The 72,089-nt window shown below is 42.9% G+C and overlaps 2 protein-coding genes across 2 annotated transcripts; one reads left to right on the top strand and one right to left on the bottom strand.

Annotated features, from left to right (window-relative positions):
* Nucleotides 1–22,967: 22,967 nt before the first annotated feature.
* On the top strand, nucleotides 22,968–54,713 carry LOC147628251 (uncharacterized). Its single transcript, XM_086814090.1, has 3 exons — nucleotides 22,968–23,838; nucleotides 54,105–54,245; nucleotides 54,656–54,713. Exons 1-3 carry the CDS (start codon nucleotides 23,030–23,032, stop codon nucleotides 54,711–54,713), a joined length of 1,008 nt encoding a protein of 335 aa, XP_086670216.1. The 5' UTR covers nucleotides 22,968–23,029.
* LOC147628252 (uncharacterized) lies at nucleotides 45,195–48,136 on the bottom strand. The gene is made up of 3 exons (XM_086813320.1): nucleotides 46,484–48,136; nucleotides 46,040–46,355; nucleotides 45,195–45,954 (listed from the first exon to the last, which is right to left on the bottom strand). The coding sequence occupies exons 1-3, from the start codon at nucleotides 47,041–47,043 to the stop codon at nucleotides 45,475–45,477; spliced, it is 1,356 nt and encodes a 451-aa protein (XP_086669446.1). The 5' UTR covers nucleotides 47,044–48,136; the 3' UTR covers nucleotides 45,195–45,474.
* Nucleotides 54,714–72,089: the final 17,376 nt, after the last annotated feature.

Genomic DNA, 72,089 nt, shown 5'->3' with positions numbered 1-72,089 from the left:
TTAAAAAAAGTCTAGAAAACAGCCCTTTTGGAGGCTCATATCTCTTACGTGAATCCGATGAATGCGTGCTAGTGCTCATCGAAAAGCCATCATTAAGCTCTTCAAAATTGGTCTTGAGCGTCCAAGGGAAAAATCCATCATTTCGTCTTTAGACCCAACAACCCCAAAACTTGACCCGAAAATCAAGGTAAAAAACGGTCCTTAAAAAAGCACTAAAAATTACCCACCAAAAAAGATTGTGAACCATATTCGGACTACTTTTTGAGAGCCTAAACGACAAAATCATGAAAAAATTAAAGAGACAAAGTTGTAATACTCCAAAAATACTACAACTCTCGCATACATAGTTTTTTCAAATTTCATTTGGAACACATTCAAAAACGCGTTGCAAGACAAGAAAAAACCTTCTGAAAAAAAATTTCATCTTGAGACAATAATAAAAAATAGGGTTTGAGACCTCCTCTTCCATTTGGGACAGCAATGGCATGCACTTTTTGTGAAAAAATATCTCTAAGAGGTCGTTCATGTGCGTTAACGCCTAAGCTAATTAGGGCAAACGACTCTCATTTGACCCAGCGGGTGCGCCAAGTCTCTTGAGGCTGTAACAAGCTATAAGAAAACCTAACCCCAAAAATTAAAAAAAAACATATGCTTGCTCATTAAGGAGCAATTGACATTGTTACGATATAGCAATGATAGAAGGATTATGTGGGCTCACACCCCCAGACTAAACCCAATGGCTAAATTCTTCAAGCCATTGAGATCCATGCCCCGAATGCAACTCCCAACACCATTTGCCATGCCGACAACAAGCATATCATCAAGTTTTACACCCCCTGTCACATTAATTCCTCTAGGACTACCACAAGACCTCAACCTTTAGAAGTGCTAAATACCAACCCTTTGCAACCCCTAGATGCCCGCACCTTGGACATACTGACTAATCTAGGAAGGGGGGTTTTCCAAGGACTGAGTGAGTCCCTAACCACATTAGCACACCCACACATGGCCTCAGTGACATACAAAAACATAGCTGTATAGATTTTCAAAATCATGGTGGGCAAATACGATGGTACAATTGATCTTGTCCAATTCATACAAACGTTTGAACAACGATGTGAAGCCTTTGGAAATCCAAACTGCCTCACCAAGGTACATGCGTTAAACCTATGCTTAGTGGGAAAGGCCAATTGATGGTTCATCACATTAATGCCGGCGATCAAAACAAACTTCAAGACCTTGAAAATAGCCTTTATCCACAACTTTTCAAGACAAGGTGATCGGTGGAGTGCAGCGAAAGAACTCTATTCAATTGAGCGAAAACAAAACGAAACCATTAGAGATTTTATACTTCAGATAAAAATCTTGAACTCACGATGTGAGCCATGGGAGAAACTAAATGATGCTCAATTGAAGATATGTTTCATGACGGGCTTAAAAAGAATAACAACTTACATGACTTGATCATTATATCCAATCCATAAACATTCAATCAATGTTGTAAAGAAGCAATACGTTTGGATAACAACATGATGGAGGATGATCACGATATGAGATGTTCCTCATCTAAACTAAGTGAAGCAATGGCTAAAGAAAAATTGATATCAGAATTGTCATTCCCTAAATTCTATAAAGCCTTGCTCAAAAGCTTTGAACTGACATCTCTAAGAGAGGATGAGCTCCCTCAAAACATCCTTAATGCCTCTCAAAGTGATGGGCGAAATGCCTTGTATTCATTGCCATCACTACATCCATCCCAATCCCCAATGTGCGTACAATGCGCCTATCTTTTTATACTGCATATATTGCAAAACCTTTGGTCATGACACACCGCATAGTCCCAATGCATCTACAATTAACTCAAAACCTCCATCTCCCGTGCCCCAAATAAGAATAGTCCAAAGGGTCGAAACTGCTTAGGAAGCGGTTAAGCAAACACTTCAGTGTTTCTATTGTCGTAGACCGCACAAAGCGGCACACTGCACAGTTTGGAATACTTCCATACCCACAGTAACTGACACTTTGCAACCCATATGTGAATGATGTGCCATCAATCACATATTTCAAGATTTCCCGACACGAGTTACTTCAATGCAACTTGTCTCACAAAATACAACTCTTAACATCTTGAGTGTACAAAACGGGCAATTGTCCAGGATACCCTTGAAGGGCGACACAGAATACAAAAGCCCAAAAGAAAGTTCATTCTCGTCACATGGGCAAACATAATGAAAACCTGACGATCCAAGGAGAGTAGGGAGATGAAACAAGTTCTAGTATGTCGCTAAGTGAGGATGAACCAAGTTCTGATTCGTCACTCACTAGGTGTACCTCCACAGACCAATCAAGAAACTAGAACCCACCCAACCACCCAAAACTGAAGATCATAATAACATGACATGCGGAACGTAAAAGGCAAGCTCAGGAGAGCATGCTTTAGCATTGTTGAGTGTCATACAGGATCACCGATTGTGATTGAACCTCATAATGTCAAACCTAAAAATGCAACCCAAATACAAAAACCAAAGAATTATCGCTTCCCCTTTTAAGAGGAAGACACACTTCCTACAGAAATGAACTCATTAAGCTAAGAAGAGTCATTAGAGGCAGATTGCATGAATGATGCAGTTGAAAAAGCACGTGAGGAATTAGATGAATATCTAACAAAATTAAAGTAGTCTCTCAAATCCTCATTTGGAGGAGTGCTCTTCTCTCGTGTGGTGAAGCTAGCATAGCGTCAACACTTGCACCATTAAAGGCTAAACATGAGTTATACCAAGACATAAAGAGTTACATAGAATAGGACTGTAAGGATTCGCAAGTTTCCAAACAGACCTCATTAAAATTGTCAAAGGACCAAGTGTGCCATTGTACACATTGGGCACTCTTGGAAAAGCTGAAAGCCAAGAAAAGAATGAAAGTGAATGGGACTATGAAACCAAAATGGGATCTGAAGCTGAAACATCCATGGTTTCTCTTGAAGATTCTATCATGGTATGGTTGGATTTCCCTATGGGCAAAGATGTTAAGCGTAAATGCGCATTGATTAGCCCCTTAAGCTAGTTATAACATCATGACAATAGACACGGTGTCATTGGGACAACCTAAAATCATCCCTAAAGACAATGGTCTTAGAAGAGGTGCCAATAGTTCCAGGTTACTTTAGCTATGCTACTCAAACAATCGGTGGAAATGTGAAATTTCAATTCCATGTTACCGCCACCGCAGATCCCCATGTCATCCTTGGTGGAACTTGGATACATGACTCGTTGTATTCAATTGATGAATCCATGCAAACAGTCACCACTCCTATAGGCATTGTGCAATTGCTATTACAGGAGGGAGAGACCTTGGAGGAGCTGGAACTTCCAACACATTTTATTTAGAATATCACAAGAATTATGGTTGGATTAGAACTTTCCAATAAAATCACCACAATCCAAGCACAGCTTTATCACAAGAATTATGGTTGGATTTCCAATAAAATCACCACAATCCAAGCACAGCTTTATCCACAACAACGAGAGCACAATCTCATGACCCTTGAGTTATGGGATTTGTTAGGTCAACCAACACTCACGGCTCATTCTGATAGAATTCCATTCACACATGGAAAAGCAACTACTTGTAGCTCAAGGCTACTATGAAGGTGCCAATCCAATTTGGTTGCCCCCCTCATCAAAGCCTCTTCTTCAACGCAAAACTCAAAGACCAAGGAAGAATATGTAAGGTTCCCCCCTTCCAAAATAGGGAAAACACTTAAGATAGTCTACTAAGTCTTAACTTGGAGAAAATTTCCTACTCATTGACACCTTGACCATGCAAAGATTCAAGGATACGATTTGTAGGTAAGACCTAGTCCTATCCCGTAGGGGGAGCGTGGTCTTCTAAAAATCAAATCACCCATAGGGTAATTGATCATAATTTGGGCAACTACTAATCTTGATTCCTAGAGACAATGCTTTTTTCCTCATCTATGCAAGGCACAGCCGCTAGCCTAGTCTTCTAGAATAGAGTTGCTCGAGAACCTATTTATTTATCTAGCGTAGGGCTTTCACTTAATTTGTTGGAAAGCTACCCGACTAATCAGGTCCACCCGTCCGTAGGATGGTGCCATTGAGGCATTCCATCCTCCCACTTTCCACCCTCTCACGCGTCAATTTGTTTTCTAATTAATCCTACCACACTTTGACATAAATAAACATGTTCCTTAATTAGGGCCCTTTCACAAGGTTCGTTAAAACAACCTCTTTTCATAGTATACTAATGCTAAAGACAAGATATATATATATATATAAGTTTATACAAGAATCAATTTCATACAAGCCAAACCGGCTCTCTTATTCTTTTCCTTTATACTGCCAATGATCTAGAATTTGGCCTTCTAGCCTCTACAGACTAGGCAAACCCTACGGGACCTTACACCTCGTCGGTAGAGCTGGCGCGAGAACTGAAGCCATCCTGTTGCCCCCTCAGGCTCCATCTCGATCCTCCCGTCTCTCAAAGGGATGTCTACACGATAGGATCACTGCACTAGCCTGAGCCCTCAGAACTAGGCAGCATCACAATTACTCGCCTCAATCGAAGAACCTCATTCTCCAATGGTTTGTGGGATACCATGGGTCGACTCCGGGACTTGCTAACAACACCGCTCAGTTGGCCACCATTCCCTTGTGGAGCTTGTACAGGAGGGTTGGAGCTGCATTAGGAGCATTTTCTCCAGTCTCATCGTTGCATGCATCTCCCGAGGTGACATTTTGGCATTTTCGAGATGGGGCCATCTTAATCACTACCTCGTAGTGCTCGACACTGCGATCATAGTGCTTCAGTCGGATCTCAATTCCGAGATCGTTTGCTCACTCTATAAGCAAAAACTCACAGCGTGTGAACCACCTCTAAGCTCAAAAACCTCTTATTAAAGTCTATGCAAATTGGGGGGAGGGGGGAATTGTGAGATGTCCTAAAGAGCAAAAATGTTTTTGCTTCAAGGGGGTGAGGGCCGTAAGTCCCTTCACATGGGGGGAGAAGAGTTAAGGACACCCTCTCCTCTCACAAGGGTGGGGTGACTGAAAAAAGGGCTTGTCTGAGAGATGGCTGATTAGGGAGTGCTATGAGGAAGGCAGTGAGGGCTGCAAGGCATGGCTGCAGGTACAGTAAGCACAGTCGAGTAAGGCTGTAGGTACAGCAAGTACAATCGAGCAATAGCTTCTGCATAGTATACAGGCTAATGCTAGGGTTATAGCTACTGCACACAGAGTGGTGGTACGGCCTCATGCACTGGGTGTCGATTTGCAGCCTAGGGGTGTACTCTACTCAATGTGTTGTTGGCCAATGAGTACATGGGGGTTTATATAGGTGTAGGATATAGTTACGGCGGGTACATAGCAAAGTACGGGTGAAGGGACAATGTACCATCAAAGTGCACCTGTCAACTGGTCTGCATGAGCCTGGGGAAAGGTACAGTGGCGGTGCTGCACAGGCGAAGGTGTGGTATGCATGTACCCTTTTGGCGAAAGGCAGCATGGGCGTCCACATAGTGGTACATGTGGGCCATATAATGGGTGGTCGGCCTTTGGTCCTTACGCGGCCATTGTACAGGTGCCCTAGTGAGTGTGTAAGGTCTTTTTGGGGCGGGGTTCCCAAATTTAGGGCACTGGACTCGATTTGCGTGTCGAAGCGCCCGGAGGGAAAAAACATTTTCAGGGAAAATGTCCGGGATGTTCCCGTGGTCGTTGGGGTGCAGACCATCCGTCAATCGGACGCCCAATCGTGCATTTATTAAGGTTTAAAGGTCATCGTTTTTTAAACTAAAAATAACTAAAATTCATGTATAAGCTTGATCTGGTGTCCGTTTTGGATATTGTAAAATCCTATACTAGGGTAAAATCGCATGCAGATTCCAAATTTGGACTCGAAATTTGAAGATTCTAAGTGAAAATGGCTTATTTAATAAAATCACTGAATTTTATATCATAAAAACTCATAAATTCATCTATTACAGGGATATTTTTTTAATTAATGAAGATGGGCATGTTACAGAATAAAAGTACTCGACAACATTGTCCACAAAAGGCTAAGCGAATTTCTCAAAGAACTCTAGCAACTCAACAAGTCTGTGTACTAAAAAGGTTACTGCAAGAACAAGATACTACCAAGGTAATGCCAAAGCCTGGATTCCCAAGCGCATCAAAAAGTCCCCTAAGCTTGCACAAAGAAAGAAACCTCAGCACCAAACACATAAGAAAAAAATTCTTAATGTTCACATCAAAGATGGGTGCATGTGCACGTGCTTCATAAACAAGGGTATTATATGGTTGCCAAGATCGAACAAAGCGAGGAACACTTTCACAAACACCTTCAACCCCAACAGCTTCCCAAAAACTTTGACAAGAATGGAGGCCCAAGCAACACAAAGCAAACCACTCAACCTCTCTCTTGCATTCAGCACCTACACAAGAGCTTGTGTGTTCTGTCAACCCTAATGGCAACCAACCATTAGCTATACCTACCACCTCGACAACATTTGAGCCACAAATTCAAGAATCAATACCCACGTCTGTAATAGAGACTTGTGAGTGCATTAGGGATAAACTCACAATGCTCTTCTCACCCATCTGGATGCCAAAGCATAAGTGCATAAGCTACACACCAGACATAAGAACCTATTATCTCAAAAAGAAGAGTAAACACAAGAACTTACTGCTCACAAGGTGTGATATTAAAAAAAAAAGCACACTTCACGGCTTAAGCCCTTCATGGATTAACACTCCACGGCTTAAGCCTTCACGCCTTAACCCTTCACGCCTTAACACTTCACGGCTTAAGCTTTCATGACTTAACCCTTCACACCTTAAACCCTTCACGGATTAATGCTTCACAGCTTAAGCCTTCATGCCTTAAACCTTTCACGGCTTTAACACTTCATGACTTAACACTTCACGCTTTAAGCGTTCACGTGTTAAGCTTCACGGCAAAAACTAATTACTCTACTGATTTCCCACATCACTCTAGTGTTGTTATTACTCACTTTACTAACACTCTTACCATCACCAAAAAGAGAAGAAAATAAAAAAAGAGAAAAAAAAACATGACAGAGTGACAAATGGCCTACCTAAAATAGTAGAAAATCACAAGCAACTCCTAATAATCTTCAATAGCCAATACATTTTGGTTAAGCTTATGGCTTACTATTCTTTTGGCTGAGTTAATGTGGCAGCGAGTACATATCCATACTCATGCAGTGGAGGACATTTGCACCAAAACCTCATCATCGACAACCTTCTTGGTACATCTTTGGATGGGGGAGCCATGGTGGGCTCCAGTCTCTGGTCAATGGTACAATCCATCACTTGGAATCTTCCTTCAAATTGCAAACCTCTTAAAATGAAGCTAAGTCTTCACAACACATTGGTCTTTAATCCTTAGTGAAGATTCTATATTAGCCTCGCAAATCGATGTAATTCTTTCATACCTCACCAAACAGGTGGCTACTTCAACAAGTAGCAACTCAATACGAGTCTATTTGACTCATCTAATGTACTCCATGATTATCTACTTCATAGAGTACTTAAAAATACATAAAAACATAAAAAAGCACATGGGAAGAAGCATGCAAGAACCGGTCCTACTTAACAACATCTGACAAGAATCCTGCCACAGAAAGGGGCATCATCAAAGGCCAATTTCTTCAAATAATGAACGTCGCTTTAATGAATCAGATGAGGAACTGAGAATCACAATCTCGTTCTAATGATTTTGTCTACGTTCCTCCAAATCCCTCCTTCTCTTCTCCCCCATTATTAACATCTCTTAGTTTTCCAACTAACTCAAATCACATGTAACTCTTCTTATGATTGCCAAAAACAAAGTGAGCAAAAAATATATTTAAAAAAAACATGCTCACAAAAATATAAAAATGCAATCACTCGAAAAACCCACCACCCTCACCCCATTTGGAATTCCCACTAATCTCTAATCTTCTCATTTACTAACTAGCCTTTCTTATTCCTTCTAGAGGAATAAGGAACATTGAATGACACTCAACATCAAAAGCCATCAACAAAGCTTATCAATTCTCCGCACACAAAGGTCTTCTCAACGCAATCACGAGGACGTAATCGGCATCAAGAAGGGGATAATGTTAACCCATTCCAAGGGTTAACAATATCTACTACCATTATCTTATGTCAAGGAGTTAAGGTAGATACACCAAAAGGTCATACATTCAAGATAAGAAGCAATGGTGTCCAAATCTATAACTTGGATGAGCACTCGTAATGGTCCTATGGAATACTTATGGCGATTTTTGCTTCAAGAGCGTGTGGTAGTAAGTTAGGATGAAGTCCCAAGTGATGTACTTCATGGATATATTATGAGAGTAGTCATTGTAATAGCATTAGGCCTCTTATGAGCCTAAAGTGCCCAGTCGGCCCACAGTTTACGGCCCAATGAGTGTGAACACTTATGGCCATGTATATAAGTGAATATCTCTCATAATACAGAGGACTCTTCCATTGTGCAATAGAGTCTTGCTCTTGCTAATCTGTCTCTCTAATGCATGCTAGTGAGTGTGTGTGAGTGAGGTGAGGTGAGGTGGTGAGAGGAGGGATGAATACACGTACTACAACGCGGTGGTGTGACAACGCTCGTGGGAGACACGGTGGAATTGCTTCTCAAGGATTTGTAGAGCTTGGAGACCTCAAGGGTTACGAGCTCGGCCATTGGAAAGATCCTCACAACAGTTGCGGTTCACCAGGTAATCTCTTGTTGAATGTGTTTCAAGGGGGGTTTGGGTGAGCCATAACACTAAGGAAAGGGCCACTCAAAAGAAGACCCAAGCCCAAGAGGAGGCAAGGGAAAGATGAGCCAAACTTTAACAACGTCGAGAAAAAAAACCTTAGACCTACTGTATGAGCCTTTGTGGAGAGGTTGAAGGAGACATAGAGGAGAACATTGTGTATATGAATTGATTATCCCTTCTGCCTAGTATTTTTGTTATACTTGGGAAAATTTTACTCTTCACAAGAAAGAGTAAGTGTAAACTTTTCTCTCTAAGGATATCCACTACTTAGGCCATATCGTGAATGCTGAGGAGATTTGGATGGATTCGGAGAAGATAGATAAAACTCTCAAGTAATTTGTAGATTTTTTATATTTTAGCAAGTTTTATCATTTGTATGTCAATGATTATGCAAAGATTACTATTTCTATGATAGACTAACTTAAAGGGTAGGGGAAATCCTTTGAGTGGGGTGATCCCTGAGTACAAAGTTTAAAAAAAGTTATAATGGCAATAGCAGTCATGCCAATGTTGAAGATAGTTGATCCTAATCAGCCATTTTTCGTTAAAACAGATGTCATTGTAAATGTTGTTGCGGTGGTGTTGATGCAAGGGGAACGGTTTATTTTATTTGAAAGCAAGAAGCTTGACCATGCCCAAAGAAACTATTTATCATATGAGCTTGATTGATTTTCCATAGTTCATGCCTTGAAGAAATGGTGACACTATTTAAATGGTTTGTACTTTAAGTTAGTTACATATCATGAAAACCGTAAGTGGCTTTCATCACAAGCAAAGTTAAAGTGGCATAGAGCTTGATAGGATGAGATGCTCCAAATGTACGATTTTCAACTTTAGTACCAAGGAGGTAAGTATACTATAGTTGTAGATGCTCTAAGTCCTAAGCATATAGTAAATGCCTTGAGTTTAGCCAAGTTTAGGAGTACGTTCTTAGAGACACTACAAGGTAAATGTGAACATGATTCAGATTTTAGATAAGGTCAGCTTGCATTTATGAATCACATCTACCATAGAGACCAAGTAGAGGCTAGATCAAGAAGTCCTGTTGGACCCAGCATCCTAGTATGTTTGAGTAGTCTAGAGTTAAACCAAGAGTTTCAAAGTCCAATGAGCTTAGGGTTTTGTTGTAATTTCCAAGGATAGGCTCTTCACATGTAGATGATCATGAACTATTACATAGTGATAAATTTTATCAAAGCATTTTTATAAACTAGTCCAATGATGAGGGTTATTTGTTGTATAAAGGTATAGTATGTGTATCTTACAATGGTGACTTTACGGCCCAAATATTAAAAGAAAGTCATGAAGATCCTAGTGTAGGTCATCCAAGGATACCAAAAAAGTCCTATGCACTAGTTAAAAGGAAATTCTTCTAGCCTTGACAATTTCAAGACATGCAAACGTACGTACTTAGATGCCAAAAGTGTCACGTCACAACAAGCACAAGTGCCTTGCAAAATGGGTGGCTTGTTACGTCCTTTAGATATTCCATCAGTGGGAGAGCACATTTATGCACTTTATAGTAGGATTAAAAAGGACAAATTGAGATCATGACTTGATTTGGGTAATTGACAACCAATTTATAAAGATTTCTAGGTTTATACCTACCAAGAGAGATGTGAAGATGCTTGAATTGGCTAGGCTCTTCATTGAGCATCCTTATTGCTTATATGAGGTGCCTATTAATATAGTTTTTTTAAATAGGGATAAAAAGTTTGACATTCACTTTTGGAGAGTAGTCTTCAAAAGGTTGGACAATACTCTTAGTATGAGCATGACTTATTATCATCCACTAGGGAGTGATCGTCAGACTGAGAGAGTTATCATGGTCTTAGATGAAAAGATGCAGGGGAGAAGGGAGCTTGAGCTCTTGCAAGCACACACACACTCACACAAACCCTAGAAGAGAGCACACAAGATGAGAGGATGAAAATTCTTCTTCTTCTTCACACAACAAAAGAGGCCTACAAATAAGATAAAGTGACTAACACACATAATAGAGTATATATAAGCGATCCATAATGTGAAAACACTAAGAGGAGTGAGTAGATGTGGACTAGTCGATGTAGTCCAGCTGTAGAATCTCTGGCAAAGATATGTCGGTGCCAGCTACTACCAAGCCCGCCAGTGATATAAATGTCAAACGGTCATGCAGGCGCCTCATGAGTGTCAGCTCATGTTGAGCTTGACATCTCACCACTCCCCCTCAAGCTCAACTCCAGCTCATGAACTCCAAGCATGTCTCAAAATCTGCAGAGCTTCTCAGCTCCCAAGGCCTTCGTGAAGATGTCAGCAACCTGATCCTGTGTGCTGACATAGGCCAAGTCGATGTCGCCTGCCAAGACTCTCTCCCTGATGAAGTGGTAGTGTACCTCAATGTGTTTCATCCGCACATGGAAAACTGGGTTCCTGGCCAACTGTATACTGCTAAAATTGTCACAATATATGACAACCTTCTCTCTACATGCAACCCCAAATCAACAAGTAGCTTACGTAACCAAGCTAGTTCACATGCTGCCACCACCGCCGCAACTCCTCTGTACTCTGCCTATATACTCAACAAGGCAACTGTGGGCTGCTTCTTGTTGCTCCATGTCATAGCAACATCCCCAATGAAAACATAAATCCACTGGTAGATCTTCTTTTTGAAATGCTACTTGCCCAATCTACATCTGTGTACCCATATAGCTCCAATGGTACACCTACTGCATAAAACAATGCATAATCAACACTGGCCCTCAAGTATCGAAGTGTGCGTCACACACTGTCAAGATGTGGTTTGCGGGAAACTTGCATAAACTGGCTCTCTAAGCCAATAGTGTAGCTCAAATCTGGCCTGGTGATCATGACATAGATCAGACTCGCCAGAATCTTCCTGTACATAGTGGGATCCTCCAACACATAACCTGCATCCGCACTAAGCTTGCCATTTTGATCTAATGGCACCGAGATTGGCTTACAATCAGCCATCCCATACTTGGACAACATGTCTAATGCATACTATCTCTGTGAGACAGCCAATACCCTTAGGTGTGCGAATGACCTCAATTCCCAAAAAATAGGGCATATCTCCCAAATCCTTCATCTCAAACTTCCTTTTGAGAAGACGACATGCTCAATATGTTCTAAGTTGTCACCCCCAATAATAAGATCATCTACGTATATGGTGATGATCACAATACCCTTATCATTCTTGCGCACATGCAAAGAGTGATCTGCATCTGCCATATGAAAACCAATAGTGACAATATACTCAGCAATCTTGTCATGCCATGCTCGTGGAGCTTGCTTCAGCCCAACAAGGCCTTACGAAGCTTACATACATACTCTGGTGACGTGTATCCTCAAAACCCATATACACCTCTTCTTGCAAGTCACCATGCAAGAACACATTTTTTACATCCATCTGATGTAAAAACCAGCCTTTAGTTGCAGCCACCGCAATCACAACTTTCACAATTGTCATCTTTGTAACTGTCTCCTCATAATCAATCCCATGTGTCTGCACATATCCTTTGGCTACCAATCTAGCCTTGTACCTACTTATGTCACCATCACTGTTATGTTTCACCTTATTTATACACCCACTTACAGCCAATAGCTTTCTTGCCTTCAGGCAACGGCACCCAATCCCAAGTCTCATTTCCATACAATGCATCCATCTCCTCATCCATAGCTTTCTCCCAACACACATTTCCAATAGCCTCATCAAAACATGTGGATTCTACAACCTGCACAACTTTTGCTATATATGCATAGTGATGTGGCACATAACTATCATAATTCAACCTCTGCACATGATTTTTGACTCTTCTAGATCTTTGGAACTTTGTATTCATGGCTTCCATAGCCTTCTTCACACCAGGTATCCTCATTGCTGGAATCCCAAGCTCCTCATCAAGGCTCATCTCCGAGCCACTAGAATCTCCATCAATAAGAGAATGCCCTACAGAAATGTCAGGTATACCAAGGGGCTCAACCACTTTCTCTTTGCCTTTATGTGATATACCAACTACATTTTTAGGACTGGTATTATGACGCAGCTTGCCACTCCATGGTCTATCAAAAATGAAACCACTGGATGAGGACTCTCTTGGTCCACTCAATGACTGTGATTGTTAACTTGCATTCTGTGCAACCACATTTCCACTTACAACAGCCCCAACAACAGCCCCAACAACATCCTTTTTCAGCAGCATACCAGCTACTCATCTCATCAAATACATCCTTTTTCAGCAGCATACCAGCTACTCATCTCATCAAATACATCCATGCTTACCCCCTCAATTCATGTGTAGTGGGATTATAACACCTATATCCCTTTTGCTCAAGGGAATACCCAATAAACACACATTTTTCTGCTTTTGGATCCAGCTTGGTACGTAACTCATCTGGCACATGCACATATGCAATACATCCAAAAACTTTCAAGTGAGACAAATCAGGTTTCTTGCCACAGTAAACTTCTCCTCTAGCGTTACATCATGTATGGCTGCAAATAGGAGTCTTGCTCATGATATAAATTGTTGTAGACACAACCTCAGCCCAATAGCTATGTGACATATTCTTCTCAGCCACCATCAATGCTCGTGCTATCTCTACAATGTGCCTATTTTTTCGCTCAGCAACTCCATTTTGCTGCAGAGTGTATCTACATGTAAATTATCTCTGAATGCCATTCTTTCGCGAATTTAGAGAACTCATTGGAGAAGTATTATCCCCCTCCGTTTGACCTTAGGTACTTTACATGCTTTCCTGTCTGTTTTTTAGCCATTGAATAGACGTCTTGAACGCCCTGTATTGTGGCCCGAGAACATGCAGACACACTTCCACCTTATCATCATCATCAACAAAAACACCAATTGATGAAAGGGATTCCACAATGCCCTTGATCTGCAAAGCATAATCATTCACATACATATTCTTCTTTTCCACAGTATGAAGCTCATTCTTCAACTGAATTTTTCGTGCCTTGGTGTTGGTTTCATAGAGCTTCACCAAGGTGTCCCATGCCTCCTTAGGTGACTTGGCATCCTGTATATGCCCAATCATAGTGTCCTGTATGCTGATAGAAAGCCAATACATGACTTTCCTTGCTCCTTGATTCCAATCCTTGAACTCTTTTATATGTGCAACAGTTGGATTAATCTCCGGTAGCTTCAGTGCCTCCTTATGTTCACCTTCAATGTAGTCCCAATAACCTTTTCCCATTAGGAAATTTGTCAATCTAAACCTCCAAGCATGGAAGTTGTTCTTGTCAAGCTTCTCTGCAACAATCTGGTTTCTTCCATCATTTGACATCTTTTTTGCAACACAAATTTACCAGCAACACTCTTGCTTGATGTGCACCACAAACTGCTGTATTCTCTGCAGCGGTACTATACTGCACCCAAATTGTCACAACCAGTGACCTTAATTTGCATACATACACCCAATGGCAACTTTGAGATCTTTTTTGCAGCACACACAGTGTCTACACAACCAATCGCCCTTCCCGCAGTTACAAAAACAGAGTTCTGTAGAGAATTGAAACTTACCCATAGTGCTTGTGAACGCCTGCGGATTGAAAAACGGAGGTCCAGACGCACCCGAAATGCGTTCTCGGCCCGAAAATTACTATTTAATAAGATAATATAGCTACCCTATAGCTTTCATCCCGCGAAGAAAGCTTCTCAATCGGAGTTCGTTTGTCGATGCCTCCCGAAGAGCTCCCGATTGTTAGAATTTCGTGGTGCTCATGTTAGATCAAAGATGTGGAGGAGAGAGAATCACAAAATACAAGAAAATATCTTACTTATTAAGTTTCTCAAAATACAACTAGGCTTCTTGCTCCATACCAAAAATGCCTTCCAGCTCCACCTTTAAATAGGTGAGCTAGTGGACCATAAGTCCATTCACACACACACCCTTCTCCTCCCCTTTCACATAACCTTAGTCTCTTAATACCCCCCCTCAATACCAACTATGAAAAGAAATTGAAATAGGTGGTATTAGATATAGGATGCCTTTATAACATTAGGCGTACAAGGTTAGGAATAGAGGAGTGGTTACAGTGAGATTTAAAACAACTTCTCAGTGGAGTTAGAGGCTGATACAAAGTTAGCCTCTGACTCTTTGTTAGGACATTTAGAAGTGATATGTCCCGTTTGTTTACACTTGTTACATTTCATTTAGTTGGGATATTTAATCCAACAATTATTTGCCAAATGACTCACCTTTTTGCAATGGACACATCTTACTTTGATCACTTGATGTGACAAAGCTTGTTCGATATTCGATGAAGTTGTTGCATTTGAAGATTCAGCTCCTCCTTTTGGCCTCTTTTCTTCATCAAGACAAGATTGAATGACTCCTTCAAGGGTGGGATTAGGTATGTTCTTCAGGGTGGTGACTAAGGTGGGGTACTTGACTGCTTTTAGCAAAACAGCCACTGCATCATCTTCATCCATTCTCGCATTCATTGATGCAAGTTGAGCCATAAGGCTCTTCAAGTGAGAGATGAAGGCTCCAATGTCGTCTCCCTCTTTGAGTTCCAAGCTGAAAAATTCAATTTTAAGTGAGATCTTGGAATTCTTACCACGAGCTCCATAGAGCTTATCAAGCTCATCCCATTTCTCCTTTGCAGTCGGAAGCTGGTCCACATGGTGAATGAGAGCCTCATAAAGATGGAGCATGATGATGGCTTGTGCCCTCTCATCATCTTCAATATCTTCAACCTTAGTTCGATCAATATCTTTAGCCTTAGTTCGATCAATAACCTTAGTGCCGGAGATGAATGGCCAAAAACCTTTGGACATCATCTTGTACTCGACAAGGACTTGCCAAGTGTGGAAGCCCTCTCCTGAGAACTTCTTAATTTGGGTGTTGTCCTTTGACATTGGGTATTGAAGGAGATTACTAGAGAGTAATGGACTGATGTATGAAGAAGAAGAAAACCAAAAATTTGTGATGTTTTGGCTTAAGTAGAAAGAGAAAGGCTTATGAGAGTGCAACAACCCTTAATCAAGCCAAGGATGTTGCATAAAAAAGGAGATTAAGATGGTGAAACTTATGGTTTAGCACTTAGGGTTTGTGCCCAACCACTAATTCTGATAGGGAGAGCTTCATTAGTGTCAAAGAACACTTTGTTTGGTGATTAAGATCACCATTAGTGTTTAGAAACATAATTAGTGCTTAAGAGCACATTTCTAGCATCTAATGACACTTGCATTGGTGATTAGATTTACCATTAGTGTTTAAGAACACTCTTAGTGTTTTGAAACACTTTAAAATGACTCCCCTTTGCTGGATTAGAAGCCTCATTAGTGTTAATCAACACTATTAGTGCTTATAAGCACACTTTGAAAAACTCTGTGCACTTAAAGATGTTGTTGATGGAGCTTGATGAGAATGAGGTTCATGAATACCTCATGGTGTATGCCCACCACTTCAAACTCAAAATAGATTCTGCAACAAGCCCTCACAAGAGCACTGAAGTGATTAGAGCTAAGAGGAGAGGATTAGAGCAAAAAGAAGCTTGATTTTGAAGCTTTAATGGAAGCTTTAATGGCTTTCAAGGGGAGCAGCCTGGGTTTTTCACTGTAGCGAACGCGTCAGGCCGCCATTAGGGCTAAGATTCGGGCTGTAGGTAGCTGAGACTATGGGCTTCAAAAGCCCTAAGCCCACGCAACTTCAGAATGAGCTATACGACCTCAGCACTGCAGAAACGGGCACCATTTTTTGAACCAGGTGCAATGCCGCGACGGAGAGAGGTGCAAACCATCAATTGGTGGTACGACCTTGAGCGCTCGGAGGTCTTCTTCAAGTTCTTAGTTGATAGCACGCCGAGATCTTGCCTCCACGAGTTGCTAGAAGGCCTCCATGCATTGCTAGAAGGCCTCCACTTGCAGGAGGTTCAGCTCCACAAAGAAAAAGGAGAGTAAAATTGACCTATTCTACACCACAAGGATGACCTAATCTTGCCAAGCTCTAGATACCATGTTAGAATTTTGTGGTCCTCATGCTAGATCAAAGATGTGGAGGAGAGAGACTCACAAAATACAAGAAATATCTTGCTTATTAAGTTGCTCAAAATACAACTAGGCTTCTTGCTCCATACCAAAAATGCCTTCTAGCTCCACCTTTAAATAGGTGAGCTAGTGGACCATAAGTCCATTCACACACACACCCTTCTCCTCCCCTTTTACATAACCTTAGTCTCTTAATACCGATAAGGGTGTAGTAGCCAACACATAGGGGGAAGAGTAGATGAAGCTCTTACCCTTGTACTGCTTCCTATGCTTCTCTTGCTTTGAGCATGAACCAGGCTCTGATACCATGAAAAGATGCAGGGGAGAAGAGAGCTTGAGCTCTTGCAAGCACACACACACTCACACAAACCCTAGACGGGAGCACACAAGGTGAGAGGCTAAAAATTCTTCTTCTTCTTCACACAACAAAAGAGGCCTACAAAGAAGATAAAGTGACTAACACACATAATAGAGTATATACAAGCGGTCCATAATGTGAACACGCTAAGAGGAGTGAGTAGATGTGGACTAGTCGGTGTAGTCCAGTTGTAGAATCTCTGGAGAAGATATGTGGGTGCCAACTACCAAACCCGCCAGTGATATAAATGTCGAACGATAATGCAGGCACCTCGTGAGTGTCAGCTCATGTTGAGCTTGACATCTCAACATTAGAGGATATGCTACGAGCCTATGTTAATAAGAAACAATTTGGTTGGGAAGAGTATGTGCTCCACTTGGATTTTGCTTACAATAGTTCCAAAAGCTCAACTATGAGCTTCACACCTTTTATATTGATGTATGGATTTCAGCCTACGACTCCTTTGGTTGCTCGATTAGAGGTACATATACAATTTGTGAAGGATTTCTTGTAGGATATGCAGGGTGTGATTGTTGTCACACGTGATAGTATCAAGAGAGCACAAGATCATGCTAGGGCTTATGCAAACAAAAGCCACAAATGAGTTTCCTTTGAGGTTGGTGATGACTAAGTATACTTGAAGGTTCTAGAGAAATGTGAGACTCTCAAGATGTGGAAGTGTCACAAAATTTATCGGAGGTATCATGGCCCATTCACAATACTTAATTAAGTAGAAAGTGTTGCATATAAGTTAGAGTTGCATGAGCACTCTAAAGTTCATGTAGTTTTCCATGCCGGTAGACTATGAAGGGTGTAAGGGGAGTCTGACAATATTGTTGACATTGACGTCCTAGTCTTACAAAAATTTTTGTAACTACACAAAATATACTCATCAATTTTGGTTAAAAGAAAATTTAAACAAGCGAGAAATGTGTAATCTTGTTTATAAATAGACTTATATAAATAAAATATTTCTCATGCAAAATCCATTATGTAATACATGAATGCTTGATAAGAATTTTTAAAATAAATAAACCTAAAAGTCTCTTTTTTCGAATCATACATAGAGCACATATATACACAATAACAAGAGCACAAGCACAACATAGTATATTTGAAAGATTTCCTCTTTTTTGGGCTATAAGTATATGAATTTTGGATGAATGATGAAATTGATAATTTTCTTATGAATAATGAGGCAATATATTACTAAATTCTATGTAAAAAGTCATGAAATAAATTCAATGGTCCACGATTGTTCAGAAGAATGGCACAATTGTTTGGTTATTAAGACACACTCAGCGGCCCAACATGCTAGTTAGTCACCACATGAGATACACTCAGTGGCCCAACATGGTCAGAGGCTTCAATAAGGATTCACAACATGGCTTAGAGGCTCTAGGAACATGTATTATCATGCACAAGCTTAGAGGTTGGCATAGTAGATACCACAAAATTGACATGAGCTAGTTGTTGTAGCATTTAAGAAGAATATAAGCATCTACAAAGGATTTAAAATATACTTGTACAAAAGACTATTGCTTATCAGACTAGGAAGGATGCACAATGACTAACAATCTCTTGATTGCACTATTGTCCCATACCAATAGTGTCATCAAGAAGAAAATTAGTCAATAGCCGTGAGAAGATACTCAATGGCTATACCCTACCATTGTTTTCCTAGATACCAACTGACAATGATAGCATAAATACATTCAGTAACATCAACTCAATGTGAAAAGACAATATGATATACACATACCTCTGGGGGCCAACTACGAGTAGCATAATTCTTATTGCATAAGCACATTTATGAGGGTAGTCTTGTGTCTTGGCAGTGAGTTACTCAATGGTGTATTTTCCTCTTGAGTTTAGAATATACACAAAAGAGATCATAACAACCTAAGACAAGAAGTGTGAAACTAATTTAAGTTGCTAGGGTCATATAAAATTTTCATTAGAAAGTAAAACTATGGATGTAGAGATAATTGCAAATTATCCATCAAAAGAACCACTTAACACTTTCTAGAAGGATGCCAAATATGATTTAAACATAGCTGGAGAACTTAAATTTGGTAGAGAACAAGGTACTTATCTTATTATGGAAGATGAGAAATGCATATAAGTGTTTCAATAATAATAAATTTGAAATAATATTGCCTTCAAGAAATACATTAAATCTTGAATAATTCAACAATCTCTTAGCTTAAAATTTTTCAAGTATGTATTTTCATTCATAGTCAGGAAATACATAGAGGAGACTAGTTTAACCACCATGACTTTATATAGTTGTTTCTTTTCTTGTATTATGAAATGTGGGCAAATCAAATTTTGCATGCACATGTGAAGATGATGCCGTGATATACAAAAATAAGTGCTTAAAGTGTATACACAAATTATATAAAAGATAATACCTTTCAAAAAAAAGTTATTTGTAAATGTGAAGATAAGAATGAGAGCACTTAGCTTTTACTTGCATATGTGATGTAGCGAGGTCCATGCTTGAACAATCCCTCTTTAATTTGACATTGCGTGTTGATGGCACCACGAAGCCAAAGTTTAGTTGAGAAGAGGAATTCTTAAATTGTATTTTCTTTTTTGTGGGAATAGGGGATTAAAGCTTTAAAACAAAGAGAAAATAGCTTGGCTAGACTTTACGTCAATTTGAACCCAAAAACTATAATTCTTGGCCTTGAAAGTTTTGTTTTAATGTTTCAATGTTGGTGCGCTAAAAAAACACTTTATGCCTTCATATCTTATTTTCATCATGTTTCTTTAAATTGAAAGTTGAAACATTAAGCCTTCTATTTTCTTTAGAGTTGAAGGTAAAGGCTTTTAGCCTTTCTTTCCTTCACAAAGGCTTTGCAAGTGTTGGTTCATGGAATGAGAAGCCTTTCTTTTGAGTTTGTAAGATTGAAAATGACTCTTTTTCCTTCTCTTTTTCTTCCTTTGCTTTATGTCTTTAATAAATCCATATAGCTTGTACATATGATAAGCTTTTCCTTTTCACCCAATTTTTGGCAACAATACATATTTCATGCTATATCATTTATCAAATAGCATATATCATGTACTATACATAAACAAAAATGGGCACATAGATTGCATGTTATTTTCCATAAAGAATAAAAACATTCCAAGTTAGCATGAACTTTTTTTTTAGATGCAAAAGATATTATTATATTAGTATCAATGAAAGATACATCACCCAACAGGTTAAACTTTAAGCTTCAGTAGCTTCCTAAGGATTATCTTTGCTTCTTCTTTCCTAATGGAGGCTCCATTGTTACTGGCCAGCTTACATGCTTGCATAAGAATATCTTTGACTCCCTCTGGAGTGAGAGAGGAGGCTTTACTGGGACCATAATGTGCTGCTAGATTCTTGCATTCCCAGATTTCAGAGATAATGAGAGCTCTGATTGATTGCCAAACACTGTAGGTTGCTGGGTTCATCCTGCCTTTGCATCCAATTAGGGCTTGTCTCTAATCGATGTGATCAATCACTCCACAATCTCTCAACATGATGCTTACTTTTTTCCAGATGGGATGGACTGCCCCATATTCCCACAGTGCACGATAGATTAATTCTTTTTTACATTTGCACATAGGGCACCAGGGGTTGCCATCCCCCCATTTTGTTGTAGCTTCCCTTACTGGGAGGTTCAGATGAAGGACTTTCTAGAGCATTAGGTCCAATCTTGTGGAGCCTGAAGATTTCCACACCTTGGATGTCCTCTTCCTACAATATTGTGGAGTAAGGTGAATGCCCTATTTATTCCAACTCCTTACTAGTTTCTCAATCCACTTATTAGATCTGAAAGTATTCTTGATCTTCTTATCAAGCCTCATTTCCTTGACTTTCCATTCTCTGATGCATTGCTCCAAAGAGAGGAATCTTGTAGTGGGCCAAGAGTCTCTGATCCTACTAATTAAGTCTATCAAGAAAAGCTGCTTATCTCTTGTCAACTTCTGCCAAACACCAATTGGTAGTTCCCATTGTTGTGAGCTGTTGCTCCATAAGGTTTTTAGTCCTTAAAGACGGTGTCCCACCCATACTCAGGAATAAAAAGCTTGCCTTGATGGAGGCAGATTTGCAGTTTTTTTTTTCATGCTTGGAAGCTTTATGTTATCCCCATATGTTATATATTTATCACATACCATATGACATGTTGTGAATGGTGATGGAACAAAAAAAAAAACCATAATTAGTATTCGTCTCACAATCCATAGAATTTAACCATGTGGTACATATAAAAGACCCACAAGCTATTTGTCACAATCCTTAAACCCATGATGTCTTTTCATCTATAAATAACAAAATCTAACCACAAATATTAGAGAAAATAAAATCAAGTTTGTATTAATATTCGATCGCGTTATAAAACACAACTTCAATTGCATTTAAATTTTAAAAAGAAACAAGGTATCTCAGCCTTGATCATGTTCGTTTCTATACACATAGCATATGATATCCCGAGCATGAAAGATTTTGGACTTTGTAAGAAACTATAAACAAAAAGTAAATAGAATGTTTTGTCAAAATAAGACGTACCTCTGAGAGTGCATGAGCTACATAATACCACAAAATTTGATGCACCCCCAGCCCATACCCACTATTACTACACTAAAAGAAAAAATATAATGACCACTGTTTTCTTTATCATAGTACACTCCACAAAGAACAGACATCTCAATTAGCCTTGAACACATGGAAAGTTTTAGTCACATGCAAATTTTCCAATTTTGAATACAAATCACACTATTTGTTGTCACCTCACTCTCAAATTTAACAAATATATATTATTAAAAAAACCACATTAACTAGCATTAATGCAATTCTAAAAGCATATCTATGATCGATTGTTAAAACCTCATACAACCTATGATTGGTCAAAATAAATGGTATGAGCATGCATTGTCATTTTGAAAGCTTTGATTGATCTCATACAAAAGATAGTAAACGAGAGAGAGAGAGAAGAAGAAGCCCTTTTAACGTCGTAGGAACAATCCCAAGAGACCAAATATGATCTATCCGACGGGAGTGAGATTCGAACACAAGACGTGTTGAATAACAACTCCATGAGCTAACCAATCTACCACACATTGGGTGATAGAAAGGTTAGCCCATTTTGTTTATTTTACCCACACACCCGATGAAGAAGCCCTTTTAATGTCGTAGTAAACGAGAGAGAGAGAGAGAGAGAGAGAGAGAGAGAGAGAGAGAGAGAGAGAGAGAGAGAGAGAGAGAGATTTGTTTGGAAGTGAGTAGTGTCTTTGTTCCTTTTTAACCCATTATAGATGGATTAAGCTACTCAAATATAAAAAGGAAGGATTGTTGACTTCGTGTTTAGTGCACACAAAAATGTCGCCTAGGCTCCTTGGTAAAGTTGTCGTTTTGAATGGTGTGCCTAGCTCCCATTATAGATGGATTAAGCTACTCAAATATAAAAAGGAAGGATTGTTGACTTCGTGTTTAGTGCACACAAAAATGTCGCCTAGGCTCCTTGGTAAAGTTGTCGTTTTGAATGGTGTGCCTAGCTCCTTTCCGTCGAAGATAGGCCATACAACTAGCGAGAGCCTCCCCGTTTATTATCAAAATGATTCCTTTTACATTATTATTTGCTATGTGTCTTCTACCCTTTGTTTTTCATGATTAATTTTGTATCTTTTAGGTTTTTTTTTTGGGTGCTAAGAGAGAACAAGCTACCAAATAACCTACACTCATGCACACGGAAGGGAGAACATAGCTACCAAATCACCTACATGGAAGGATATCTACATCTAGGTAACCTCGCCGTTGGTTAACTTCTAGTCAACATTAAACCATTCCAGGTAGAAAACTGGCTATCTTCAAGACTAATTATGAGAGTTAGAAACAGTAACAATACTCAAACAAGGCATGAGTCAAGAGAACAGCTGATGGGCAGCACAGGCAGGACGAACAAGCGACTAGCCTCGCTTGCCACTTTCACAAATCCTCTACTGACCACCACACAGGGGCTAGGGCAGGGGCAGCAGCAGGCGGGAAGAAAGCCTACACAGTTACAATCGCCCGGAGGGGCAGCAACAGCAACAGCAACAGCAGACCCATCCGCCTCTCACATCAATGGAGATGTGAGCGCCATGGCTAATTTCATTGAAGCAGACCCTCGCCGCGACACAGAAATGGGCTCTGATAATGACTCAGAAGTCTGCGACCTCGCCCTTGATGGTGCCCACGAGGACGAAACCCTCAAAAACGCAGAGGCTCTCACCGAACAAGAAGTTGCCCGACGTAGATTGCGCAGAGTCAACCAGCTCATGAAGCTCTACCGCATGCACTACTGGGGCCTCCTTGAAGAACTCAGATCCAAGTATAGGGTATTCTACATCAAGCATGGTAAAGGGGGATGGAAGGATGATGTTGAGGCTGCCGAGAAGGAGAAGCTTGAGAGCACAGTGGAAACTGCAGATGGACAAGACAATGCAACAAAGGGCAAGCTTCTTTTGGGGGATGCGGCTGGAGCCATGAAAGAGCCGCTTGCACCAGACAAATCTGCAGGCGAGATTCTAAAGTGTGCCTATCAAGGATGCAAATCCAAACCTTTGGCCCTCAGTGGCTTCTGTTTTTCGCACATCCTCTTGGAGCCACGCCAGCAGCTATATAGGCCCTGCTCCTTTGTCATTAAAAGGTATGCATGTTGTTCTTTTCTGCTTTTTGGTCTTTGGTCAGAGTACATGGATGTGTGTTATAACAATGCTACCTTTAAGAGGGTGTCCAATAACTATCTTTTGTGTTTTGGGAATATGAAAAAGAAGTGTAATTCTCTCATTGCTCTTAGTCAAGTGTATGAGAGGCACACTAAGAGGTTAGGGCAAGTGCAATGGTTTTGGTAAACATGCCTTCGTGCTAGGTCATGGGAAACAGCTGACCCATAGTAATTCTTTACACATGACATTGTAGTGCTTGCTTAAAAGTTTCTTCGGTAAGCAGCACAAAGGCTCTTGCTAACCAGCAATATCTGCAAAGGGGATGTTGTAGAGGTGGTCTTCTGAATTGTTTGGTAAGCAGCACTTTTTTGGTTAATTTGTCCTTGGGCCTAGAGGTTCCCATAGGATTTTCATGGTTTTTTAAGAAAGGGTTTTGCATCCTTAAGGATGAGTGATCACTATGGCTGACATGCAATGCCACCTTTTGGTAGCGTCACTTGTGTGCACCGTAGTTTTCAAGTCTTTTAAAGACACTCATACAATGATACTTCTTCAAAAAAGTGATCAAGTGTTGAGCCAAAAATTGATTTTAGATAGGAAGTTTATCTATTTTACATGTTTGTTTTGCAAGTGCTTGTGTTTATGGTAATACTTCTAGCTTTGATGGCCAGTTTGTAGAACTCATGGCACAAACATAAAGAACCCATGGCGCAAAAGATAATCTTTCCACTATTTTAATGCCAGTTGATATTGTGATAATTCCTTCTATCTTTAGCATAGCGTATGCCCTATCAACTACCCTCTTTGTTGTAATAATTCTTTCTATTTATTATGATTTTTTTTTTCCGGAAAAGAGATCCTTCTATTAGTTAATGAGAAAACGCCATAAGGCTACAAAGCTCACCTCGCAAGGAGGGATAAAAAACACAGTGAACTCCTGAGCTCCACCCCCGTGGCTAGCCGCTCTCTGGGGGGGGCTACCTAGTAGTACATGTGGGAGGTGAGAAAAGCCAAACTGGAGGCCTGTAGTGCCAAGTGACATCCTCGCCCCTCGCGGTGAGGAAAGGGCCAGGCTGCCAAGTGCGGAGGAAAGCCTTGCGGCGCCCTCTCATGCGATCCGAGTCGCCCTGGAGTTTCCCCCAGTGACCTCTCAAGGTGTGAATGATGTCCACCCAGAGGGCCTGTATGACCTCCGCCGGTGGAGTCGCCTGGCGGTCAATGGCCTCCCTGCATCGGGCTCTCCAAATGTGCCAAGCCGTCATGCTGCTGATCAACTCCCATCTGTGCCCGACCCCCTCCTGAGGGGCTGCCGAAGAGAAGTCTGGTGTCGGAATCACCGCCATCGCCCTGTCAGAGACCTGGATGGTCGCACTGCCAGGGACGTCCTCATATCCAAGGGCCGGGCCGCTGTCCGTGGCCCAAGCCACCGCACCCCACGTCACCAGCATCTCACCTGGTGAGCCTGCAAAAACCATCCTGAGAGCGCGCTGCCAGACCTGTTGTGCCTGTGGGCAATCCCATAAGCAGTGCCGCTGCGACTCCTGTGCATGGCCGCACCGAGGGCAGGACGCTGGGTGACTGCCGAAAGCTAGCCAAGCCCCCACAGCCAGTCCTCTATGCGCTGTGAGCCAGAGAAACAGCGTCACCTTCCGGGGCCGGAAGTTGGCCCAAAGGCGCTGCCAGAAGTCCCTAAGAAAGGCAGGGGAGAGCCCCTGTCGCCGCCAATGCTCGGCCGCCGCCGGGGTGCTCGCTATCCTGTGTCTCTGAATCCTCCGCCCCAGCCTCGCTGTGTACTGAAAAAAGGGGATGCCTGGGCTGGTAGGGGCCAAGTAGGGATCTCGCCAAAACCACTCACCTGGATCCCACTGAAGGCGAATAAGAGGCCTGCTGTCCCTAGCCCATAATCTCCAAGAACAGTCCTCCCCTATCGAGGCCGGTGAGGGGTCTACATGCCACTGTCTCTGATGAAAGCCGACCACCCGCACCCTCTGAAGAATACATCCCTGGAGCCCATCCAAATCTAGTCGTGTCCTCTGAAGCTGGCCACCCTCTCCCACCTCGAAAGTGAGTGGGGCGACTCTCTCCGCTGTGCCGCAGACCGCTAGAAGGATCTCATGCCGAGTGAAGACACCCATCCACTGTGGAGGTGGAGGGTCCTGTACTGGGGTCCGCCACTCCCGGGGGATGGCCGCCTCAATGTCCTGTCTCATCAACTCTCTGCCCCTCATCCCACTGAGTCTCCTCTCCTGAGCCTCTAGAGGCAGCTGCTGAAAACCTATCCAGTCGTCTAGGGACTGGGCTGGGCCAGAGCTCAGCGGGCCCCACGACACGTGAGACCGCGATCCAACCATATGGTCACTGGGGAGACGAATCAAGGGGTTCCAGATCAAAGGCTGCCTCAGGCGCTCCTCATCGGTGCCCGGGGGAGTCTGGAAGAGTGACGGCCTCAGATGCGCCCAGGCCCTCAGAAGGCTAGCTGCAAAACGCTCCTCGAAGCCAAGGCCCACTCCTCTGGATCGCTGCTCTGTAAAGATCCACCTGATGCTGAGGGTCCAGGGGCCGCTAAGAGAAGGGGTGCGGCTGAGCATCCTGGAAACAAACCACGGCTCAGCGCCTGGCAGGAGGCCACGAACTACCAACTTGCCAAGCAATGCTCGGCTTTGGCAAATAGGATCAACAATGCCCAGGCCGCCTCTCTCCCTCGGCTGAGTGATCACCGCCCATGCCACCTTGGCCCTGGCGGGCCGCCCGTCGCCACCGGACCAAAGAAAGTTCCTGATGAGCCTCTGCACCTGGCCAATGCATGCCCGAGAGAAGGCCCAGCAAGAAGTGATGTACCACATAGTAGCAAGCAGAACCTGGTTGGCCACAACTACTCGGCCAGCCAGAGATAAACGAGCGGTACTCCAATACAGAAGCTTCTTCCGAATGCTCAGAAGAAGGGGGGCTATCTGCTGCTCCGGAGATATGTCAATGCCCACATAGCATCCCAAATAACGCACTGTAGTGCCGGGGGGCAGCCACTGAAAACCGTCAACTGGCCTCCAAGTCGGGGGGGGGGCATAGAGCTGACCCACAACCCACACGACTTGTGCCAGTTGATCAAGGCGCCCAAAGCTCTGCAAAACCTGTCCATGGCTAAGGCGAAGCGGCGGAGGTTCTCCTCACCTCCCTGAAGATAGACAGCAGTGTCATCCGCAAACTCCGAGTCTAGGAGCTCCTCTGAGGTGCGGATGGGAAGCTGGAGGCCCCGCAAACCTGTATCCTACGCCGTCAAAAAAGTGCTCATGGCCTCCGTCACAAAAAGAAAAAGAAAGGGCGCCAAGGGGCACCCCTGCCGCACCGAGCGCGAGAGCTGGAACCTCTCTCCGCGCACGCCCTGTATCAGCACCTGGCTATGAGCCGATGTGTAGAGTGCAGAGACCCCACGGATCCACTGAGGGGGGAAGCCCATCCTCTCCATAGTGCCTTCCAAGAAGGCCCAGTCCACCCGATCATATGCCTTCTCGAAGTCGAGAAGGAGCACTGCCAGATCCTCCTGTCGAAATCTAGCCAGAGCCGTAGCCTCCCAGAAAGAGAAAATGTTATCCAGAATGCTCCTATCCTGGATGAAGCCTGCCTGCGTGGAGTGGATGATGTCCGGAAGGTGAGGCTGAAGCCGCCTGCTGATCGCCTTAGCTAGGACCTTGTAGGCCGTGCCTAGCAAGGTGATCGGTCTCCACTGTCTAATCTCCAGTCTGTCTCCTCCCTCTTTGGGGATCAAGTGGATCAACCCCTCTGCCATGCTGTCCGGCATGACTCCTGACTCCATAATCTCCTGGAATGCCAATCTGAAGCCCCTATGTAAGAGGCCCCAGTACCTCTGGAAGAAAGCCACCGAAAGACCGTCCTCTCCTGGGCATTTGCCCCGAGGTAATGCCTGAAGAGCCTCCTCCAGTTCCGTATCCGAGAAGGGGGAGAGAAGGGAGTGCTGCAAATGGGCCGGCACAACCGGTCTCGTGAAGCTCCAGACTGCCTCCCGAGCCTCTCTCACCCTGTCATCTGCTGGCTCAGCAGAGAGAAGATCCCTGTAAAAATGATTTTTATTTGGGAGGGACTAAAATGAAATGATTATTTAATTTTCCCTTCACAAGCCATTACAGCTTGGATGAAGAGTTTGTGGACTTTTGTTTGATTAACCTTCTCCCTCAGTGCTAGGCTTCTTTATGGCTGAGTCTGCCCTGTGTCTCTGAGCTTCGACAGAAACTCAATACAGATCTTTGTATGAATGTATGCTCTTATGTGTGTGTGCGTGTGAGGTATGTGTATGAGTATATATTGATACGAAGTTTTACACACACTACAAGGCGTTGATGATGTTAGTGGGGATGTCATAGTATCTAGTCCATACTATACATGATGGTGTTGGTGGTTTATTGTCTTGTGGATGACTACCATGAGGTTCTAAAGTGCACTTTCTTACATGGTGAATTTGGGCCATAGCAGCTAGAAAAATCTGAAATGGAAACGGCTAAAACGCGAATGAAATGCTTCTAAAAGATAGGGTGAAATAAGAAATGCTGATTTTTTTGAAAAGGTTTTTTAATTAAATTAAACAATGAACAGGGGTGAAGATTGAAACATCACGATTCTCATTAAAGGTTGAAATCCAAAATGAACCATGATACATTGATGATCAATGATCATACATAATAGAGTCATATAGATGAGTCTACTACCTAGCAAGTTGCAAGCTACAAACACCAAAATCCCGAAAAGTAGATTGTAAAACAAATTACAATGATCAATCCAAAAAAAGTACAAAGCTCGAGTCATGATTCTCAAGCTTTGCTAGCCTCTAGGTTGAGAGGCTCCTCCCTTCCCGGCTTATCACTATTATCATCATCATCACTGGCACTACTGTAACATGCAGCAGAAGTATTCGTAATTACGGATCCTGTCACACAAGTCTCACACCGCCTTCTTTATCTTGAGTTTCGCAAGTTTAGCAATCCACTTTTATCACTTCAAACTTTAAGAGAGTGAGAGAGAGAGAGAGATAGAACTGTACACCAGATTGGGTCCTGAATTACCCTCTGAAGGGCCCCCTCCTATTGCTAGGAGTATTTGCTCTTATTACTTTGAAGAGAATGACTTTGGATTGACTTTTGACTGTAGATAAGCCAAACGCAAGATCTTTGAAAGACCAAGAGTCGGGTTGAGCTGTACACGGTTGTAGAAGTACCAATGATGACCGATCTCAAGCCTATGCACTCTTCCCAATGGAATGTAGGAAGGCTGCAAATTTGAGGCTGAGATATGGGCTGTTTGGGACTGTTTCTAGGCTGTGTATGAATGCTGTAAATGAATGAATGCGTGTGTTTTACCTTCATTGGATGGTTGTAGCAAAACGATGAAGAGACGAATGCTGAAAATTGTTTGTATGCAAAAAACGCAAGGTTTCCTGAGGGCTGATTTAGGGTTGTTTCTCGTATTGGTACAAACCTATTTGTACCGTGCAGTTCGTACGGTACGCTTTCGTACAATATCGTATGGTATGAGGGTTTCCCCCCCCCCTTTTTCCCCACCTTGAGAAAAAAATTCCAAATGCTAAAAAAAAGAAATCTTGCTTAACAAAGATCTCAAATGCCCGCAATACACGCAACTTTCGTGTCCGCTCAGTATTCCATATGGGGTTGCTGAGAGATCTAAAAAATCTGGCAAGGTAGACTGGTAGTGTACACTTGATTGGTAGGATGAGAGAATCTTGCTACATCACTTGGAGATCCCTTGTCGATGTAGGCTAGACAGTCAGATCCTCAAGTTATGTACGAGGGAGAAGATTTAGACAAGGCTATTTTGATCTATAGAGGAGTCCCTAAACCTATCACCCTAGATGCACTGCCCTTATCTGTGCAAGGACAGTCCCTTAGTCATAAACACTACACTGGGAGACCTTTGGTATCGCATTACCCATGTAGGCTCTTTTTTGGAGACAATTGGGAGATCCAACTCGGAGAGACACATCTCCATGTTTCGGTTCCTCAAGCACTGTGCCACTGTGGACTCCCCCCCTCCCCCTCAACCTTCCCTCACATTCAAGCTTGAAGCTCCATGGCTTGTAAGTTTTTGTAACACGCGGAAGCTCTGGGAGTCTTCTTTCAGCCCTAAACACTACTGGCAACATGCTGATGCAAAACGCAGATATAGAGAGAGAGTAGAGAGAGAGATGTGCTGGAAATTCAGCATATTGCTATAGTACAAAAAGGTACTCTTACACACAGCCCTAGGCTGCCTTGAATAAAAAGTGTAACACCCAAAACTGTCCCCCTATGGGACTCCTACTAACCCAAACCCCTAGAGGGTTGAATGATCTCAACTATGGGCACACGTTGCCTTCTATAGAGTTATTGAGCAATATAGAAGCTGGCCGACTGCTGTCGGACCAGCTGATTGGGCCTGAAGCACACATATTGCTGGTCGGGTTGCTGCGCTTCTCCATGGATTGAGGTGCCTGTTGCAGTCGACCTGATCTGGTACAGTCCCCCATGATGCCCTCCCTGCAGCCGACAACTCCTTCTGGGTCTTCTTCAAGCTTTGCTTCATGTCCAACCTTCTGCTCCTTGTGCCCCAACTCTGGTTCTCATGCTTGGAATTATAAAAGAAGATTTCCCATGCTGCTAAATGGCTAGGTGGGTTATCATATAGCAATGTGCTTATCTTTCTGGTTGCCTTCCTCTGGATTAGCCCTGAGAAGGTACATGGCATTGATCATGCACATGATATCCTTCTCTGCTACTAAACTTGATGATGGGATTCCAACCTGCTCTTGGATGACTGTCATCATCCCAAATCTTTCCCCGAAGTCCCTCTGTCATCCATCCATCCCTGACAAGCCTTTTCTCTGAAAGCTCGGGCTGTTCTCCAAACCACTATGTCTCCCTCTAGTCCACAATCCATTCTTGCCCTGACTCTGAACACCGTCTTGGTCTTCATTCCTGAGAAATGAGTTTGGCACTCTCACATCACCCTTGGAGGGTAAACCTCCCTTGGGACCGTTGCCTGAGAACCTATCTGGCTCACAGGACTGCCATCCCCTTTGGCTTTGTGGAACACCACCAACAAACCTCCTGGGATCTCTTCCTGATTCTGTGTTCCTTGCCTTGGGCTTCGTATCCGTGTACTTTCCTGTACCTTGGACCTGTACACCATCATATGGGACTGATTCAGTGTTTATCTTTGCTGAGCCTGATGCTCTGATACCAATGTATCACGCTCTTTCAGCCCTAAACACTACTGGCAACATGCTGATGCAAAACGCAGATATAGAGAGAGAGAGTAGAGAGAGAGAGATGTGCTGGAAATTCAGTATATTGCTATAGTACAAAAAGGTACTCGTAAAAACAGCCCTAGGCTGCCTTGAATAAAAAGTGAATAACACCCAAAACTGTCCCCTATGGGACTCCTAATGACCCAAACCCCTAGAGGATTGAATGATCCAACTATGGGGACACGTTGCCTTTTATAGGGTTATTGAGCAATATAGAAGCTGGCCGACTGCTGTTGGACCAGCTGACTGGGCCTGAAGCACACATATTGCTGGTCGGGCTGTGCTTCTCCATGGATTGAGGTGCCTATTGCAGCCGACAACTCCTTCTGGGTCTTCTTCAAGCTTTGCTTCATGTCCAACCTTCTGCTCCTTGTGCCCCAACTCTGGTTCTCATGCTCTTTTTCTGGTTGCCTTCCTCTGGATTAACCCTGAGAAGGTACATGGCATTGATCATGCACATGACAGTGAAAAAAAAAAACCGTATTTTATTGTACGGTATCCCAAAATTTCATATTGTACCAAAAATTCCTGTACAGTATTGTATTTTCTTACCGTGACAACTATGGGGCTGAATGCTGTAGGCTATTGCATTTTGTTGATGGAGGGCTGGATGCTCCAACGATGATGCTCCTAGGGCTGAAGGATGGATTGCTTGATGAAAGCGTCGAAGAATGTTGAGGTCCATGGCGTGTAGGCTGAATCGTTGATGCGCCTGTTGTTGATTGCTGAGATAGATGAGTTATGAATGAAGGATGCTATTTATATGGAGTCGAAGGGCTGGCCGGTTGGCTGTAGGGCTGGCCGACTGGTTCCTAATGCTACACGACTGAATATTATGTATAAAACAGGTTAATGATGGTATTAAATGCTGGGAAAATTCTAAATAAATACTATAAAGTATGAAAAAATTACCAGATAATATTCTGAGGTTTCTGCAATGGTCTAGATGGCCTAAATGCATATGGGATGAATGCTATGCAAAAATGCACACATGTCCTGATGCAAACTCTAAGGCTTCTATGACCTCTATATGCATGAATGATTCTCTCCAAGTGGGTTAAGGAAATTCAACTGACTGACTGACTCACTAAGGATGAGGAATGACCTATGTAGCTCGTGCCTGACATATCCTGGATTGAGGATTACAATGGGGTCACGGCGTACGACAAATATCAAATCCTAAAAGGTTCTAATATTGTACAATGTTGCACTGATGATGAGCCATCTTGTCACCATGCACTACAGTGCAGAGTGCATGTGAGAACTACTGACTCCATCATCTCCATGCTCGTTCTCCTCACTGAAATTCCAATTATCCTCAATGGCATTAGCCCAAGCGTTAGCTAATAGGCTTCCGTTGGCACTCTGAGGTGTCAGAGGTGTTTGGTACGAGGTGGATATGGTACACGCCTCGAAAGACTCGTATTTTTTACGGACGTTCGAGGTGTCTGTTATATTATTTATACACACACACACACACACACACATATCGATATCGATATATATATATATATATATATAGAGAGAGAGAGAGAGAGAGAGAGAGAGAGAGAGAGAGAGAGAGAGAGAGAGAGAGAGAGAGAACTTTTAAGACCTTAGATGGTAGAGTCTAGACTCTAGACTGTAGACCATTAAATTTTACAGAAATTAAGAATGATTGAACACTCAAAAGTTAAAACAATGAGTACTCAGTAGATAATAGATTCATGATTCATTCATCAAAAAGATTCATACATGCCATCATCATCATAAAGGTTCACTCAGACTCCAGAGTCTGAACTATTGGATCTACCACTAGCTTGTTGGTGTTGGACTCACACACTCACACACACAAACCTGCACGTTAGGGTTAGGTGCAGGATGGAGAAGCTCACACAGAAATGAGAGAGAGAGAGAGAGAGAGAGAGAGAGAGAGAGAGAGAGCCAAAAGTGTGGTAGCCACAAATTGCAAGTCAACCCTTGCATGTGTGTCACATCCATATAATATAGAAGTACAAAATATTATATGTAGTGTCCTTTCACACTTGATATCCAAGGGGAAAAACCACATGGGAAAAAGTGTCCTTGGTTAAGCCTTGTTCACACATAGCACTACCATAAGTGAGCATATGCCTACAAATCCCCCCTGTAGTGGAAGTGTGAACCTGTACAAGGTAGCAGATCACTATCTGTATGAGAGTAAGCCCAAAGCTTTGCGGAAAGCTTCAAACTTTTCTCGAGGTAAATCCTTTGTGAATAGATTTGCAACATTATCCTGTGTAGGGCAGTAAGATAAACTGATCTCCCGTGCATGTAACCTCTCTCTGACATAGTGATAATGAATCTCATTGTGCTTGGTACGTGCATGAAATACTGGATTTCGTGCCACGGCCATAGCACTCTGGCTATTTGTGAGAATGGTGGTGGGTGTTTGCTGACACTCACGAAGATCAGCCAATAATCTCCTCAACCATACACAATCTACTGTAGCTGTGAAGACTGCCCTGTACTCAGCCTCACAAGTAGATGTGGCAATAGTGGGTTGCTTTTTACTCAACCAAGATATGCGTGAACTGATAAGAAAAAAACAATTTCCACTGGTGGATTGCCTGGTATCATAATCACCAGCCCAATCTGAATCACTGTATGCATAAAACCGCAAACTGCCCCTCCTGGGATAGAACAAACCAAGATCCAGGGTACCGTGAAGATAACGAAAAATGCGTTTGACTGCTTGCCAATGCTTTGTGCCTGGGCTGTGCATGAATTTGCTCAACAGAGACACCCCAAAAGATATGTCTGGCCTCGTGTTACACAAGTAAATGAGACATCCCACTGCCTGGCTGTAAATGCCGGCCTCAAAAGGCTCTCCACCGGTTTTCTTCACATACAATGTGCTTTCAGCTGGACTATTCACATAACCTTGGCTGCTTAGATGAGCATGTATTTTATCATACCAAGCTCTTGGAGCTTGCTTTAACTTTAACCCATACAATGCTTTGTGTAAGCTGCATACTTTATGTTCCTCACCAGGAACTACAAAACCAATGGGCTGATTTACATATACTTCCTCCTGTAAATCCCCATTTAAGAATGCAGTTTTGATGTCCAATTGATGCACTTTCCATCCTTTATGTGCAGCCAATGCAATCACTGATCTTATTGTGGTCATTCTCGAAGTAGGAGCAAAAGTCTCCTCGTAATCTATTCCCTTTTTCTGGGAGTAGCCTTTAGCCACAAGTCTTGCTTTGTACCTGTCAATAGTACCATCAGACTTCCTTTTGACTTTGTACACCCACTTTGTTCCAATGACATGCTTGCCTTTAGGCAATTCCACAAGATCCCAAGTATTGTTCTTCATGATAGAAGAGATTTCAACTTGCATAGCTTGCACCCAATGCTCATTCTCATTTGCTTCTTCATAAGAAGAAGGCTCTTCTGAATCAAAGAGACCACCCATGGCTAATGCAGACTCCCCATGATGTATATTCAATGCATGGGTGGAACTAGCCCTTGTTCTACCTGTGAGTGGAGCTGCAAGTTTGCTTTCTTGCAAAGTTTTCAGCAACCATCTTGGCACTGACTTGGCTGTGTCTATGGCTGTTTGCTCTTCCGTGACAAGATCTTCCACTTTTTCCATAGAAGGGGGTTGAATGGCTGGCTGTTCCACATGTTCTACATGAGGATTTTCTTGTGTAGGGGGCCAGGGGCTTGCTGATCTGAATCCCCCCTAATTGCAATGGGTAATAGTCCATCAAACATGTCCTGTATGCCTTGCCTGTATCATTACTTTTATACAAGCTATACATGGGCTGTTTTGAATTTTCAGCAAATACCACATCTCTATTGACAAAAATCCTTCGTGTAGATGGATTATAAAGACGGTATCCCTTGCTCTCATTGCTGAAGCCCACAAAAATGCATTTCATTGCTTTGTCATCTAGCTTTGTTCGGAGTTGTTCTGGCACATGTGCATATGCCAAACACCCAAATGTACGCATATAATCCACTGTTGGCTTTCGGCTATACCAAGCCTCAAATGGTGTTATGGTTTTCAAAGCTTTTGTTGGACACCTGTTCAACACATGAGTTGCACACATTATAGCTTCCATCCAAAAATTGTGAGGCAACTTTTGTGCTTTCACCATGCATCTTGCCATTTCCATGAGAGATCTATTTTTCCTTTCAGCTACACCATTCTGCTGTGGTGTATAAGGCACAATACATTGGTGTTTGATGCCCATGTCCTTTTGAAGCATATAATCCTTGAATGCATTTGACATGTATTCTCCACCTCTATCTGAGTGGAGTGTTTGGACTTTACATCCACACATATTTTTAGCCATTGCTACAAAGTGTCGAAAGCATGTAAACACCTCTGCTTTCGCTTTCAAAGGGTAAACCCAAGCAAACGTGGAGTAGTCATCAATGAATGTGACGAAGTAAAGATGCCGCCCTATGGATGGTGTCCGCATTGGACCACATACATCACTATGTATGAGCTGTAATTTACTTTTAGCTCTAACAGCTCCATCTTTGGGGAATGGTTTTCGTTGCATCTTTCCCAAAATACACCCCTCATACATGTCTTGGTGGAGACTCAAGAGATGGCATATTATCAACCATATGATGCTTCTACAAAAGCATCAAACTCCAAAAATTTACATGCCCAAAACGAGCATGCCATAGCTCTGCATCAATCATAGCAGGAGTGTGGGCAGCCACTGTATTTGCATCATAAGTACGCTTGTCATAGCTGTCTAGCTTATACAAGCCTTTGTATCGTGTTCCAGAAGTGACTATTTCATAACCCTTTGATGGGTCTTTTACTAAACACTTCCCATCTTCAAATTCAATCTTTAAACCTTGGTCGTTTATGGCTGAGACGGAGAGCAGATTTTTCTTTATCTCTGGAACATACAATACATTTTTCATACAAATATTGGCACCATTGGTTGCAATAAGTATGACATTGCCAATTCCCTTCATTGGATATGTGGTATGATTTGCACATGATACAGTGCGGCCATTTGAAGCATAAACCAAGTGCTGAAATACATCTTTGCATGAAGTGATGTGGCTTGAAGCACCACTATCAAAATACCATGATACATCCTGTCTGTCAGATGCAATGCAAGACATATCATTGTCTAAAGCACTTGGTGTACCACTAGTGCATGTGACCAAAAAAGTGTACTCTTCTTGATTTACATTAGCTAATTGATGTGCTTTGTCATCAGAAGAGTCTGCTACTGCATTGCCTGCTTCTTTCCTTTTCTCTTTTGCAATCCGCTTTCTACATTCACTGATGTAGTTCTAGGCATATGCTCACTTATGGTAGTCCTATGTGTGAACAGGGCTTAACCAAGGGCACTTTTTCCCATGTGGTTTTTCCCCTTGGATATCAAGTGTGAAAGGACACTCTACATATAATATTCTGTATTTCTATATTATATGGATGTGGCACATATGCAAGGGTTGACACACTTTTGACTCTCTCTCTCTCTCTCTCTCTCTCTCATTTTCTCTGTGTGAGCTTCTCCATCATGCACCTAACCCTAATGTGCAGGTTTGTGTGTGTGAGTGTGTGAGTCCAACACGAACAATTGTTATCAGAGCTTCGGTCCAGGGCCTGTAGCTCACTGTGGAGTTCCGCTGGCGAAATTCCGTCGAAAACTGACGTTCCGGCCGTTTCCTGGTTTTCGCCGCCCGGCCCGTCGCCGCCGCTTAGCCCTGTCGGCTTTCACGGTGGTCAGCTCTCCGCTGCCGCCCAGCCCCGCCGGCGCTCTTATTGCGCAGAGAGCCGCCACCGCCTAGCCCCGCCGGCGCTCTTATTGCGTAGAGAGCTGCCACCGCCTAGCCCCGCCGGCGCTCTTACTGCGCAGACAGACACCACCGCCTAGCCCGGCCGGCTGCGATAGTGGGCAGGCCTCCGCCGTCGCCGGGTCCTTGGCGCAGCTATGCTTGCTTGCGCCGCCTTCACCTGGCCTGTTGGCTCTGTGCGCCGCTACCTCCACGTCCGTCGACTCTGTGTGCTCCGGCTCCCCGTCGACTCTGCAGCTCCGGCGGCTCCCTCTCGCAACATCTTTACCTGGGCCTCACTGCTGGTGCTCAAACGCCTCTGCACACCCAATGCCTCCATCCATCACGTGGCCAGCAACGCCTCCGGCTGACGCATGCGTTCCACGTCAGTGCCATCCGTACTGTAGGTACTCTTTTGACACAATTCTGTTCACATAAAAATATGCAAATTTTGCAGACACTACAGTGCAGGTCAGATTCAAAGAAAGGTTGCATGTGGTAAAGGGTTCAGGCAATTTGGGGGATTTCTCAATTTGAGGCCAAATTGAAAAATTGGACTTGTTGCTTTGCTTGCAATTTGGGAGTTTTTCAAATTGAGGTCAAAATCAGCAAATTGAGCCTCTTTCAGTTGCAAAAATTTGGGGCTTTTGTGAAAATTGGCCTGTCGCGTATGTATACACATCGTGTATAATTGGACAATTTGGTGCAGGTTTACACTTGTTTCAGTTTGCAGGCAAACATTTGCACAGGACATTTGGTTGCCTGGCAGTGCACATTGGTGCTTGGTTTGCTTGTAGGTATATTTTGTTGACATGGCTCAAAATGCTACAGATGTATTTGGTGTGCTCACCCAGGAGGACAAGTTGGATGGATCTAACTACTCCCTTTGGAGTTTCATGATCCGTAATTTGCTGGTATCCAAAGGGCTTTGGGGCATCGTGTGTGGTGATAACACACGCCCACTTACCATACAGCCAGCCATGCCTCAAAGGGGAGGTGCTCAAAGAGCTCCTGATGTAGAACCTGCTCCCACACAAGAGCAGAAGAGATGGGACTCTAGAGATGCACAGGCCATGTCATTGATAGCCCTTTCAGTGAAAAGGACTATTATTCCGCACATTCGTTCTTGCAAGACATCGAAGCTTGCATGGGACACATTGGAAGCAATGTATCAGGTATGCAACGAGGCAAGAGTTGCCTACTTGAAGAGGCAATTGGATCTTCTTTCTATGGATGAGGGTGATTCCATGGCAGATCATCTCACCAAAGTGAAAGATTTGCAGGAACAATTGCTCAACATTGATGAGGTTATCCCAGACAGACAGATGGTCACCAATACTCTTCATTCTTTACCACCTTCCTACTTGGGCTTTCACACCTCTCTCAACCTCTCAATGAGAGGAGGTGGTGATCCCGTCACTTTTGAAGAGCTAGTGGGTTCACTCTTGCGGGAAGAGCAAACAAGAGCAAACTTATTGAGCAACCGTGGTGGAGACAAGGCATTTACAGCCAAGGATAAGGGTAAAGCAAAGAGCTTTAAGCATGGGGGACAACAGTCTAGCAAGGCTGGTCATGGACAGCCCTCTTCTGGTGGTGAAAAGTTTGACAAAGGGGATGCAAACAAGCCCAAAAAGAAGGGCAAATGTCACTACTGCCATAACCCTGGACACTACATCAGTGAATGTAGGAAGCGGATTGCAAAAGAGAAAAGGAAAGAAGCAGGCAATGCAGTAGCAGACTCTTCTGATGACAAAGCACAGCAATCAGCTAATGTAATCCACGAAGAGTACACTTTTTTGGTCACATGCACTAGTGGCACACCAAGTGCTTTAGACAATGATATGTCTTGCATTGCATGTGACAAACAAAATGTATCATGGTATTTTGATAGTGGTGCTTCGAGCTACATCACTTCATGCAAAGATGTATTTCAGCACTTGGTTTATGCTTCAAATGGCCGCACTGTATCATGTGCAGATCATACCACATATCCAGTAAAGGGAATTGGCAATGTCATACTTATTGCAGCCAATGGTGCCAATATTTGTATGAAAAATGTATTGTATGTTCCAAGGATAAAGAAAAATCTGCTCTTCGTCTCAGCCATAAACGACCAAGGTTTAAAGGTTGAATTTGAAGATGGGAAGTGTTTGGTAAAAGACCCATCAAAGGGTTATGAAATAGTCACTTCTGGAACACGATACAAAGGCTTGTATAAGCTGGACAGCTATGACAAGCGTACTTATGATGCAAATACAGTGGCTGCCCACACTCCTGCTATGCATGATGCAGAGCTATGGCATGCTCGTTTTGGGCATGTAAATTTTCAGAGTTTGATGCTTATGCAGAAGCATCATATGGTTGATAATATGCCGCCTCTTGAGTCTCCACCAAGACATGTATGTCAGGGGTCTATTTTGGGAAAGATGCAACGAAAACCATTCCCCAAAGATAGAGCTGTTAGAGCTGAAAGTAAATTACAGCTCATACATAGTGATGTATGTGGTCCAATGCGGACACCATCCATAGGGGGGCATCTTTACTTCGTTGCATTCATTGATGACTACTCCAGGTTCGCTTGGGCTTACCCCTTGAAAGCGAAAGCAGATGTGTTTGCATGCTTTCGACACTTTGTAGCAATGGCTGAAAATATGTGTGAATGTAAAGTCCAAACACTCCGCTCAGATAGAGGTGGAGAATACATGTCAAATGCATTCAAGCACTATATGCTTCAAAACGGCATCAAACACCAATGTACTGTGCCTTATACACCGCAACAGAATGGTGTAGCTGAAAGGAAAAATAGATCTCTCATGGAGATGGCAAGATGCATGGTGAAAACACAAAAGTTGCCTCACAAATTTTGGATGAAAGCTATAATGTGTGCAACTCATGTGTTGAACAGGTGTCCAACAAAAGCTTTGAAAACCATAACACCATTTGAGGCTTGGTATAGCCGAAAGCCAACAGTGGATCATATGCGTACATTTGGGTGTTTGGCATATGCACATGTGCCAGAATAACTCCAAACAAAGCTAGATGACAAAGCAATGAAATGCATTTTTGTGGGCTACAGCAATGAGAGCAAAGGATACCGTCTTTATAATCCACCTACATGAAGGATTTTTGTCAGTAGAGATGTGGTATTTGCTGAAAATTCAGAACAGCCCATGTATAGCTTTTATAAAAGTAATGATAGAGGCATACAGGACATGTTTGATGGACTATTACCCATTGCAATTAGGGGGAATTCAGATCAGCCAGCCCCTACACAAGAAAATCCTCATGTAGAACATGTGGAACAGCCAGCCATTCAGCCCCCTTCTATGGAAAAAGTGGAAGATCTTGTCAGGGAAGATCAAACAGCCATAGACACAGCCAAGTCAGTGCCAAGATGGTTGCTGAAAACTTTGCAAGAAAGCAAACTTGCAGCTCCACTCACAGGTAGAACAAGGGCTAGTTCCACCCATGGTTAGTTAGTACGAAAGGTACGATACGGTACGGTACGATAAAATACGGTACTAATTGGTACCTTAAAATTTTTTGAGGTACGGTACGATATTAGTACGTTTTTTAAAAAAAAAAACTTCCTAAACTTAAAAATTGTAGACAAGAAGTTACAAAATAGTAGAACCATGAACATAATGTCATCATGCCATTAGAGTACAAAATTGCTACAAAAGGATAGGCCAAAAACTCATGGCATGGGCGACCGCCAACATGCGTACATACATGATACAGTATACTACATACTACAATACATCATCGATGGGCTAGAAGGAGATAGATGCCCAATGCCTAGAGAGCTATAACATATCAAAAGTCTACATCATCACCTGACACCAACATCTACATGATCATCAACATGATCACTACTAGAGTGTCCATCAAGAGAGTTCTCTGAAGAGGACTCTTCGAAGGTGGACGAGACACTCTGGGGATCATTCTCGCTATGTAGGTTGCCATCATCATCAAACAAGGGCTCTCTAGGCAGTGGGGTATCATCATGAGGGGGCAATGGAAGCTCACTATAGAGCTCCATGAAGATTGCCTCCTCCTTCTCATCAGGCAATATGATCGCTTGCCTAATATGGCAATGGCAAGTGCACACGCTCCTGACAAACAGCTTCCTATAGGCTGCAAAGGGCGATGAATGGCTCTCTAGAAGACTGAAATTGCTCCACGCAACAACAACAACAACACCACCACCGCAAAAAAAAAAAAAAAAAAAAAACTCGCACGGTATCGTACGAATCCGTACGGTACCGTACGGTACCGCACAGCAGGTACGTACGATTTCAGTCGTACGACGTACGGAACTAACCCTGGCTCCACCCATGCATTGAATATACATTGTGGGGAGTCTGCATTAGCCATGGGTGGTCTCTTTGATTCAGAAGAGCCTTCTTCTTATGAAGAAGCACATGAGAATGAGCATTGGGTGCAAGCTATGCAAGCTGAAATCTCTTCTATCATGAAGAACAATACTTGGGATCTTGTGGAATTGCCTAAAGGCAAGCATGTCATTAGAACAAAGTGGGTGTACAAAGTCAAAAGGAAGTCTGATGGTACTATTGATAGGTACAAAGCAAGACTTGTGGCTAAAGGCTACTCCCAGAAAAAGGGAATAGATTATGAGGAGACTTTTGCTCCTACTTCGAGAATGACCACAATAAGATCAGTGATTGCATTGGCTACACATAAAGGATGGAAAGTGCATCAATTGGACATCAAAACTGCATTCTTAAATGGGGATTTACAGGAGGAAGTATATGTAAATCAGCCCATTGGTGTAGTTCCTGGTGAGGAACATAAAGTATGCAGATTACACAAAGCATTGTATGGGTTAAAGTTAAAGCAAGCTCCAAGAGCTTGGTATGATAAAATACAGCTCATCTAACCAACCAAGGTTATGTGAATAGTCCAGCTGAAAGCACATTGTATGTGAAGAAAACCGGTGTTGATATTCTCATAGTCATCTTGTATGTAGATGACATGCTCATTAAAGGTACTAGCAAAGCACAAATTTCAGATTACTCTCATACAGACAATGATCTGCTACCTTGTACAGGTTCACACTTCCACTACAGGGGGGATTTGTTAGCATATGCTCACTTATGGTAGTGCTATGTGTGAACAGGGCTTAACCAAGGGCACTTTTTCCCATGTGGTTTTTCCCCTTGGATATCAAGTGTGAAAAGACACTCTACATATAATATTTTGTACCTCTATATTATATGGATGTGGCACACATGCAAGGGTTGACTTGCATTTTGTGGTTACCACACTTTTGGCTCTCTCTCTCTCTCTCTCTCTCTCAGGCATGTTCTTCAGGGAGCTGTGGACACCCCCTTCACTGATGTATACCATTTTATACCCCCAGTATGGTACAGGATGGAGCTAGCTAGGTTGCATATCATGATTGTATACTCCATGCATATAGCTTTGCATTCTCCTAGTAGTAGAGCTCCATCCCCTGCACACCCAGATTCAGCTTTTTTATTCAGTACTTTTTCATTTTGTTGGGATGACAGAGGATACCCCATACAGGTACTCCGATTTGTCTCATAGGCCGAGTTCGGTCTTTTGGAAGACGTTAATAAAATCTTTCTTTCTTTCTTTCTTTCTCTCTCTCTCACACACACACACACACACACACACACACACACACACACATTTTTCTGTGTGTGAGCTTCTCCATCCTGCACCTAACCCTAATGTGCAGGTTTGTGTGTGTGTGTGTGAGTCCAACACCAACAGTAGTGTCCAGGCTTATGGCAGTAGTGACATTTGCCCTTCTTTTTGGGCTTGTTTGCATCCCCTTTGTCAGACTTTTCACCGCCAGAAGAGGGCTGTCCATGACCAGCCTTGCTAGACTGTTGTCCCCCATGCTTAAAGCTCTTTGCTTTACCCTTATCCTTGGCTATAAATGCCTTGTCTCCACCACGGTTGCTCGATAAGTTTGCTCTTGTTTGCTCTTCCTGCAAGAGTAAACCCACCAGCTCTTCAAAAGTGACGGGATCACCACCTCCTCTCATAGAGAGGTTGAGAGAGGTGTGAAAGCCTAAGTAGGAAGGTGGTAAAGAATGAAGAGTGTTGGTGACCAGCTGTCTGTCTGGGATAACCTCATCAATGTTGAGCAATTGTTCTTGCAAATCTTTCACTTTGGTGAGATGATTTGCCATGGAGTCACCCTCATCCATAGAAAGAAGATCCAATTGCCTCTTCAAGTAGGCAACTCTTGTCTCGTTGCGTACCTGATACATTGCTTCCAATGTGTCCCATGCAAGCTTCGATGTCTTGCAAGAACGAATGTGCGGAATAATAGTTCTTTTCACTGAAAGGGCTATCAATGACATGGCGTGTGCATCCCTAGAGTCCCATCTCTTCTGCTCTTGTGTGGGAGCAGGTTCTACATCAGGAGCTCTTTGAGCACCTCCCCTATGAGGCGTGGCTGGCTGTACGGTAAGTTGGTGTGTGTCATCACCACACACGATGCCCCAAAGCCCTTTGGCTACCAGCAAATTACGGATCATGAAACTCCAGAGGGGGTAGTTAGATCCATCCAACTTGTCCTCCTGGGTGAGCACACCAAAATGTCAACAAAATATACCTGCAAGCAAACAAAGCACCAATGTGCACTACCAGGCAACCAAATGTGCTGTGCAAATTTTTGTCTGCAAACTGAAGCAAGTGTAAACTTGCACCAAATTGTCCAATTACACACAATGTGTTTACATATGCGACAAATCACAGCTGTAATGCCCAATTACATGCTCCAATCTGAAAAGCCCCAATTTTTATGCATTGCAATTGCTTCAATGTGCAATCAATTGGCCAATTTTCACAAAAGCCCCAAATTTCTGCAACTGAAAGAGGCTCAATTTGCCTCAATTTGGAAAGCCCCCAAATGCCAACTTAAACAGAATGAATGGCACCACCTGCAATTTTTCTGGCAAAGGGGAATTTTGGCAAACCCCTAAAAATTACTAAACTTGCCCTGCCTTGAAATGGCTGCAATTAAAAAAAAAAAAGGTTTATGGGTTCAACACATAATAATAAACTTCTAAAGCAAACCTGCAAGCGAGGGCAGCACGTATGGTACAGGTGCCACCAGGCAGTACACGAAGGCTGGCCGACGCAAGTACAAGCGTGCAACAACGGTGTCAGGCTGCAGGCCGGCGCTGGACTGGAGCACTGCAGGTATACGCGCCGGAATGAAGTACTGGAGCAGTGTAGGGGTGCGCACTGGACGAGGTATTGGTACCCGTAGGGAGTGGTGTCCGGAGCTGCAGGTACGCGGGTCTTGACCATAGGCATGGCCGAAACCGTGCAGTCGGGGTGGCCGGAGCAGGGCACGACGGAAGGTGCACCTAGAGCGGCGCAGCCATTGGAGGTCCCTGCACTAGCTCCGTCGGGACCAGGAGGCAGAAAGCGGCGGAGGCGGGGGTCTGCGCAGTAGCGCCGCTGAAGAGGCTGGGCGGAACGAGCGGCGGCGGCGCTCCCTACACTAGTGCTACCGGCGGGGCTGGGCGGAAGAAGCGGATGGAACGAGCGACGAACGGACGGATTTTCGTTGACGGAATTTCGCAGGCGACGGACGGACGGACTGCGTTGACGGAATTCCGTAGGGAACTGCAGAGACTGAAATCCCAGGAAGCTGAGAACTTCGAGAGCTCTGATACCAATTGTTGGTGTTGGACTCATACATGGTATCATTGGACTCACATAGCTGCCTCACTGGAGTCATCACTACTAGGAGAAGGCTCCTCACTAGATTCTAAATGAAAATCCCCATCTGAGATAAGATTCCCATCATCATCATACTCGGGCTTCGAGCATCTACATCCTTAAGGGCTCCATCTTGACCAAGTGATGTATGTACATATATACTATACATATACATAAGAGCTAGTAGAGCCCCGTCAATGATATGTTTGGATGGGTGGTCGAGCTCCTCCCCGTCTAATCTGGTAGTCCCGACTCGCCACACTAATACCTCCTCTGCTCATGGTGTTGGAACATAGTAACCTGGACCGGCAGAAACGGTCGGTTCGGACCGGGTCGGAAACGGAGTTTCCGAGTTTCCGCGAGGTCGGAAACGGCAAGAAACGGAGTTTCTTTTGAATTTATTTTAGACATGTAAAAAACATGCATAGAGACATCCTATTAAATAAACTTATGTCAAGAGATGCAAAAAACATGCATAGAGACCTCAAACAAGACACATCAAAGACTCAAGTGGACATTAGAATCATAACACTTAACAGAATGTAGATAATGCCAAATGGACATGTATGATGTCGCGGCAAATTCATGTGAACCATAAAAAACTAAAGGCTGAAGGCCGAAGCATACATAGCAAGCTGCAAATTGTGATCATAATACATCATACATATCAGCAATGATCATCAAACTTGGGAGTCAGAGGTTCAAAAACTACAAAATAACCGACATGCCGGCTGTCCATAATCCCTAAGGATAAGAAGAACTAAACAAAAAACATGGAACATCAGTGAATCAGTGATCACTGCTGAGCCTCATCTGAAGCACCCGAGGAGTCTGAATCCTCCTGAGAGTCCTCATGGCTCTCGCGTGTGTCCTCACTGCAAGAAGATGAGTCCTCTCCAGTAGCCTCCTCTCTAGCAGCACTAGTACTAGCTGCAGCCGGCCTCCCTCTCCTACGACGACCACCACGTGTGTCGTGAACTGGTGTTGTGGCCTCCTCGTAAAGCAAAGTGTAAAGATCTCGGTCCTCTTGTAGAATTGTGGGAATATCCCGCACCTTCTCAATGTCAATCTTGTCGACATTCACTTGCATTGGCTCAGGACCCATAGCTGCCCGCTCAAGAAGCTTCAAGTTACAATTGCAGAAAACAAGACGCTCAAGTTGGGCTGTAGTCAACTTGTTCCTCCTCTTCGTATGGTAGAGCGCCCATGTGCTCCAATTCCTCTCACAAGTTCCAGAGCTGCAATCTTGTGAGAGGACTCGAATGGCAAGACGTCTCTGTTCAAAGAGCAGATTTAGGATTAGTACATTATACAAATAAGGTGTCGCCGTTAAAGCTTAAGCGGAGGGACTTCTTACTCACCAACGTAGGCACACCATGTCCATATTTCTCCCACCATGAGACCGGCTGAAGCTGCGTTTCTCGAAGTTTTGCAGTAGGTCTTGTGAAGTAGCCAGTGTTGTTGCGGAAAGCAAGGAGATCATCCTCTAAGCATCGCAACATCTGCAAATTGCCACCACACCATTTCTCCACATAGGTTTGGAAGTCATCGTTTAGCTCCTCACACTCAAGCTGATCCTCGCTACGCCATAGAGGATGCAACACATGAGCCACAGCATGGATTGGTCTATGAAACCAAACCCAACGGTTTTGCCAAATCTGCTTGATCTCCGCGATTCTACAAGTTACAAGTAACAAACAAAACCAAAGAAAGACTTTAAAGTTATAACTTAGAAAAGAGCCAAGACAAAAAGGCAATTTGGCAAAGGCTCATGAGCCATGAGTCATGAGCGAAGAAGTACGTACCTCTCTACAGATAGGTAGGCATTGTTGTCTAGTGCCTTCCCGATCCTATCCATGTACTCATAAATGAGGCCTAGTGTACTCCCCTCCATGTCCGTGATGCGCAAGACCGTGTAGATGAGATTTAAGGTCTTCACTAATGCCTCTGCCTCTTCCCACCATGCTTCATTGAGGATCTTGCGTCTAAAATCCACAAACTTTGGGGTCATACTCTTACCCGACTGGATCCATGCATCACAACTAATAGTGCGAATCAGATTTGGCCGCACACGAAGAAGCCGCTCAAGCACTATGAACATGTATGCAAACCTCGTAGTGGATGGCTTGAGAAGCTCCAAGGTACTATTAGCCCTGTACATGCTCAAAACCTTTGGTCTTTGTGTCACAAATTTGACAATGCTCCTCGCGGTGGCAAAGATTTCACTGACCCAAAAAATTCTCCCCAAATCCTCAATCAATAAATCAAGACTATGGGGTCCACACAATTGTTGGGAATGCATCCTCCAACATACTCCCCATGGAGACACAATTGCTTCCATTATCCGTAATAACCTGCACAACATTTTGTGGGCCAATCTCCTCAATCACCTTCTTGATGTGTGTCCAAATAAAGAGACCTGTAACGGTGAGACCCGCAGCCGATGCATCAATGGCCTTGTAAAACATGGTGCCTTTGCAAGAGGAGATAAGCACATTATACACATTCCTCTTGCGTACATCTGACCATCCATCACATAAGATAGTGCAGCCATATTTCTTCCATGTTTCTTTCAAAAACTCAAGCTGGCCTTCTACGTTGAGTTTCTCCTTCTTTAATTCTCGTGTGCGGATTGTCTCAGCCGAGGGACCCTCCCACTCACAGCCAATGCGGCTAACGGCCCGCATGGTCTTCTTCCATTGTATGGTGCGAGCCACATTGAAAGAGATAGCACACCGTATAAACAAGCGCGTGACCTCCCTTGTTGCCTCCTTCATGGCTTGCTTTTGCAAGCCTGCTGTAATGCTTGCTCTTTGCAATGAACCCTTTGCAGGCACTTCCACACTAGGTAAAGGTGTCCTCTTTGCACTAGGGCCCTCACCCACACTCGAAGATACATCTGTCTGGCTCTCAACTCTAGTCCTCTTTGAAGAGGCCACTTGGCTCGAGGATGCTTCACCTGTTGCATGTGCTGCCATATGTTGCTCACCAACATCCAAACCAAGGCGTTGCTTTCTCCAACCCTCAAGTGATGCCAATACATCGGGCGGCACATTTTGACATAAAGCGACATCTCTGCCTGGGACATGCCCCAAATGGTCTTTTACCCGGGTCACTGAACCTGTTTTTTCATATCCACAAAAATTACATTTCCACTTGCGGGAACCCCCACCTCCGACATATCCATCCCCTTTTGTTGCATACTGCCAATAGGGATCTGTAGGCATAGTGAGACTTGAAGTTGAAAGCACTTACCCTCGAGAACACTTGCCCTTGGAGGCTTGGAAGTTGGGCCTTGAAGCCTTGAAGAATGGGCAGCCACCTGTGAGATTGGAGAGCACTGGAGCAAGCTGCCTGCAGAGTACAGGCCTTGGAGCCTTGTGGGGGGCACTGGGGGCAAAGGCTTGAGCCTTAGGGCCTTGGCCTTGAGCCTTGGCCCTTTGTGGTGAAAAGGTGCAAGGTTCGAAGAAGCGCAGCGCTGCAGGAAAGGAGAGCGAAAATGAAAAAACGCACGCGGCCCCCCCCCCCTGTCAAAACCTGAAAAAAAAAAATACGCGGAAACGGCGTTTCCGCCGGCCTGCCGTTTCCGGAAACGCCCGAACCGTTTCCTGGGGGCGGAAACGCCGTTTCGTGCTACTATGTGTTGGAATGAGAACCACTAGTAGCAAGGCGCTCACGACCTTTAGTACGGGTGACGTGCATGTCTATCTCCTCTAGCTCTCTATGGAGCTCAGCATTGATGGCATCTTTCGGTGTCTCTTCCCTCGGTTGAATGCTCCTAAGGTTCTCTGTAGTGAGCTCGATGTAATCGGGACTTACCTACATTCAAGTTGACAGAATAATAACTTGTAAGTGTAAGTTGTAACTTCTAGGTTACAAGAGACTAAATAGAAAGCATTAAAATTACAAGTTTTGATTATTAGAGAATCGAGATGCCTACTTACTTGGGGATGTGAAGCTTTTGAAGATTTCATACCATCTGCAAGTTAGCGCGGCAATATATGAGACACTCTAATTTGGATGTGCTAAGCTTGTTCCTAATCTTCGTGTGCACGCGGGAGTATGCACTCGAATTCCTCTCACATCCACCCAAAGAGCAATCCTAAGAGCACAAAATAAAATTTTTAAATTTTAATAATATGACTAAATAGAATAAAGAATTAGAAGAGGCAATGGCAAATGACCATCACCTCGGCACGGATCCTCATGGCAAAAGCTTGTAGAGATGGGATGGAATAGCCATACGTCTCCCACCATGAGAGTGGCTTCACCATCACCTCTTTTCTCCTAGAAGTAGGACAAGTGTACGATTGCCCGGTCAAGTTGTTGTAGGCAATGAGCTCCTCATCCATCTTGATTTGTGCTTCATCATCAAGCACACGACGCATGTAGATGTTTGCGTTGGACCGGATCTCTTGATCCGAGAAGAGTTCTGGTGTTGTGTAGAGAGGATGGATGAATGCAGCCATACCATGAATATGCCTACGCATCCATTGCGACCTCCTCTCTACAATGGTCTTGATCTCATCAAGCCTATACAACCACATGTCACATAGTAAAAATTAAAATCAAGCTCACAAGTACTATGTGCACACCTTGATTTAGGAGTGCATATGAATTAAAATAACTTACTAATCTTCTTGCATCAAGTGTTGTGCAAGTGTCATGTGCATGATCAATGCCATGTACCTTCTCAGGGCTAATCCAGAAGGGGGCAGCCAGTAAAAGATCAATAGAACTAGGATTTAGGAGCATCTGGTGCAGCAGAGGCCAGTGTGGACTTGTAGCAGGGGCATGGAAGGAAAAGGTTGAGCTGTCGGCTGCTTGCAAAGGTGGGCGGCTGGACCAGTTCAAGAGGCTGGACCAGATCAGGATTCAGAGGCGGTTGGTCCAGATCAGACACAAACGCAGGTTTTGTATGGATTATGCTCACGACTGCTGGCCGACCAGCAGTCGGCCAGTTCTACAATGGTTCCAAGGCCTATAAATAGGTGCATAAGCTCATTGTAAAGGCATTCAACCCTCTAGGGGTTTGGGTCAGTAGGAGTCCCATAGGGGGACAGTTTTGGGTGTTATTCACCTTTTATTCAAGGCAGCCTAAGGCTGTGTGTAAGAGTACCTTTTTGTACTATATCTATATACTGAATTTCCAGCATATCTCTCTCTCTCTACTCTCTCTCTATATCTACGTTTTGCATCATCATGTTGCCAGGAGTGTTTAGGGCTGAAAGGAGACTCCCAGAGCTTCTGCATGTTACAGCAAGCTTGGAGCTCCTCAATTGCATTTCTCATGAAGTGTGTGAGAAGGCCCAAAGTGGATTCCTCCATATCCGACATGCGAAGTACTCGATACAATGGAGTCATCGCAACTATGAGGCCGTGCATTATCCCAAAAGGAAGGATCCAAGCACTTGTGTTGTGACGCATAAGCCTCGGGGCTTAGATGATCATCCCATTCTTTCCACTCTTTGGACACCGTTGAAGCTCACTACGAACGGCACGTAGTCTCTCCACAACAATCCACATGTAGGCAAACCTTGTTTTGGAGGACTTCACGAGCTCCAATCACGAATGAACACGGAAGATGGCCAAGGGTTTCACCTTCTTAGTGAAGAAGGTCACAATGGTGGTTGCTTGGGCCAAAATGTCCTTGACCCAAGCCAACTTGCCGATATCTTCCATGAGCAAGTCAATGCTATGGGATGCGCATGGAGTCCAAACAATTGTCGGGAACTCCTTCTCCACCATGTGAACCATTGCACGACAATTGGATGCATTGTCGGTGATGACTTGCACCACATTTTCATGGCCAACCTACAATCCAAAGTGTTGATGTAATGATTACTATGTGACATGTACTATGTTAAATCGACATGTAGACTTATAGTATGTACAATGAATAATTTACCTCGATGATTGCTTAGCGGATGTGTTGGAACATGAAGATCCCACTTGTCTTTCTATCGGGTTTCCCGACATCCACCGCGTGTAGGAAATACGTGCCAAGAGGGCAAGACACGAGGATGTTGATGATGCTTCTCCTCTTCCGATCACTCCATCCATGAGAGAGGTGCTTCATCCATACTTGGTCCATTCCAAACCAATGGGCTCAAGCTATCTACCAATCCTCTCCTTCTCCTCGGTGAGCTTCTTCGTTCTCATGTCAGCATAGCTCACTCCCGTCCATCTGTCGCATGGACCGACGACGGCAATAATCTCCGCCACTCGTTGCCGCTCTTTGACATCGGCCTTCGTGTTTTGAGTGGCTTGTCAAGTGGATTGTACAAGCCCTCTAGCACCGACATCATCGGAGGGATGTCGTGGTCGCTTTGATTGGGAGCTTGCTGCCTGATTCCGATCCTTTCTCGATATTGACACTCGCCCTTCCGGATGCTGAAGAGAGCATGAGTGTCTCTTCCTCTAGCTCTTGTTGTCTAATAAGATGTTGGCTTAAATGTTGGATTCACTTAGTTAGCGAGCTAATCACCAATAGATGTAGTGATAGCTTGTGACAACACTAAGTTATACATCAACAAATGATTATCAAGCTAAAGAACACTCATCAAGTAGCAATGATAGAGACTTAACACATGTCATGTAGTTGCTTAACACATGGAAATGAAAGAGTACACAATAGAAAGCCAAAATGGTGACAAGAGCCAAGGTTTCACAAAGTAACACTAAGATTGGATTAAACACAAAGTTCATATAAGAATGCTAGAGAGCTCACATGTTAGCACATTCATTCCCAGTTTTTGCTCATTTTTGGTGCCCATTTGGTATGGCCCTTGATTGTGGGCTGGCCACCCCTTTTTTCCCATATTTTTCTGGGATTTTTTCCAGCTGTTTTGGTATTTTACTAGTCGGCTAGCACACATGCTCCAGTCGGTCAGCAGTCTCTGTCATAGTCGGCCAGCATACCTCACCTATAAATAGGTGGTGCTGGCCTCTCATTTCTCATTCAGTCCTTGATCGATAATCAAAGCCTGGTCGCCCAATAAATGAGAGACAGTTGAAGATGATAAACTTGCCTCCATTCTTGTTTCTTCTAAGATTAAATAAGATGCTGCTGAGATAAGTGTGAGGTTAGGTTGATTTGAAATGACAGAAACACACTGTTTAAAAGTTGGAGGTATACTGCATAGAAGCACAAAAATAGCTGCTTCTTCTGAGATGGTAACACCTGCTCTAGAGAGCTGGTCGATGAGACACCTACGATCATTCATATGAGTGACAATGGATGTCTTTTCAGCTTTCTCTAGCCTAGAGAGACGCTTCCTGAGAAACAGTTATGCGGCTACATTGGTCTGACTAAAAATAGCTTTTAGTCGAAGCCAACCTTCATGAGCAGTAGATCTTGAGTTGACGTGATGTATTTGATTATCACTTAGACCACTTATGATGAATGATAAGACCTTTCCATCATTTTCTTTTCATTTTTGAATTGCCTCTGGATTTCTTACAAGGCAGTTCAAAAATGGGAAGAAAGTGATGCAAAGGCCTTATCATTCATCATAAGTGGTCTTAGCGATAATCAAATATATCAGGTCAGCTCAGCATCTAGTGCTCATGAAGGTTGGTTTCGACTAAAAGCTATTTTTGGTCAGACCAATGTAGCAGCACAACTATTTCTTAGGAAGCGTCTTTATAGGTTAGAGAAAGCTGAAAAGATATCCATTGCCACTCATATGAATGATCTTAGGTGTCTCATCGACCAGCTCTCTGGAGCATGTGTTACCATCTTAGAAGAAGAAGTAGTTTTTGTGTTTCTATGCAGTATGCCTTTAACTTTTGAACAGTGTGTTTTTGTCATTTCAAATCAACCTAACCTCACACTTATCTCAGTAGCATTTTCTTTAATCTTAGAAGAAACAAGAATGGAGGCAAGTTTATCATCTTCGATTGCATCTCATCTATTGGGCGACCAGGCTTTGATTATCGATCAAGATAAAAAGAAGGCTCCCAAAATCTGCTATTACTACAAAGAAAAAAGGGGCATATGATCAAAGATTGTAGGAAAAAGAAGAAAGATAAAGAGAAAGTAAACTCCACGGATAAAGACAAAGATAAATGGCAAGGGCAATCTCTTAAGCAACATTAAGTGATGTTTAGCTTAGCCTAAGGTTGTGATTACTACGATCAATCCCTCGCATGTCACATTGGTATATCAGAGCGTTAAAGGGTAACCAGCCTTAGATCATTTTCATTCCAAAAGTCATTCAACAAGTCATCATGTTAGTCGCTTCCGCTCAGTTAAATCCAGTTCTCAAGATCTTGCAGGCCACCCTTAGGGTTTTTCCCTTAGGCATGCAGTAGTAACCCATCCATTGCATTCTTGCACAGCATATAGGGTTGCACAGGGCTTGCATTAGCATGTAGTCATTCTAGCAGTCAGTCCCGCATCTGAAAGGCATACATGTTTTACCTATGAGTTCTCCAGGGAAGAATGACATCCATCATGAACTTCTTGTACAAGTTTCATGAAAGGGAGATTTCGTCCATTACAAGTGCACATGCATTTATGCCTGCATGCATAAATTTGTTTTTGCATGACTTGTTTGCGTATGTTTGCCTGTTATGCTGTGCCAGTACACTGGACGGGGACGCCCCCAGTGTACCGTGGAATGCTGTTTGCTGACTCGGTGGTGTGGCGTGTAAATAGGTGGTAAGTATTATCATTTTTTCTTTTTTAAAATATACAATTTATAAGTTATGGCCAACTTTAATATTTATAAGTCCATGTGTTCACACACATTTAAATTAGGGGCTGGGCATTATTATATTAGGGTGTCCATGAGCATTTTAAATACCCTTTTAATATGGTGTACCCTTTTTAAAAACCTTTGGATAAACTCTTGCATGAGTTATTATAGAAATAAATCACACGTGGGAAGCTGGTTGCTCATTTTCCTCTGATCACCTGCTATTCTCCTCTTTGTTCTCCATCGCCTACCTCTTCTAGGGCTGGTTTTGTTGCATTTTTCTCATCGCTTGCTTCCCATGGATTGTACCTGCTGTTGAAAACCCACATGTGCGTTGAAAATTTGGTTGTACTTGCTGTGCACGTGGACTGTACCTGCTGAAAATCAGATTGTACTTGCTGCCCTATTGGACTGTACCTGATTGTACCTGCTGAAAATCAGATTGTACTTGCTGTCCTGTTGGACTGTACGTGATTGTACCTGCTGGTGACAACTCACATGTGTATTGAATCTGAACTGTACTTACTGAAATCTGATGGTATCTGTTGCTGAATTTCACACCTGTGTTACATTTGGCTAATACCGGCTGAATCTAGACTGTACTTGCTGAATAGTACCTGCCGCACCAGAATTGTACTTGTACCAGGTGCTCTCATGTTTTCTCATTTGTGTAAATCTGAAATTTGTTAATTTAAATTCAGAGAATTCTTTAAGTTTTGTGCAGAGCAGGAACAAAGCATGTATTTGTTGACCATGCTCAGAAAGTTCTTTCTAGTGTGGTTAGTATTTTTCCCCGTGTGGTGGTGCTAACTGCGCTCTCAGAGTCTTTGAGAGCCAGGGAGCAAAGCTCATTGGGGAGAACCAGGTCATGTTCCCTTTGCGGTGTATCCCTTGGCCTGCATTAGTACGGACATGCTTGTTTGTGCACGGTCCCGAAAGACCAGTGAAAGGAAGGTGTGCACCCAGTGAAGGTGGGAATGAGCCTGTGATTTGAGGCTACTCCGACCAACACATCTTCATCGACTTGAACCAGTTTGTTTGAGTTGTTTTCACTCCCTGGTGGAGAAATCTGGCCTATCAGGCCCGTGACACTTGTTCTTATAAATACTCCAAGAAATACAAAATGTATTGAGGGGGGGAGCCCGGCCCTTTCCGGCCCCAGTGTTGGTGTCATGTGTATTTTGGTATTTCCAGTATTTATGTTGCTGATGTTGTTTCCATTGTTAACTTCGGTTAAGTGTTCTAAATGTGTGTATATTGTCTTCCAATCTGTAGGCCTGCTGTAGGGAGCGGTTGCATCGAGGCTTGTTGGAACCAGCTGATAGCAGTTTAGAGCATTTAATGAATATTTACCAGACGTGGAGCATCGGACAGGCTGGCCGACAGCAGTAAACTGCTCGACCAACAGCATTCAACCATATATAAGCCATCGCATCATAATCAGCATATCTCATAGATCCCCTTCTTCTCAACGTTTCAGGCTTGAGGAGCAAGAGAATCACTTACAGAAAGCATTCAGCATTAAACAACAATCCATCTCAGTTCTCAGCATCTTCTCCTCAGTGTTTACTTCTTCGGAAACAAGGAGAGCATCAGTTCGTCATCTTCCATCAGCGTATTCAGCATATAGACAGCATCCGATCCATCTCATCTCTCCTCAACGTTTCTCATCCATGGAGCAAGGGAGAAGAAGATTAGCAGTTAAGCTAGCATATTCAGCACATAGTTCATCATTCCTACCTCCTACATAGAGAGAAGCCCACATCGAAGGGTGGACCTCAGCATTGGAGCAAGGAACAGTGCTCATCATCAGCATTCAGTCTACCCCTCTCATCCCGAGAAGGATCTTCATCTAGGACAGCATCATAGATCTATTTAGATCTCATTGTAACCCATTCATCTAATATAATTGCATTGCATTGCATTGACACTAATTGTCTCTCTTAAGCATCATTAAGTGAAGTTTAGCTTAGTCTAAGGTTGTGATTACTACGATCAATCCCTCACATGTCACACAAAGTTTTGGAAACGAGCGGTAGAATCTAGAATCGGTGAAAAAAAATGACTGTGACCCGTGCGCCTCGATCATATGTCCGTACGCCTTGAACAGCTCAATCGGATAGAGGCACGCCTCGTAATAACAACCCTGCTCAGGTGGAATGGATTAAGCTCCTTTCCCTCTAGTACATGATCTAGTCTGGTGTCGAAGCTGCGCTCTCTCCGCGGCAAGCAAGGCCCACACCTCCTCATCGTTATGCGGGAAAAACCAACTTGTCCAAACGAACCTCAACCTTGAAGGAATCAGGGATTGATCTTGTTTGGGCCAGTAGACTGTCGCCTTTTTCGAAGAAGCTGACGAACATTAGGCACTAGAGTTGCTGAGGAGTTGGACAATTTCTCTTCTTTGTGTGAATGGCTGCAAACAAACTCCAATTTCTTTCACAAGCTCCAGATGAGCAATCTTGTGAGAGAACTCTCAAAGCTATGCTTTGCAACTGTGGAGCTGAGTTCCTATACTTCTCTCTCCAAGTAATTGGCTTGAGATATGCATCTCGAATGCTAGCCCATGCGCTACCACATTGTTCATGAAGAGGATCCATGAATTCTAAAAGCTGTCCCTCCAAAATGCCATGTATTACAGGATCTTGCTTAACTCTACAAAGATAACCTGACCATCGTGAGTTGAGCTCTCTATCATGCTTCTGGTTATCACTCCTCTAAAGAGGATGCAAGATGTGGACGACGACATGGATGGCGCAATGAAACCAATCCCATCTCTCCTGCCATATCTGTTTAATTTCAAGCATCCTAAAAATTTGCAAAATTTTTATCAAAGTCTTGAAAAGAAAGAACGGTAAACAACAAAATTAGAGCTAAGAAAAAGAAGTAGACATTGGAATTACCTTTCCTTTGTGACGAGTGTGCAAGTGTCGAAGGCACTAGGGACCTTATCCATGAACTTGTAAATAAGGCCCATGGGACACCCCTTTGAGCTAGAGAGTCGCAAGGCAACAATGAGCGGCTCCATAGACACAATAATAGACTCTACATCTCTCCAAAGTTCTTGCTCATGGATGAGATCCTCAAACAACACTGCCTTTGGAGAGGTTCTCTTATCCCATGAAATCCACCTATCTTTGGTGATCATGTGCCTCAAACCAACATGGCACTTTACCAACTTCTCTAGCACAATAAAGAGACAGGCGAAGCGGGTACTAGAAGGCTTTGCAAGCTCAATTCGGCAACTGGCCTTGAAAATACCAAGGGCTCGTTGCTTTTTACACACAAAATTCACCAAAAACTCTACCTTCTTCACCACATTAGCAACCCACCCAATCTTCCCAATATCCTCAATTAGCAAATCAATAGAATGTGATGCACATGGTACCCAACAAATATGTGGAGAATCCCTCTCCACATACGATCCTACCAATTTACAGTTACTTGCATTATTTGTAATCACAAAGACCACATTTGCAGGCCCCACCTCCACAATCGTAGCTTTAAGTTGCTCATAGATGTACTGTGCCGTGTGAGCTTCCCCTGAACCATCTAGGCTGAAATTGGGAGGAAAACCTGAAATTGGCTGAAATTTGGAGGAAAATCAGAAATTGGGCTGAAATTGAAATTGGGGGGAAAATCTGAAATTGGCTGGACTTTGGGGGGAAATTTGCTGAAATTTGGGAGTAAAGGTGAAGCTGGGCTGAAATTTAGAGAAGCTCTAGAATTTTTGGGGTCAAAGAGAAAAAAGAAGGCAAGGAAAGAGGAGAAGACAAAGAAGAAGAAGAAGGAGGAGAAGGAGGAGGAGGTGGTGGTGGTGGTCGCAGGTCGCAAAAGAAGAGCTAGCGTGGAGATTTCGTGAGTAGGAAGAAAGCTTGCAGAAATGTTAAATTTCATTATGAGCTTATAAAAAGTCCAACACTCAACCTTTGGATAAGAAGTTTTTAAAAAACGTAAATGTTTTTGGGATGATATCATAAGAAACACCACGTTTTTTTAATCAAAGAAACGCTTGTTATTTTAAGAAACATTTTTGATGTTTCTAATTGAAAGAAATGCGTTTCTTTGTTGCTATGATTTGGACATGTTCTTGAATTCATCTAGGTATATATATAATGCTGCTATGATTTGGACGTGTTCTTGAATTCATCTAGGTATATATATAAATAACTAATTAAGATTGAGACATTCGCTTTCAAAGCTCTACACATGCCTATCTTGATCAAGTATTGCACTAAGACAATTACTACAAGCATCTACTTCTAACACAAATGGTTTAAGTATGAAATAATGAGGACATGTCCAAATGTGAGGGTTGCTTTCATTTGCTTTGTTAATCAAGGGCCCCCTCCTCCGTAACTAGAGTGGTATTTACTTTTTTATTGTACTTGTTCATGTGTACAACTGGGCAGTACCTGATGCCGATGTGTGTACTTTGAAGCTTGGCCTTCCTTGGATGGTTCCAAAGCAAAACACTGATGTATGCTTCCACAAATGGCAAAAATCAGCAAATCTGTACCTGCTGTCCAGCCCTCTTTTATGCACCAAAAGACTGCTTTTCTTGCCCCCAAGTCACCCCCAACTATTGCCCTTGGTATCCCTCTCGGCTACAGCTCCCAAACGCTGATTTATCTCCTGTCTATGGCCTCAAAAACAGCATCTGAACCCTAAAAACGCCAGGAAAAACAGGCCCTCTTTCGGTACCTCTTGGTTGCACTATGCAGCCCGAAACTTGTCCCTTGCCTTGCCTTGGTGTCACTCCTATGGGAAGCCCCAAAACGCTGAAGATCTCCTGGTCACCTTGGCTGAAAATGCAGCTCTCAAGCTTGCCCCCCCTGTGGTTGCAAAACGCTAGAGCTTTGCTCTCCTCTTGGTGCCCTTCCCCAGCCTAAGCAAGATATGTCCCTAATGGCACCCCTAGCTTTCCTTTTATAGGTCTAACCTACCTAGGGTCTATGAGCCACTTACCTCCTTTTGTCCAACTTACTTATTAACGAACTTCATCCATTTATGAAGCATCCAATTTCAGCCTCACTTAAAGTACCTGCAAAATGAACAAACTACCTGAGTTTCTACTATGCACATGGTGCACATACCTGGCTAGAGTTACTGGACTCTGGTGAAACTCCGCCCATGCTTATTACATGATTTTACTTACATGATGACCTCACCAGAACCCCACACATGCGTAACATCCGCCAGATACAATCAGTACATCGCCGTACAAAGAGGGTTTTGCAACTGTGCAAAACTAACTAATGGAATAATCCGGTCAGGCAGGTCCAGCATAAAGGCTCACAAAAACGCCGGAAATAATCCCCTAGGGTACCTACATCGTCCTTGAAGTAGCGGCATGTCCACGTTGCACATGAGGACAACGATGTGCACATGACAGGAGGCATCTATGGTCCTTTGGTAGTCAATCTTACCATGGGTCATAACGATCTAGATCAAGTGGTATAGAATGTGGATGATATGTTGAAGGGTTGTGAGGAGATTTGGAAGATGTAAAGATAAGAGATTAAGCTGACATATAAGTTTATTGGGGTCCGGGGATAGCAACTTCAAGGAGGGTGAATGGGTTTACTTCTTCGGTTTATAATGATGTGGGTTAGGTAGTATAGAATTTGAACAATAAGGTTCAGGGTATGTGAGGAGATTTGGAAGGTGGTTTAATTTGACTGATAAATGTAGTCAGATAGCAACTTCAACAAGGGTGATTGGGTTTACCTCAAGATAAGAAGTGGCTCGAATCTTTTGGGGAAGTTCATTCAAAATTGGCTCCAAAGAAAGGTCAAGATTATAGAGAAGAAAAGTGATGTAGTTTTCACATTGGGAGCTGCCGGGAAAACTCATCTGTTTTTTCCATTATAGTAACTTGGTCGATCATCATGGGCGACACTCGTGGCCTTCTCTAGATCAAGAGGTTTCTAAGCTTGTCGGTAATGGCTATTTGCAAGCAATCCATGAGGTAGAGCAGGTGGTTTTTACTATTTCAATATGGGTAGTCAAGGCAAAGAGATGCATCATCCGCTAAAGCTCAAGGCCTTCTGCACTTTAGTTTGTTGAGGATCAGTTTCCGGGTGATTGTGTAATAATTCTTTCGGGTGATTGTGTAATAATTCTTTCTATGTGTTATATTCCCTTAGTGCTAGGCGTCATTATGGCTGAGTTTACCCTGCATCTTCGGAGTTTGACAAAAAGTCACTACGTAGACCTTCGTACGAATGTATGCTCTTATGTGGGTGTGTGGGAGCATATATTGATACCAAGTTCTACACCCACTATTGCACACTAACGACGCTAGTGGGGATATCGTAGTATATAGTCCATACTATGCATAATGGAGTTGATGGTTACATTGTCTTGTGGATGGACTACCATGAGGTTATAACTTGTACTTTCTTAAAAGGGGAATTTGGGCTTGTTCTTGGATTCATCTAGGTATATATAAATTAATTTTGTTGTAAAGGATAAATAAAGAACAACTCTTAGCTCTAGTTTTTTTTTTTTGGTTGTTGTTGTTGGGGTTTTTCTGTTCTTTTAAATTTAATTGATTATTCTCTTAATGTCTAGGCTAATTTTAAGCAAAAAATGCAATTTTGTGATCCTTACAACCAATAGATCATCCCTTCGGCTTGAAAATCCAATTCTTGCATGCAATCAGGGGTTCCTAATATTTTTTGATTTTTTCTATCAAATTTTCCTTAATTTTATGCATAACTCTAGCTTAAACTAAGCAACTATGACACACTAATTAGCTCAATAATTAAGTAAATCATGAAAACTTTATGAAAAACTAGTTCTAGCTCTAATTCTTAAATTTTTTATAATTTTTACTCAATGATTTTGAGTAAAAAATTAATGCAATCTGAATATTTCTGATATTTCTTAGAGATTAACTTTAATGATGATATTTGTTATCGTGTTAGATGATTTTATGTGATTTCAATTTATTTTTTGCATGAAAATGACTAGTTTTTTGCCTAATTTTTATGCATAAAATCTGAAAATTATTGCATAGACTGATTAAAACTAATTAATCACTAGTGGAGATCCTAAACCTTACAAGATTTTTACAGAATTTAATTAATAGAAAGATTCCTCATAAAAAAATACACAAATTTGAGTGAGTTTAGACCAAAAATCACTATAAATTTCTACACGCATAGAATTAAAAGTTAAGGAAAATTAAATGCTTACCTTGGGAATCAAGGTGTGAGCTCCAAGCTGAAAAATTGCAGCACTTTGATGAGGCGTACAAAGCCTTCTTCAGCCTCCAAACTTTGTTTTTTGATCCGGGTATCTCAAAACCTGCCTGCTGAGCTACATATACCTTCTCCGTGAGATGGCAATTTAGAAATGTTGATTTGACATCCATGTGAAAGATTGGCCACTTCTTGTGAGCAGCCAAGGCAAGTACCACCCTAATAGTTATAATACGAGCTATGAGAGAAAAGGTTTGATCAAAGTCGAAACCCTCCACGTTCAAATTCCTGTGCAACCAACCTAGCTTTGTATTTTTCAAGTGAGTCATCAGCCTTATACTTAGATTTCCAAACCCATTTGGTACTAATTATCTTTCTGTTTGTTGGTCGATCAACTAACTCCCAGGTGTTTTTCTTTATGATGCTATCATACTTGGACTGCATCACAACTTCTCACTTTGGATTTTCTAAGGCTTCATCAAAGGTGGCTGGCTCCTTCATTGTTCCCATTATCTTAGCCATCAAGGCCATAATAACAATGAGATCAGATGCTCTTCTCTTCTCCTTTATTCTCCTTTATCTGCATGGTCCATCTGTTGAAGATTCTGGCTTCTCAGGTATTGGCTTACACTCATCAAAGAGCTATTGTGCCCACTTTGCAAGTGGCTTTCCTTGTGGTGCAACAGTAGTAGCACACTGTTGTGGTGTGTGAGAGACTTCATCCTTTAAAAAACCCTCCTCCTAAATATGATTGGTTCCACACACTTTGGCTATACATTTAGCATTATTCCCAACAATAACATTGATGGGTTCCTATAGAGGTTTCCAGGAACTATACCAGCCCTTCTTAACTGGTCATGTATCAGGATTTTTCACTATCCACCAAAATCCATTAATCATCAACAACTAAAGCCTGATCAGATGAACATACCTCTTTAATGGTGACCCAAAGTTCAAGCTTGGTCTCAACATTGTTGAGAGTGACTCCTTTCCCTTCCATGAAGACTTCAAGGTGCCATTCTTCTCGTTAGCATGCTTCTTTCTATAGTCTTTGATAGCGTGACTCTTCTTGTCAGAGTATAGCAACTCCCTTGAAACTTCTTCTTCTTTGGCTTCTTTTTCTTCTCATCATAAGATGTGGCACCTTGGTCTTTAACATTGGCCAAAAATGCAGCATCACTACCATCGTGGGTCTTTCAGCCACATCTCCTCCCCTCAAGTAACATAGCACTAAATTCTTCAAATGATAAAGGTGGTACACTAACCTAAGTGTTTAGTGATGTAGCCAAGCCATCATACTTCTGTGGAAGAATTTCAATGCACCTCTGAGTTAGCTCCTCTCACTAGTGTGTGTAATTCCTACAGCATCCATTTGATCTTGTAGATTTTTGATCCATGAGATAAATTCTTCCGCATCTTCTTTCCCGACAAACTTTTTAGTAGCAACAAGTTGATTCTCCATATTCTGAATCTTGGTTTGATTCTAAGTCTCATATTGATGCTCAGTATGATACAATCCTTTAGAGCCTTGGTAGTATGTTAAATCAAAGTGAGAACAGAATACCATACATTGGTGATGAGGGCACAAAGTGCATCAGCATTGCGCCTTCTCCATGCCCGAAGAAGTGTAGCATCTGGTGGAAGCATGTTTGTAGGGTTGTTGGGGTTGAGACTTCCCACTAGTTCTGTATTAATTCCTAGAATAGTTTCTAGGAGCTCGTAAGAGTCTAGAATGGCAATGATTTTGAATTTTCAAAGAGTGTAGTTTGTCCCATCAATCTTGCCTTCTATGAAGGAAAGTGAACTAATGCACAAGACTGGTACAGCAGTAAGGGAGCAGTAGCAGCAGAAGCAGAAGAGATTAAAGCCATCACTCCTAGGGTTCTATGCAAAGAAAGACTAAAATTTATGCATTATTCCTACTAAGAGGACCTAAGCTCTGATACCATATAGAAATATGGCACAACCTGGAAAGATATAGCAAGACAAAGCACAATAGACAATGCAATAGATACACAATGGAGAGAATATAAAAATTTATGATTATACCAAAGAGGTACAAGTGATGGCGTTGTCCACTCGTGCACTCTCAAGTAGAGCTTAGATGGAGATCTAGATAGACTTTGGACGGAGGATGTACGTAGTGTAGAAGGGGGTGGATACTCATGAGTATTGGATGCCTTAGCTCATGGCAACCATGTCCATATATAGTACTATAAGAGGTGTGGTAGACATGTATACAACAACGAGGTGTGGTAGACATGTATACAACAACGAGGGCAATTACACTATATAGACATGATCACCGTCGCCCGTGTAATCAAGAACGCAACCCACCTTTCTCTAATGAGTTCAATGCATATCTGAAAAAGCATGGAGTTCAAACACAATTTACATGTAGATACACTCCATAGTAAAATGGTATTGCTGAGAGGAAGAACAGCTACATTGCATAAGTTTCACATGCATTACACACTTCTCTAGCAAGTCTGAGGTTTTCTTCTCGATGTGTTCGTCATTCGATTTGTTTTACTCGTGCCTCCTCCAAGTCTTGGATTTTCTTTAATTCAGTACATTCCTTGGCAGCTTGTTTTGTTAAGGGAAGCACACATGGTTTCTTTGTTGAGGGGGCTATAATATTTCTTTCCTAAATTTACTACCATCAAGGAAACCCATGGTTTCAACTCTATCAAGGGTCTCAACATGTATGCAAGGAGAAACATAGGGGAGAAATTCAACCAAAAGCTAATTATCAAGGGTCTTCCAAAAGACCTGGGCTATTTTATACCTAAACAAATGCTAAATTTTTTAATATATTAGCCTAAGGTAGCATTTTTGGGTAAATTTTAGAGGAAAATTTGCTAAATTTACACTAAAAGTGATCATATGTACTAAAAATTTTCAAACATTTGCCAAAGTTTCCTACAGACTCTACCTTCTATCAAAGAAAGATTTGCCAACCTATGTGACATACCCATATTCTCCTCCATGATATATGCATAAAAAGTTTCTCAAATTTATTTATAAAAAATCACATCACACTTCAGAGAAGAAGAGTTTTTTTTTAGATTCAGGCCAGCCATCCTTAGACAGGGAACGTTGGATAGAGAATGAGATTTATGCCCTTTGGGAGCCATGTAGTAGAACCTAGAGAGGACGAGATTCAGAAGAGGCATAACTAGGATAGCCGTGACGTTGAGTGTGGTGGTTGGGTGGATGGGCATCGAAGAAAATCCTTAGATTGGTTAGATATTTTTGTTGGTGATTCTCTCTCTGATTTTGAGTATTTGTACTCGCGATTATTATGTGATTTATGGATTGTTAGACTTAGAAAAGATAAACAGTTATAGTTATTGAAAATCTCTTCTTCTTTGAAGTGTGATGTGATTTTTTTCTGTAAATTTGAGAAAATTTTTGTGCATATATCATGGAGTAGAATATGGATACATCACAGTATCGTAGTTGGTATCAGAGCATAGGTTGGGCAATCCACACTTGATTGCATAGTTGGGCAATCCACACTTGATTGCAGATTTTGGAGATCTTGGATGACTAATATTATTTTTGCTTGAGAAAATTTTAACAATTTTGTTCTATAGTCACAAGATGGCTGCACATCAAACAAATTCAATAGTCAATCTAGGACAAAAAGAGGATCTTTTACAAGGATTATTGTGTGTGGCTATAACTCCTAAGAAAGTTATTAGATTTATTAACAAGAATTAAGAATTGGAGTAAAGAATGAGAGTCATGCATGCTCAAGCTTCCATGGCTTTGAATGAAGAAGATAGGGGTGATCGAGAAGATGGATAGATGCAAGATCGTCTGAATTTTGATGATGGATAGGGTCAACAAAAAGGGAAAGGAGTAAGAAGTTTTGATGAGCAATAAGAAAAACCTCGTGAAATTCCTATAAGACCACAATTAAGAGTTTCTGCACACAAGTTGGGTTCGATCTTGAATCAGTAGATCAAGCTATTAAGGAGTTGCAAGATACAGTGCAGGCCATGAAAACTGCTATGGGCATAGGACTTGAATTGGGACATGTAGATGATTTTTCCCTCAAGAAAGTTACAAAGAAAAGTTCATTACCAATCTTTAATGGAAATGTGAAGAGGAGTGAAGAAGCGGAAGCATGTATTGAGTAGCTTGAAGATTATTTAAGAACATGTAACTTCAGTAATGAAACTAAGGCAAAGACAACAATCCTTCTTTTTGAAGGTTTTGTGAAATTATGGAAAGTCTATTACGTGCAGCATGGACTTGCGAAATGAGGATATCACATGGTCTCTAATCAAAAGGCATATGATTCAACATTATTGTCTACCAGAATATCACATGGAGAAAATGAATTAATTTTAAATTTAGAATAGAGGTCACCTACTATTAACAGAATATCATGATAAATTTTGGGACTTGGAGAAATATTCACCCTCTTTAACAGAGAAAGAAAGAGCTTTTCGATTTGTGAATGGCTTAAACAGGCAAATCAAATTTTTGGTTAAGGGTAACAAGCCAACTATAGTCCAAGATGCTATGCTATGTGCCATGACATATAAACAGATGGGAAAGAATGAAGAAAGTTTTTGGAAATAAAAGAAAGAGGTCAAATCCGTTTTATGTGATGAGAAGGGAAATTTTATGTAGAATAAGAGAATGCAAAATGGTGAGAAGAGAAGCAAACACAAAAATCTTTGAAGGTTCTTCAATGACAAGATTATCAATCCCATTGCTTCTTTTCAACTTAAAAGATCAATTTTCTTGGAGCAATGCATCTGTTTCAACATTATTAATGTAAGTACAATTCACATAGATGCTCAATAATACTTTGTTTGTAATTTGTTTGCCAAATGTAATTATTACATCTATTGGTTAGGTTACTTTCAAGTAAGATTCTACCATCCAAAAACAAGATCCCAAAAACATATACTGAAGAGCGAGAAAGATCATGACCAATCATGGCCTTGACTACGAAACAATCCATGCATGCATTAATGAGTGTATTTTATTTTGGGGAGAGCCTAATGATGTAATTGTTTATCCTAAATGTCATACTTTGTGATTTAAAGAGGCAATGATACTTGTTCCTCAGAAAGTTCTAAGACATTTTCCATTATCTACGCATGTGAAATACATATTTCGAAGCATAGAGTAAGGCAAGCTTATGGATTGGGCATCAACCAGTAAGAGCACATATGGATACCTACCAGTCCCACATGATTGTGAAGCTTTCAAACACATTGATAGAACCTGGCCAGAGTTTAGAGAAGAGCCTCGTCACTTAAAGCTCGGTGTTTGACTTGATGGAATCAATCCATTCTCAAATCAGTCCACAAGATGGTCAACTTGGCCACAATAGTTCTCATCAACTAAAATCTACCACCATTCTTATCCATCAAAACAGAGCACTTGATATTAATCTTGATAATTCTAGGTGTATGTGTTATTTTGTGTTTTTCTATTTCACTCTTTATGTATATTTCCTAGTGCTTAATAAAGGACGCGTATAAATCTAGGAAGACGACAAGTAAAATGTATCAATGCATACTTGGATCCGCTCATTGATGATATGCAAGAGCTATGGACAAGAATAAATGTGCTTGACATGTCCAAGCCCAAAGGCAAACACAACTTTATAGTACGAGGCATTCTTACATTGACAATTCATGATTTTCCTACTTATGGATGTTGTTCCGGTATATCATAACAACCACCACATCTCATTTCTTCATACATTTAACAATAAAACGAGTTGATTAAATAACGCCTATGTAATCACTTTGTTCACTTGTAGGTCTATCAACAAAGGGATATAAGGTATGTCCACCTTGCAGTGATCAGTTTTACGATCAAATTTTAGAAAGAACTTTAAGAAGAACATATATCTTTGGCATATAAGATTTCTACCCAACGGACAAATATTAAGATCATTGCAACAAGCAAGACGTTTTAATGGAAAGGTTGAGACAGGGATGTGTCCTCCAACAACGGATGACTCCTGTGGATTGGTATAGAAAATGGATGTTTATTCCTTATATAGATCCCAATTCACAGTTGACAAGCGATGAAGAAGATGACGAACATCACAGAGATAGAGAGAAAAGATCAATGGCACCAAATATTTCTATTTGGTATCAACTAGAGTATTGGAAGGACTTAAAAATAATGCATCTTCTCGACCCAATGCATATATTTAAAAATGTTGGACACTCACTATGGAAACATCTCATGGGACTTAAAGATACTAAAGCTGTGAGAACGGATTTGAAAGAACAAAGAGTCAAACCATTTTTATGGCCTATTGTAGATAAAAGTACAAGAAAAGTGACATATCATGCAACACCTTGGGTGCTTAAAAAGGAAGAGATAAAGAGTATCAATTCTAGGATGAGATCCATCCGTACACCTACAGGCTATGGCGCTTCCCTTCGAAACATGTTTACTATGGATGATAATTCTTTGTCTAGATTAAAGACACATGATTGGTATAACTTTCTTAAGGTGAGCATTCTGTATTATGATATTCAACACTTTTACATTTTGTATATATACTAATATGTATTATGATTATGTTATAGCACGTATTGTCCTTTGGCTACCAGCCGCCTGCTTCCCCTTTTCCAATCCTCCGTCCCTCTCTTTTGCCACTACCTGCGCACACCCAGAGGCCCCGGTCCTTATCTAGTCGGCACCCTCCAATCCTTGACCAGCAGCTGCACCAGCCAAAACTCTCTTTGCTCACCTTCTCGCTCCTTTTCTTTTTGGTTGCCAGAGGCGGCTCCTTCACACAGTACCACCCCTTGCTTCCTCTGCTTCCTATGTGCTACCAGCTCCGTTAGCGTCAGCACCACTCTGCGCCTCACACCAGCCCACATGCTACCTTGCTTCCTCTGCTTCCAACGCTCTCTCCTCTTCACTGCTCCCCTGTTGTCGCGACACCATCACCTTCACTCCTCTCTACCCACGTTGCAGTTGGTGACCCTTGATCCTTACTGTGGGCACTAGCTACCGCCGGCAACAAAACCTCCTGGCGCCTTGCTTCCCCAGGCGGCAAACGCCACACCCCTACACATAAAGGGTCTCTTTGTCCCTACCAGCCACCGCCGGCGAGTAAACCAACTCTTTGCCGTCGCCTGCGCCCAGCCAACCTTCTTGCTCCCCTTCCAGTCAGTTGGCGCCCTCAGTCATCGCCAGCAGCTGCACCTCCAAGCCGGCTCCCCCACGGTCGGCAGTCCACCATCTGCAGCCAGCCCCAGCAAAAAACAAAACTACTCTCTACCCTCGTGCTCTTTCATGACCCGCCTCCTTGCAGTGCCGCCCCTCTCTCTCTCTTTTTTGGCGACCTCTCTCCCCGTCTTTGCTTCAGCCGCCGACGTGTTTTCTCGAAGAACCCACCACCTTCCTCAAATCGGCATCCCTTGTTTTTCTAATGCTCCCATTACCTTCTTTTCTTGGACCTTCCAGATTTGCCTCATCCACACACTTATCGACATCCTAACAATTGATTACCCCATGCTTCCATGCACACCTTCCAGCACAACCTACTAGTGCCCATTTCCATTTTTTGGGACGTGTACACAAACAAAGCAATCGAATGGCTGACACCATCTCCAACATAACACGCTCCGGACAAGTCTGTGCTTCCACTTCCCTTACCAGCAGATTTTATCTCAAATAAAACTCAGAGCTGACCCAGACTAGTTACATATTTCCTGACACTCTCAGTACTCTGCACAGTATGTACACATTATCAGTCTCTATTTTTGTCCACACATATTTAGCAACCCCCTTTTTTCTGCTGAGACATTTATGTCCAGCACAGCTGCACAAACAGAGACCATTTATCCCCCTGGATCAAACAGAAATCTCGGTGCATATACCTTCCAATCCTTCAAGCATTTTCCTCTGTCAAATAACCATTGATGCATCCTGTCATGGTCTTCCACTTTCAGCAACCCCCTGGGTTTTTTATATATGGCATCATCAATATATACTATTGCACTTCCTCCTCCATACCAGCTCGCATAATCTTGTGATGAAAACAACCATTTCTCACCTCTACTCTCCTCTGACACATTTGACTCCCACTCATAATCATATACTGATTTAACAAACACCTGATCTTCAACTCCCACCTCATGATCATCCAATTTGTAACCCACATCATTGGCTTCCAACCTTTCCTCTGGAAAAACTACCAGACTAAGACTATAACTAAACCACTCATCCTTATGTTGAGCATCAACATGTGGTGTGTCCATCATAAACCCATTTCCCTTCAACCCATCAACACCAAACACAACAACTTCATGCACTGCGGACTCATCATTATCACTTCCCTATAGTTTCTCCAGCTTCAAGACCATTGGTGATCCTTCAAGATTCTCCACATCTTGCACAGGCATCCCTACCAAGTCTAAGCTCCCCAAACTGCCAGGCAAAGCATCTTGGTCCCCCTGACCAACAACAATAGCCTCACATGCATTTTCACCACTGACAACCGACTCATTCTCTTGGGCATGACAAGGAACACACACCTTTTGATCAGCAACCGCACCTGCAAAGTCTATCACACCATCATCCAAAGTAGCATCCAACTCATCATCAATCACACCATCACTCCCTTCCTGCACAACTGGTATGCAAGCATTTATTACCTTCTCTAAGGAAACCAATTCCAACAGATCATCCAATGCATTATCAAGAACACAGTCCATCTCGTCATCCACACTCTCACAAGTTGCAATATCCAACTCATCACCTGGATCATCCATACATACTCCATCCATAGTATCTTCATTAGTAACACCTTGATCATCACTCTCTACCTTGACTGGCTGAAGTAATGGCACCTGCAAGTCATTACTCTTTTCTAAATCAAAGAGATCATCCAAGTCATATCCATGCTCAAACACATCAGGCTCCTCAGCATTAGCATCACTTTCACAATCCACAGCACCATCAATTATTCCATCCTTCTCCTCCTCATCTTCTGAAAGCTCTTCAGGGCTGATTCCAGAAACCTCATCCTTCTTCATTTCCAACAGGTTAATCTGTCCCATATCCTGCTCTGCAAATGTGACCTTATGGGCTTCACAAACATTGGGCTGAATTGCATCCTTCACCTACATATTAGGGCCAATCACCCTATCACTAATTCCCATAGACAATTGATATATACCACCATTAGCTTTGGCTAGTTTCTCACATTGCGGACTAATATGACCCCACTCACCAGAATTCCAGTATTGCACATCACTCGGATACCCTCTCCCTCTTTCCATATCTGCCTGCTGAATTTCCTTTAGAACCAGATGATGCATCAGTCTTCCTTCCCATAACACTTATGCCTCTTCCTCTTCCTGCGGACTCTATCCAGTTCAAGCTTAAAGACTTCATGAGCTCCACTGCTTCATGAACCTCCCTCTTCAAAGAATCCTCCTGTTTAGGAACAACAACAGCTTTTCTTCCAGGATGCATACCCTCAATCTCTGGCATCTTCACAAACCTCCTCGGCTCTTCTTGCATTCCCATCTGCCTCAGACGCTTCACCTTCCACTCCTTTTCTCGAGCAACTCTGACAGCCTCCTCAAAGCTATCCAGGTTCTTCAGCTCCACCTTCAAACGGAGGGTTGGCTCCAGACCAACCACAAACCGCTCTCTCTTTATCATCTGTGGGGGTACTTCAGAAATCAAAGCCTCACACCATAGACTCCACAGTCTACCAAATTCTATCAAATACTGGTCCACATCTTGACTATCCTTCTGCTGAATGTTACACAACTCCTTCCATACTTCATTCGGACTCTTCACATGGACAAACTGTGCCAAAAATGCAGCTCTGACTACATAGTACTCAGGATCCTGTTGATGAACATTCCTGTGTGTAGTCAAAAACATCCGTAGCCATGCTTTTGCATCACCCTGCAAACAAGAAGTCAAAATCTGAGAGAGGATCTCCGGGGTTGCCCTGTCTTTCATCAAAGCTATAAATTCCATCTTCTCCAGAAACCTGATTGCACTCTCCTGTGGCAATCCCCAATACTCCAGAAAATCCTGAGCCATTTTCCAAATCTTTCTCCACACAAACCTCTGTTCTCTTTCACAAACCGAAGGAAATTTCTTCCTCTGTGGAGGCACCAAAAAGTGATGACACGGAAGCGATAAAGCTGTTTACGCCTTTATAGAGTGCCACACTTTCACACACGCATGCAAACACACCAGAACACCAGACCAAAGAGCATGAACAAGACCTTCACCTCTATAGAGTTGGATATCCAAGATATCCTCAGAACGAGCTTTATCTAGCATCCACTCGCAATCAACCCACTTCAGCTCCTGGTCGCTCCAAATCTGTTCACTCTTGCTTCTCTGCAGCTGACCTCTTCGTTCTCTGCTCTGCACCTCAGCTGAAGACCACTCTCTCCTACACCACCAGCACACTGCCAGTTCCCAAAGCAAAAACAAAACCCAGCCACACCTCTGAACCTCCCTGCCTCTCAGAGACAGCAACCATGTAATCAAGAAAACACCCCAGGCGGTTCTCCTGCCAGTCGGAACCACCTGTCACCATAGCAGCCCCCAACTCTCTTTTTCTCTATCTCGCCTGTGCACAGTCCTCAACTCCCTGCATCCAAAGCTTTTTAAAAAAAAACCTCCCAACTCTCTCCTTCACACTCTTCCTTTGGCTACCAGCCGCCACCAGTCTCCTTGGCGGCTCCTGCACGGTCGCCTGCTTCCCCTTTTCTAATCCTCCGTCCCTCTCTTTTGCCCCACTGCCTGCGCACACCCAGAGGCCCTGGTCCTTATCTAGTCGGCACCCTCCAATCCGTGACCAGCAGAGCAGCTGCGCTAGCCAAAACTCTCCTTGCTCACCTTCTCGCTCCTTTTCTTTTTGGTTGCCAGAGGCGGCTCCTTCACACAGTACCATCCCTTGCTTCCTCTGCTTCCTATGTGCTACCAGCTCCGTTAGCGTCAGCACCACTCTGCGCCTCACACCAGCCCACATGCTACCTTGCTTCCTCTGCTTCCAACGCTCTCTCCTCTTCACTGCTCCCCTGTTGTCGCGACACCATCACCTTCACTCCTCTCTGCACTTGGTGACCCTTGATCCTTACTGTCGACACTAGCTACCGCCGGCAACAAAACCTCCTAGCGCCTTGCTTCCCCAGGCGGCAAACGCCACACCCCTACACATAAAGGGTCTCTTCTTCCCTACCAGCCACCGCCGGCGAGTAAACCAACTCTTTGCCGTCGCCTGCGCCAATCACCAGCCAACCTTCTTGCTCCCCTTCCAGTCAGTTGGCGCCCTCAGTCCATCGCCAGTAGCTGCACCTCCAAGGCGGCTCCCCCACGTTCGGCAGTCCATCTGCAGCCAGCCCCAGCAAAAAACAAAACTACTCTCTACCCTCCTGCTCTTTCATGACCCGCCTCCTTGCAGTGCCGCCCCCCTCTCTCTCTTTTTTTTGGCGACCTCTCTCCCTGTCTTTGCTTCAGCCGAC

The sequence above is a fragment of the Cibotium barometz genome, chromosome 19, assembly GCF_041138505.1.
Source record: "Cibotium barometz isolate CiBa-2024 chromosome 19, ASM4113850v1, whole genome shotgun sequence".
Classification (NCBI taxonomy): domain Eukaryota; kingdom Viridiplantae; phylum Streptophyta; class Polypodiopsida; order Cyatheales; family Cibotiaceae; genus Cibotium; species Cibotium barometz.
The sequence above is the reverse complement of the archived record's forward strand: the minus strand, read 5'-3'. Positions and strand labels throughout refer to the sequence as shown.

Excerpts from the sequence above, each read along its gene's own strand:
- LOC147628252 (XM_086813320.1), bottom strand. The coding sequence starts at position 47,043 with ATGTTGTGCAGGTTATTACGGATAATGGAAGCAATTGTGTCTCCATGG. Across the intron at positions 46,356-46,483 it reads GCCTACCTATCTGTAGAGAG|AATCGCGGAGATCAAGCAGA; the intron begins GTACGTACTTCT and ends TGTAACTTGTAG. Across the intron at positions 45,955-46,039 it reads GACATGGTGTGCCTACGTTG|AGACGTCTTGCCATTCGAGT; the intron begins GTGAGTAAGAAG and ends CTCTTTGAACAG.
- LOC147628251 (XM_086814090.1), top strand. The coding sequence starts at position 23,030 with ATGAGAGTTAGAAACAGTAACAATACTCAAACAAGGCATGAGTCAAGA. Across the intron at positions 23,839-54,104 it reads TGCTCCTTTGTCATTAAAAG|AGCAGGAACAAAGCATGTAT; the intron begins GTATGCATGTTG and ends AGTTTTGTGCAG. Across the intron at positions 54,246-54,655 it reads AGCTCATTGGGGAGAACCAG|GCCTGCTGTAGGGAGCGGTT; the intron begins GTCATGTTCCCT and ends TCCAATCTGTAG.